The sequence below is a fragment of the Dama dama genome, chromosome 10 (genome assembly GCF_033118175.1).
Source record: "Dama dama isolate Ldn47 chromosome 10, ASM3311817v1, whole genome shotgun sequence".
NCBI classification, from domain to species: domain Eukaryota; kingdom Metazoa; phylum Chordata; class Mammalia; order Artiodactyla; family Cervidae; genus Dama; species Dama dama.
The window spans coordinates 1,775,761-1,847,849 of record NC_083690.1 but is presented as its reverse complement, the minus strand read 5'-3'; the positions used below and the strand labels follow the sequence as shown (position 1 = coordinate 1,847,849).

The following is a 72,089-nucleotide window of genomic DNA, read 5'->3' as shown; positions in this document are numbered from 1 at the left end:
GTCCAAAGAATGATTTCCCAAAGATAAAGTTTAAAAACTGATAATTCTTGGGACTACCCTGGTGGTTCAGTGGTTAACACTTCATTTTCCAGTGCAGGGGTTGAAGGTTTGATCTCTTGGTTGGGGAGCTAAGACCCCACATGACTCAGGGCCAAAAAACCAAAACATACAACAGAAGTGATATTGTAACAAATTCAGTTTAAAAATAGTCACATCATAAAATATTTTTTAAAAAACTGATAATTCTTATAGAGTCACTATCATGCGTCATTGTTGCCATCACTTATAAATTACAAAGAGCGGTTTTCATGAGAGTATGCCTTCATGGGTTGGCATCACCTGAGAACCACACATTACAAAGCCTTTAGGAAACGCAGCCAAGCATTTCCTATTTAGAGAGAAGAGTGCATTGGGAGGATTGGTGAACTCATAACCAGAGTAAGTTTTTGGATGCCAAGAGTCTAATTTGATAGAAATTTCTAGAACTCAGAATGCCAAGATTAGAGACACTGGCTGTGCGAGAGGACAAGGGGATTGAAAAACGTGGGAGTTTGCAGTAAACATGAGCACAGGATGGGTCTTGGGCCAGCGAAGGTGATTTGATTGTGGCTGCCATGTGGTCTTCTGTCAAAGAAGGACCGAGTTGTGGGCGGGGGCGGGATGGCGGGGTGCGGGCATTCAGCACGTGGGAGCTTAGGAAATGCAGAGTCATGATGGAAGTTGGGGACAGTATCTGAGTGCTCAGTGTAGGGGAACACAGAGGCCTGTGTAAAGGGGGATTCTAGCCTCTGAAGAGCTGATGTCAGTTGAAGACCAGGCACAGGGAAGCCAGCCCCAGGCGCGCTCCTAGAAACCCCTCCACCTGCCAATGGTGAGTCCAAGCCCACGCACAGCCTCCCAGTACCTTATTCAGCTTCCCAAGGACACTGGCATGGGAGAGAGGGTGACCAGCACCTGGATGTCTAGGAGAGAGGCTCCCTCTCTGCTTTACAAATTAATCAACTCCTGCTTGAGTTGGTCCACTATTCTCTCGTGTATTTAATTGCCAAGAGGCCCTTTTCTTGGGTTCAAACACCTCTCTGTTGAATTTGGTTTTGAGCTTATAAGCCAGGAATCAAAATCTGACCTGAGGCAAATTTTCCAAGCCAGCCTGCCAGCTTCAGTTTTCTTTTAGAACTCTTTCAGTTTTAGTTTCTCCTCCTCATTTTTTATTTTCTCCCATTTTCCCCTTCTTCTTCTCATTTTATCTTATTATTTTTTTTAATTAGTGTTGCTAGTATTGTATAGAGAGCACCATTGATATAGTTGGCAGAGTTGGTACGGCTAACAGTTTGCTAGCACAGATAGTACAGTTAGTCAGTGTTAGCGCTATGAGTGTCCTCGGCGTGGTTAGTGCGGTAGGCACCGTTACCGGTCTCCTGGCGCAGTCGGTGTTAGCGCTGTGAGTGTCCTCGGCGTGGTTAGTGCGGTAGGCACAGTTACCGGTCTCCTGGCGCAGTCGGTGTTAGCGCTGTGAGTGTCCTCGGCGTGGTTAGTGCGGTAGGCACAGTTACCGGTCTCCTGGCGCAGTCGGTGTTAGCGCTGTGAGTGTCCTCGGCATAGTCAGTGCGGTAGGCACAGTTACCAGTCTTCCGGCACAGTCGGTGTTAGCGCTGTGAGTGTCCTCGGCATAGTCAGTGCGGTAGGCACAGTTACCAGTCTTCCGGCACAGTCGGTGTTAGCGCTATGAGTGTCCTCGGCGTGGTTAGCGCAGTAGGCACAGTTACCGGTCTCCTGGCACAGTCGGTGTTAGGGCTGTGAGTGTCCTCGGCGTGGTTAGTGCGGTAGGCACAGTTACCGGTCTCCTGGCACAGTCGGTGTTAGGGCTGTGAGTGTCCTCGGCGTGGTTAGTGCGGTAGGCACAGTTACCGGTCTCCTGGCACAGTCGGTGTTAGGGCTGTGAGTGTCCTCGGCGTGGTTAGTGCGGTAGGCACAGTTACCATCTCCTGGCACAGGCGGTGTTAGCGCTGTTACCACAGCTGTTAGCAGGAACACTTGTATAGCACTGTTAGCATGCGCAGTATTGTTAGAACAGCTAGCGTTTTTAGTGAGGGCTTCGTGGTAGTAGAGTTAGTGGTAGAGTTAGTATAGTTACGTCATTAGTGTAGCTTAGTGGTAGTTAGTATAGTTAGGGATGCAGGACTTCGTAGCCATCTCCGCTAACAAGATGGCTCGTATCAAAAATTATGAGATCCTTCGCACAATTGGTGAAGGCCACTTCGCCAAAGTGAAGTTGGCCCGGCGTGTTCTGACCAAGGGAGTGGTAGCAGTCAAGGTCATTGGGAAGACACACCAGAGGTTCCCCAGCCTCCAGGAAGGATTTCCAGAGGCCAAGAGTACGGGAATCGTGAACCACCCGAATATCGTGAAACTCCTGGAGGTTATCGATACACCGGAGACTCTGTTTGCAGTAATGGAGTACCTCAGCGGGGGAGACTTAAGCAGCTCCTTGGAGGCCCAAGGCCGCCTGGCGGAGGGGCGGCCCGAGACGCGTCCCGCCAGCTGGTCTCGGCCCTGCGGCACTGCCCGCCGCGGGGCGTGGTGCACCGGGACGTGGAGCTGAGCAGCCTGCTCCTCGTCGCCGACAACGACATCAAGAGCTCGGACTTCGGCCTTCGCAACCCTTGGCACCCAGGAAAGAAGCTAGACGCTTTCTGCGGCAGCCCTGCGTTCACGGCCCCAGAACTCTTCCTGGGGCTGCCCTACACAGGCCCAGAGGTGGATGTGTGGAGCCTCGGCGTCGGCCTGTACACCATGCTAACTGCATCCCTCCCCTCAGGGGACGAGATTTCTGGGAGCTGCGGGAGTGCGTCCGCACAGGGTAGTGCCGTGTGCCCAAACGCCTATCAAGGAAAATAACAGGTTTAATACAGAGGATGTTAACGCTCAACCCTACCAACAGAGCGACTTTAGATGAGGTTTGGCAGCATCCATGGGTGAACATGGGCCAGGAGGAGCCACTCCCGCCAGCCTGTGGAGACCACCCTGGGGTGACACTGGGGATGATGCTGGGCTGGTGGAGGGGCCAGATCCAGGGCTGGCTTACAAGCGGTGGCAGACATCAACGAACCCAAGGTGGGGGCCCGCACCATCATTGTGAGGCCGGCCGTTTCTTCCGACCTCAGCAGCCAAGAACACATGCCTCCCGCCAGCCCTGAAGTGTCCATGCTTATTCCCGACTGGCTTTGGGAGACCATGGAGCAGGAGAACCAGGAGTCAAGGAGAAGACCAGAGAGCCTGCCACTCCCTACCCTGCCCGGAGGCGAGGACCGTCGCCCCCAGCTCAGCCCCCTCCACTCGCAACACCCGTGAGGACAGCAGCGCGCGAGCCACCGATCACGCCGGTGACCGCCACGACACGTGCGGCGCCACGGCCGCGGGGGACTACGCCGAGGCAAGCGCCGCGCTCGCGGGCAGGACCGGCCCCCCGGCCCCCAGGCCCCCCGGCCCCCCGGCCCCGCCGCCGCCTACCACAAGCAGGTGTCGCTGTCGCACGTGTAGGAGGAGGCGGCCAAGGGACCAGGAGCCGGCGGGAGTTGAGGGAGCTAGGTTGTTTTCCTTTGGTAGCTTTGCCAAGGTCACTTCCGTCTTACCTTAATGGTGCTGATGCCCCCTCCTGGGGCAACTTGGAGCGGAGGGGAAGGGGCTGCTTCCAGGGGGGCACCTGTCCCAGGACTTCTCAGGGGGGCTCAGCTGACGTCTGCTCTATCTTCCTGCCTCGTTGACGGGAACCATGTTTTTAATTTATATGTCGTTTTCTTAATTTTTAACTTTGTTGCATTTTGGCAACAAAACTTACCTTTGCTTTGGGGCGGGGGTTACAATCCTGAGGTTGGCATTATAATGAAGGTCCACTTGGTTCAGGGTTCTGTGAACTGTGTGGTCTCAATTGGGAAAATGTATTTCCTATACTTGTGTCTTTAAAAATAATGTGAACAGTGAAAGTTTAGGTTGCTGTGAGCGGGAAGTTTCCCGTGGGCTTCTCCAGCTTACTTCTCCTTCCACTGCTTAAAGTGTCCCAGATGCTTTAAGATGAGCTGCTTGGCCCTTTCCCTAACTTTGGGGACACCCTAAGTCATACTGAGGAGGGGGAGCATAATGGGTTTACGCCTCCGGAAAGTGACAAGGTTAGGAAGTGTTGAGAGTTTCTGTGTGCGTCCTAGCTTTGTTTAGCAAGCTTGAGTTTCTTTTCTGTAGTCCTTGTAATCATTCTCATTCTTAACAGTGCCAGCTTTGTTGAATGACTTAGAGGTAGCATTGTAAGTGTCCAGAATAAATGTTTGGAATAGTGCTAACCTAAGGGATGGCGATTGGTTGAACTTCAATTCCAGACTGTTAAGATGGCAGCTTTGTGCTGGAGGAGTGGGTGGTTCTTAACAGACTCTAGTGATCATACTTAAAAAAAAAAAAAACAAAAAAAACAACTTGTGTTATATTTTGGTAAAAATGAGCCCACTTCCTTCTTCTGAAAGTACTTAGTGATAGTGTTGCAGGAAGGGGGACCCCCTTCCAGGGCCCGAAACTGGGCTCTTGTCTAACACTCGGAAAAGAATTGTCCGAGGAGACACGTGCTGACAAAGCAAGAGATTTTATTGGGAAAGGGCACCCGGGTGGAGAGCAGGAGGTAAGGGAACCCAGGAGAACTGCTCTGCCGCGTGGCTCCCAGTCTTGGGTTTTATGGTGATGGGATTAGTTTCCGGGTGGTCTTTGGCCAATCATTCTAATTCAGAGTCTTTCCTGGTGGTGCACGCATCGCTCAGCCAAGATGGATGCTAGCGAGAGGGATTCTGGGAAGTGGACGGACAGGTAGTGTCTCCTCTCGATCTTTCCCGAACTCTTCCGGCTGGTGGTGGCCTATTAGTTCCGTATTCCTTATCAGGATCTCCTGCCATAAAACAACTCATGCAAATGGTTACTATGGTGCCTGGCCAGGGTGGGCGGTTTCAATCAGTGTGCTTCCCCTAACAATAGAGCTGAGGGGGTCTCCTTTTTACATTTAAGGACTAAACTGGATATACCTCCTGTAATTAAGTAAATTTCCAACACTTCTCTTATCTGCTCCTCCCCCATCCCACCTCCTTTATCATGTTAAACAGTCCCTTTGCTTTTCTTATTCCTCCTCTCCTGGAGAGCTGTGATTAGAAACCACACCCATCCTTGAATGAGGTGCTTGAAAGGGAGGCTGGCTACCTGTGAACAAACATTGGCAGCAATGAGGGAAAATGACTGTCCCTGGACATTGGACTAGATTACAGCCAGATATTTCAAAAGCAGCGAGACACTGCTCTCTGCAGCCTCTGACAACAAATGAGACCCATAACACACTTGCTTAAGCTTTTGAAACGTGAATCAGTGTAGCAAAAGGAAAGCCGTTTTCCCCACCCCACCTCAATATATTTTTCTTTTCCTCCTCTTCTGAGAAAGCCTGTATATTGGTGAGCACACCCTCACACACTTTGTAAGGCATAGTTCCGGCGAGGCAGAAAAGGAAAGACCACCTCAACAGAAGTAGGTTACCTTTATTCAGGCAAGGAGGGGCGACAGTCGGCCTAACGACCAGGCTGAGCGCCGAAAGGGATCAGGGAGGCTTCATACTTATAGGGAGGTTTGTGGAAGCGATAAGGGAAACGTCAATCAGGCGGGATATTTTGAGTATTCTTTTGTTGAGATGACACTTGTAGTTGGGCAGGGGGTGATAAGTCTTCTGGGCGGGTGTAAGGGGTGGTAGGTTTCCGGACAGGGGGTGATAAGTCCCAGATAGATGCAGCTGGCCTGGAGCATCAGGATGGAACTAAAGTTATGCTTTGTTTTCTCCGAAGTTAGATGATTCAGCAAGGGGCCTTTGAGACTGTTGTTCTCTTTTCTAGGCCCAAAAGACTCCTTCACACTTTACTGTTAGAGAATTCTGTTTGCTTTTCTAATCTGTTGAACCATTCCCTCATTCTTATATGAAAGCCTGCGTATTGTTGAATACACACGTACACACACTACACACACACACTTTACTATTAAAAATGCTGTTTGCTTTTCTAATCTGTTTAACCATTGATTCAAGAAGAGTGCGAGGCTATAGTTGGGGAAGGGAGTGACAGTGCATTTTCCGGTAAAATACTGGGGACTAGATTTAAGAAGCTAAAATGGCAAATGCAATTAAAATTTGGGAAGGCCTCTCTAGAAAAATGACAAGTATAACGATTTGCACTTCATTTATACCAAAGTTGGAAAAGTAAGATTTAAGCCCAGGTCAGCTTTTACTTTATGGATATTAAGTAAACAAGTGTGTATTTTCCACAATGGATTTAAGCACTATGCTGATGGAAAGAAGCATGATGTTAATAGTTTTCATGAACTTTCAAAGGCTGTTCATGTTTATAAAAATGCACTGCTCTTAAACACTCATCTAAATCAAAATTAAATTTCAGTATATTTGACAAAACCTGGTACACCGAGCTACAGAACTTTCTGCACATCTAATTCGTCTGCTTTTTCTGCAGCTGCTTAGAACCTTGAAATAGATCCCCTGCCTGAGGGCCAGTTCCTCTCCTGTTTTTCAAATGAGGACCTTTTCTGATCACCTTGACCTCTTCCCAGAAAGTACATAGATTATTCTGCTGCCTTCAGTCATTGTGTCTAATTTGGATTGTTCCTTTTCCTTTTTTTTTTTTGTGGAAGAGTGTAAAGATGATGCAGAATTTATCTAAAAGTTGTGAGAGGATGTGGTTGAAGTGATTTAATTCTTACTTTTAAAACAATTATTTTTTTATTTCGGCAACATACCAAACCTAAAAAGAACAACCAATTTACTTTAAAAACTATTTAAGACAGTTAAGAGAAAGGATACTAAGGCAAAGAGCAGTAATAGAGGTAATGCACTGGAGGTTTTTTAGGTTCATCCCAGTTCTTAGCGTTGCCTGTTTTCAGTCTCTCTCTCTCTCTCCCCTGCTCTCCCTTCCCTCAAAGATTAAGCCCACTGCTTCCTGAAGTCTTGCATCAACCACCCCTCCCCCTACCCAGGCAGAGAAACCCATCTATTTATGCTCACCCCCTGCTTCCATCTCATACTCAGTTCTCTCCTGATTTTTATTTTCATTAGGCAGACCATCCATACTCATGAAAGCAATTATAAAATGAAAGGTTGTGAGGTAGTTTAGCAACTTCTTTACAGCTAGCTCTGATTTTAGTGAGGATTTAAGGCCCAGTTTAGTCTCCTACACAGCTTTTGGGCTGTCCCTTTCGTGGTTCAATTTTAAGCAATGTCTCTCAGCATAGATAGGAGGGTGAAGATTTAGAAGGAACTAATATGCGACCTATCAGTGAATCAGCTGACAAGTGCCTTAGGAAGTCTTTTTACTATGTATTATTAACTTCACATTCTGAAGCTGTCTAAATTGACTGGAAGAAAGTTCTCTTGGTGCCTTATTGGTTTATCCTTGCAAACCTTTGTCATACTTTCTTGCCGTCGCTTTCAACGACGGGCCCATGTGTGTGCTGTGTGTCACTGTGCGCATGTACAGGCTTAAATAATGTGCCAGCAGCCCTGTTTCCAAGTTGGTATTCATTAGGCCCTTTCCTCCTGGGCTAGGGCTGCACTAATTCTGACACCAGCTGCCAGGAGAAAACGTCATGGATCACACCGAACCTTAGTAACAGCATCCGTGACCTGCAGTCTGAAGTACAGAATGGGAACCCCAGAGCTAGGAGACAAAGTTGTATATTTTAATGAACTGCCACCCCTGCTAAAGAGGCTTCTTTCACTTTTGTGCTCTACAGAAAGACCAAGGGGGGTAGGAGGGACAAAGCTTTGAATCACTGCTTTCTAACACCGAATGGGGCCAACAGGACAGAGAACATCACAAATCTAGGCAGGTGTGAGGTACAGTGGCTGAGAATTGCCTGCTCCCTCTGCGTGCCCTTTCTTGCCTCCAAAGTCCAATCAAGTGATCCTGGGAAAGAAATCTGCCTGGGTTGAGGAGGGTGGTTCTGAAAGAAAAAGCTACCAGGACATGAAAGCAGGGTGAAGGGTAGGCAGGATGAAAGTAACTAAGTAACCCGACTCAGAACTCCCAAAAGCTTCTAGCAGCTTGATGACCATTACAGGATTTATTTCAGCCAGGATAATGTCTGTGGTACATCATTTGAAGACAATATTACTTCATGTTGTTAAAAACTGTATGCATAGTATGTATGTGTTGTGGGTGTATATAAATAATTTATATATATGGGAGATTTAGTGACTTTTGATACGGGTTTGGTGCAGGTGAATTTATTACTGAGCCAAATGAGGCACATACCGAGTCAGTAGTTTGAGCCCAGGGCATTCACTACTCTTTCTGATTTCCACATATGTGTATTGCCTGTCCCATGAGGTATTTTCGATGTCATGTCAAATCCAGAACTCATAAAGCAATGCCAGTGGTATTTTATTTGTAGACAATCAACTCAAATCTATAAATTATTACTGGCAGATGATTACAATATTGAATCTCTTAACACTAACAAAAGGAAATCCAGAGCATCTTGATAAAGAGTTTTTTGTTTTGTTCCTGGAAGTCAGTAGAACAGCAGCTGTATGTGGTTATGTTAGTTTCAAGGTACTTAATTTGCTGACACTATTTCAGATAAAAAATCTGTATGTATTATATTTGTGGCAAGCTAAAATAATGGTTTGAGATTTTTATCAAATATGGAGAGTAGCTATTTATGAAAAACAAAGAAATGTCTGTTTTTGTTTCTTTGTTCCCAATTAACATACATAAATTTTAAAGTGCATTAAAGCAATGGTAAAGTAAGTAAAAAGATGCTACACAAGTATTTTTCTCCTCATGCTTTTACAAAGAGACACACTGCTTTCTAAGTGATTCCCTGGAGTAGGAAATGGCAAACCACTCCAGTATTCTTGCCTGAAAAATTCCAAGGACAGAGGAGCCTGGTGGGCTACAGTTCACGGCATCTCACAGAGTTGGACATGAATGAGCATGCGCTGGCTGAAGGCCCTATGTGGATTCTAACTTAATTATCAGATTTTTCAGATATGAGTGGCAACCTTTTTATTGATAATGAAATTAAGCAAACTCCAATCACAGAAGCAGAACTAATGAAAACATGTTTTACTTGAATATACTTCTTAGGTTTCTCCTGCCAATCCTGTGATTGTTTTATGATTCACTTGAAGAAGGGAAATACACAAGAACAGAGGCACTGCCTGACATTGTGTGGTTTCGTCAGCTCTGTCTAGACTGCTGAAGCAATTTGGATGGAAGCGGTGCTGTTCTGTGTGTCTGCTTGGCAGTCATGAACTCCGCAAACTTGATCATTCAATTTACAACTTGGTATGAAGGCCTCCCAGGTGGCTCAGACGGTAAATTATGTGCCTGCAATGCTGGAGACCTGGGTTCAATCCCTGGGTCTGGAAGATCCCCTGGAGAAGGAAATGGCAACCTACTCCAGTATTCTTGCCTGGAGAATTCCATGGACAGAGGAGCCTGGCAGGCATAGTCCATGGGGTCACAAAGAGTTGGACATGACTGAGCAACTAACACCTTCACTTTCATTAAGGTCTAAACACCAGTCAAGGAGCCCAGATAAGGAGATATATATTCTCCCTCTATATTTGTGGAGAACTGGTTCCAGGAACTTTCCCTCCTGCAAATACCAAAATCCACAGATGCTCAAGTCCTTTATGTAAAATGGTGCAATATTTCCATATAACCTACACACAGTCCTTCCGTCTTCCCCCTGCATCCTCCCATATACTTTAAATCATGTCTAGATTACTTCTAATGTCTAATACAAATCCTCAGTAAGGAGTTGTTTTAAGTATAATGCAAATGGTTGGTGGTATGCAGCAAATTAAAGTTTTGTTTTTCGGAACTTTCTTAAATTTTTTCCCCAAGTATTTCCAACCCATGGTGATTGAATCCACTGATCAGAACCTGTGGATACAGAGGACCTATTGTAAGTTGATTTAAAGTTGCCACTTCCCTGACAATATGGACAGATGCTTAGCAAACCTGAGAGAATGTAGTGTCAAAGTAAGATGAGCATTGTTAGACTGGTACACATTAGGGCATTTGAGAGAATAGGAAATACAGCAGTTGAGCTGGATCCTGGTACAAGAGCCACTGTGCCTTCCCCATACGGGTCTCCATAGTTGACACATCTTCCTGATGCTTTCTCATTGCTTATTCCCCCCCAGTAGAAAAGGGGCTTGTTAGACTTGGGTGGCTAGAGAAACAGGTCATACTGCATTTTTAGTGCTTAGTTGCACAGCTCTTTAACTGGTCACATCCAACAGAGGAGAGGCAGTGTAATTGTTCTATGCAGAGATTTGGGAGCTAGACTGACTAGGGACTCAAATTCCAGCTCCATCAATCATGGGCCACTTGATCCTAGACAGATTGTTTGACCTTTTAGTACTCTCATCTTAGTACTTTCTCATCTGTGAAAGGGCGATGATGATAGTATTTATATTTTAGAGTTGAGAGGATCTGAAGGATTAAACCAGGTTAAGGTAAGTATCAATAAAATGAGGAGGAAGCAGCCATTCAGGCATGGGATGGGAGAGAATTGAAAGACTAGTTTTCAAGTTTGTGTCTGTGTAAGAATCATTGGGGGTTCCTATTAGAAATGTAGATTTCCTGGCTTCGCTCCAGGAACTGAGATTCCTTTAGTCTAGGGTCCAGGAAGTGGTTCTTTTTGTTTTGTTTGTTTAAACTTTTAGAATTATTTTAGGTTTACACAGAAGTTGCAAAAATATATACATCTTGCCCTAATATTAACATATTATCATAGCACTTTTGTTAAACTGAAGTCAAGATTATCATATTACTATTAACTCCAGACTTCATTTGGATCTCACCAGATTTTCTACTAATGTTTCTTTATCTGTTCCAGGATTCCACTCATTTCTTACAGGTTTTCAGCCCATGAGAGGCAAGATGGTCTAGGGACCACATCTTGTGAAATACTGGTACACGTAAAGGACCAAGCAAGGTCAAACTGCCCTATCCTCATGTTGGGAAGATGAATGCAATTTTGAAGCAGAAGGGAATAAACTGGTGAGGCTCTGGAGGGGATGGGGGTGGATATAGCAGTTTGATTTTAAGCCTTGGGGTGGAATTGCCTCCGTTGGATGAGAGGGGTTACCTTAAGAGTGAGGCATCTGTTCCTAACGCCAGGTGAGACAAGTTGTGGAGTCTGGAACGTGGGGTTGCTGCTTAGCCTGAGGTGATACGTCTAGAATTGTGGGCAGGTCAGGGGACTGAGTGCAGCAGATGGGGAACAAGCACCTTGAGGAGGGCCCAAGTAGTTGATTAAAGGGGCTCACAGGGACCAGTTAGCCTGTGAGCCATATAAATCGTGTACTTCCTGGAACCTGCTAAGGCTTTGGAAGTGGATCACAGTAGTAACCAGCATCAAGCACTGCCACATTTGGCACCAGCAGAAAGTCAGAGGGTGAAGCTGAGATGATCCTCTTGAGAGAGGCCAGTGGGAGGTGACCAAACACTCAACCTTTGCCCTTGGAAGAGTCAGTTCCCACAGGGAGGAAATACAGGGCCACCGTCTGGGGAGCCAGAAGGAAAGGTTGGAAATGAGAATGCCAGGATGAAGGAATAGATGTTTTAAGAAAAAGTTAGGAGAACAATCTGAGTAGATATGGACACATTCTTGAGTACCTTAGGTTCTGAGGCTGTCGCTGAATTTTTCTAATATTCAAATCACTAGCTCCCTTCACATTTACCTGGGCCTTTTTTAAAGAATGTTAACCACTTTTCATTTGCCTCTGGATTCCTCTTAATTTCTATTTCACTTTCCTAGTTCTTTCTGCATCCTAGAGTTCCCTAAACCACAAACTGGTATTCTTAAAATTTGTTTCACACTAAGTAAATTGTTCTCTCATCTGCCAAACCCATTTAAAATAGACTAAATTGCCTCAGAAACCAGACTGCACCTGTGTACAAGGGACCAGACTTTGCTGAAGGGCTCCTGGATTTTATTTTTGCTGGCAGTGTCAGGCCGGCCAGGGTGGTAAGTGGCCAACAGTTGAGATCTTAGGTGATCTAATCCTTGGTAGATGCTAGGGATAATCGACAGATTCTGCACAGAAACTAGCGCTTGCCTGAGAGAGGCTCTGCCAGCCATCAGGTGCTTTACCTAGTAGCTCTGAACTCACAGACCACAGCTTCTGGGCGAGGAACAGTCCTAGTCACTCTACACGTGGTTAGAAGGCTTGTGTGATCATAGAGTTCAGGTAACCTACATGCTGTATGGAAACACTTCCCAAAACATTGCATAACCTGAAATATAGAGGGAATGATTTTCCAGTAAATACTGACTTCATCAGCACTTTTAAAAAATCAAGTAATGGTATATCTTATAAAATGGGAAAACTAACAAATGAAACATGAGTTGTTATAAAACCAGGATTTAGTAATGTTGAATTTCAGTAATGGGCATACAGGGTACTTTAGATGTGATAGAATAGGGTCATGATAGAATCTGATACAGAATGGAAAAAACTTCTCAGAAACACTGGGCCCTAAGTTGTCTTAGGGTGAACCACGTGAATTTAATGTAGAAAAATGACAATTTCATTTGGTTCAAACATAGATTTGAAACCTTTGTCTTGTCCTTATAAAGTTCAGTTCACAGTATTCCAGTTAAAATTGCACGATCAGTATATTCCAAAAACTAAAAATGAAAATAAATTTGAGTTGAGGTATTCTTTTATAGTCTTAGTACTTTAGGGAATAAACTCTTCCTAGGTACAAAATCTCAACACTACCCTATTGCCCCTACTAGGAGCTAGTTTTCATGCCCTATAGTACTTATGAGAACCTTTAAGTTTTCCATTTATCAAAATGGCTGTAATTGTCTCTAGAATTAACACTGAAAGAGCAATTTTTAGTGATTCTAACTTGTCTTCAAACTACAGTCGTGTCCAAGCAGTGTTCCTACCCCCACTTTTTTTTTAACCTTTGACCACTCGAGTTGTGACAGCATTTCTGCTTAGTAACTGGCATATTATTACATGGTACAAACTATCTTAGTGATTTGTCATAGTTTTTCTCTCCTTCTGCACTAATTCAGATTATTTCTCCTAATCAACAACTTACCAAGAACAAAGTTAGAAGATCTGACCTTAGGTAGTGAATGAAGGTGGATGAAGACACAACAGTACTATCAGGAGTGATGGAGTATTGCGTGAGTGCAGTGACCAGGGCCTTAGAGAAACCTGACGGTGACCTGGTACATCACATGGCTTGTTTAACATCACCCTCTTTATAACAACAGTTCTACTTCCTCTTATTCCATTTTCTCTCCTGTTCAGTGGCTTGAAATCCTCAAGTAACTCATGTTCTGATTCAACAGCATTTCTGGAACTCCTTTCTGTGTTTTACCTTTTATCTTCCAGTGTGCTTTTTTCCCCTGTTGGTACAATAACACACAATTCCAAAGTGCCATCTAACGCACCATGCCACTGAGCACCACAGCCAGTGATTTTAAGTGTACTAAATTATTTTCTGGTTGAAAAGAACATAAGCCGAAGAAATAAATGCCTCTTAACTAAAGGCAACGGTCAAAGAAACTTTTGAATGGGTAGTCGGAAAATGCTTTCAGGCCTGCCTGTCAGAGCGGACTGAGAACATGTGCGCTAAGCAGAGCCGTGATGTTACGGGAGCAGTGAGAAGGTGCACAACAGCCACGTGTTCTAATTAAAATAGAGTTTATTAGCTTTTCTTTTAATATAAACATGAGGAAGAAAAACCACACAAGTTGTAGCATTCTTTTCAAAATAAAACTGCAATCGATACTTGACTCTCCAAGCTCCATAAACAATATTTTTTGAGGTGGTAAGACTGTAATATTTTATATCCATTATTTATCATTTATGTCTCTGTCCTTTAAAAATGATGGAACCTGTGGCACTCAATATAATGTGAAGCCTTGCTATAAAGAGAGAAAGTATTTCTAGCCCAGAAATGCTTTGTTTACAGGCAAAATTCCTAGGATTATGTTTGAGAAGGTAGGAGAAAGATTTTACATAGTTGAGAACACTTTTTTTTTTAATGTTTCAAGTTTAGGTGACATCATTACCAATTTCCTAAAAGACTGATTACCGGACCTCCCTGTCTTTTAATGGGCTTCCTGGTGGCTAAGCGGTACCCTGTGTTTTAAAAAGCCTGAGGTAAGGGTTCCTAAGATTTATCTTTCCTCAAGTAACAACTTGAAGTGACACACCTACAGCCAGGTTAACACGCAGAACAGAATAGCTGTTTCATGTCGCTTACTTTCCTGTCACTACTACTAGGGTCCAGTTCCTTTCAGTTTATTACCGAGAACTAATGCTATTGTTCATTATTCCTTTACCAAACCTAGAAAAAAGAAACTTCCGTGTTCAAGCTGATCAACAGCCCAGCCAGGCAAAGGACTATTTTAAAAAGAGGAGGCCAGGTCTATAAAGATACAAGATATCCTCCTGAAGTCTTTGTGCAATTTGAAGCTTTGATACTTGTAGAAATATAAATGCTACAAACTTACAAAACATCACCTGAGAGTTTACTTGAATTTCTTCTAAACTCATTTAGTTTTGTAAATTTTAAACATTAAGCTCTTAATTTTAACCTTTTGTTTCAACCTATTGTTTGCCATCTTCAAGAGGGACTGAAACAAAAAATTCAAATTAAAAGCTTAACATCTAAGATTTACAAAACCAAATGAGTTTAGAAGAAATTCAAGTAAACTTTCAAGTCATATTTTGCGTCTGTAGCCTTTATACTTCTGCGGCAGTGTCCTGGAGTGTCCAAGCACACTGTATTAAAGCTTAAAATTGCACCAAGACTTTTGGGACACCTTCTATTTCACTATCTGCTTATTCCTGGACTAACAGGTTGGCTAGAATTATGAAAATATCCTTTAATACAAGTATTTAACAAAGAGGAAAATCATCAGAAAATGAGAAGCACCATTAGAGTTAACAAGAAATGCAGCTCGGACCCAATAGAAGTAGGTAACAACATACTTTCTCTGCTTATGATCCCAAACATGCTAATATGCTAATAAGTAGTGCTTGCAAAAAAACTGAATGACAAGTGTTATTCAGCAGCTTTTTGGTTTAAACTGATTGCCAAAAATGACTAGCAGCTTCAATGAAATAGGGAGGAAGAATCCTTCAAAACCTAACAGTGCTACAGCAGTCTGTTCCTAAGTGGCTTTATGAGTCGTCAGGAGTCCCGTGTTTGAACGGCAATACTGCATTGATTCTAAAGGAATATGCAGCAACGTGGGCGAGAAAAATAGGAAAAAGTAAAAGTTATACAGTTAGTGTCTTTAAAGTCTAAAAATTTAAACTATTAGAAAAACCTCACATAGTTCACAGTTATCGGCCTACACAGTAAGCAAATATCTGTGGGTGGGTTGGGAGCTTTTAGCTTTGGAGTGGTTTTTGTAACTCTGTTTACATTAAAAAGGACAGAAGAGTGTGTTGCCTTGACAAGGTCCAGTTTTTCCTATGACCATAACCTTTGCTGTCTGCAAGTCTCTTGAATTCAGTGTCTTTCTTCTAGGTGAAAATACTAACTTTGCTGGTTTCTGAGCAGGAGAGGTGGTATTTCTCCAGTCCTTGTTACCAGGGGTTCATGATGTTGCAACCCCTCACCTCTCTCTGTTCATGAGAGGATGGCATTGGAGCGCTGAATACCAATGAAATTATCAGCGCTGAAAGACCTTCTCACAGCAACTCTGCCCAAGTCTTTGTATTTGTCTTCACACAGTCTGGAGATGGCCTAAGAAAGTCAATCAGATAGAACGTAAGTATAATTGGGGGAAAAAAGTTCCAACCTCAAAGAAAGCAGCATTGATAAGCCACACCTCTGCATTCATTTAGGTTGACAGTTGCTGCTACTTTGGATAGCTCATATCTACACTGCTGATTCCCTAAGATAATATTCTTCAAGGGCTATGATGAGATTCCTGGGGCAGGGAGGAACATATTTAAAAACCGGGTTCCCAAAATAGGCCCCATCTAACAGCAATATGATGTTACCTACATACTAGATCCTTAAGCATAATGAACACACTTGAGCAAAACCAGTATTTACCCAGCTATTCAACTTCTGTTCAGTCTTCATTATTTACTACACACTAAGAACATTTTAATGAGGTAGGTGTGTGTTGAAGGCAAGAAAGGTCTAGTGATGAAGCACTACAAGGTGCTATTTCACATGCATGTAAATTATTGTAGAAAAATGTCTGATTTCTAAAGTACCAAGGTACCAGAAAAGTGTCAACTTTATATGTGTTCATTTCAGTTGTACATTCTGCTGTATACCCACCAGAAATCACAAACGACTTCAAATTACTCTTCAAACCACTACTACAAATGCCTTCATCCCGTGTCTGTTACCACTTCCATTAAAAACCCACCTACTTTCTACATCCAGTTTCTGAACCCACATTATAATTTCCAAGTATAGGTCTCACAGGTTAGCCCCTGATGCTTCTGGTCTAATAAACTCATGGGGCTGAACTGTGATACACACAAACACACACTACAAGCTCAGGCAGTTAAGAGTGGTAAGTAATTATCAATGTACATATGATTAGGGATACAATTATAAGAAATTATTCCTGTATGGTTATATGTAAGTGTGGAAGTTCAAATGGAAAACCATTAAGAACTATTAAATCTGATTTAAAATATTCTGAATTATGGTTACATAAGAGATATCTGTAATTTTTTAAAAAAAAATAATGGGATCTCTCTGTCTAACCCATGAAAGACACAGGGAATAAGATGCCAATGGGTTAATAAGCTCTTCAAACTGTTAGTCACTGCGTAGTTTAAGTCAGCCACAGATGCTGGCTTTGGTGGCTGACAGAAAACCCAGTTAGTGAATCCCCAGTCTTACCTCTAGGCTCTGTGCTCTTTCTTTGCTAAGAGGAGCAATTAGAAAACTCAGGTTGTTGTCATCTGCTAAGGAGCAAAGGTTAAAGTGGTATTTGGCATAAACACTGGCAGGAACATTAATATTAAACTGAAGGAGCTCCAGAAAGTGCCTTTCCATCTCATTCCTGGGGGAGGAGAAGACAAAACCAACATAGGACAATTTTAGTCAACTGGGCTATCTTCAGAAACCCCATTTCTGTGCCACAACAGCTCTAAATACAGTTTGGAAACAAATAATGGCTCCCCAGCTGGATTAATACACTAATGTTCAAACAAGGTACAGCTCTTTGTGGTTCTTCCTGCGTCCTGGCACTTGGAGTTTGGGACAAGGGGGGGAGGTTACGGCCCTCTTATGCACCCATGCTGCTGACTCGGGGGCTCATTCTTCAGAGTTCCATTAGTGCAGCTGTGCATTCATGCTCCACGCTCACTCACAAGGCCCCGCTATAGTCATCAGATGAAAGGAATGATGTATGCTGTTTATTAGCTCTGGAGAACTTGCAGACATTTTCACTGATAACAGGAAGGGGCTTACTGAAGTAGAGACACGCCAACAAAAGGAGTAGGCACATCACCATGGCAACAAATGGGGCCATGGAGAGCCACTGCTATTATCTCTGAGGGGAGAAGACTCTTGAGGCAACAAGGATTCATCTCAGATAAATAAATAAATAAGCTACACTCCATGCGAAAGGGAATCCCCTCCCCCCGCTCCAGTGCAGGGGACTGTGGCAAAGGGCAGAATGCAAGTTTCTGTTCCTCTTTATCCCAGTAGGACCAGAAGGTGTTCCTGGGACAGGATGGGATACACTTTTTAAGCTATGGGAGGCAGTAGGATTAAGGGGAGATGTCTTGGCTAGACTAAATGCACCTGAGCAATGACCCCGATGGAGCACTTCCCCCTGTGCTCCGTCTGCCGGCCCTGACTAGGACAGAAGGTGCATAGGCACGCAGGCGGCAAATTCAATGAAGTGGGAAAGTAGGGTCCTGGGAGCAGGTCTTTCCTGTGGGACCATACACAGTCATTAGCTTGTCTAATGTTTAAGTAAATAAAATCAGAGTAAGTCTTACCACTTTCACAGCAATCACTTGAAAGAGTTAATTATATAAAAATGATAAATACCCAGACAAATGAAAGTGACTTATTTTTCAAAATATTTGTTTCCTGGTTTTAAAGTGTTAATATTTTATCCATTGGTAAGTCATCAAATGTTTGATGTTCTCCTGCGTGGAGAGCAGAGTGTGAGCAGAAATGAGGTTTCTCATTTGCCGAACTTTAAACCTAACTGAACCTACCTCCAAAATTAATTTCCTGTTCATATGGCCATAAGTCTATAGAAATGTAAATCAGATAATGTTTTGATAATCAGCTAATCAGGACTTAATTTACTACGGGAATAAATGCACTTCACTATCCCTTTTATATTCTCTTCCACTAATACATTTTAATTGTGTGGAAATACAGTACTTCATAGGATTAACATGTTTATTAACAGAGCTTTACTAAATGACTAGATGACTGAAGAGCATGCCATTTATAGGTGCAGCAAATTTTCTGAACAGCAGCTGCTCAATATATTCCAACAAGATACATGGATGTTAGAAAACTTTTAAGGAAAAGCTGATAGATGCCAATTTTTCAATTTAGACTCAAAATGAGACCATTACAAATAGCAGCCAACAGCAGGGGGATGAGACAAATGTGACTTGAACACTTGGCTGTAATGCTTTCCAGTTTCCAAAGATCATAAACAAAAGCAACCTATTACGAACATAGCTCCTGGTGATTCTGTTGTACACAGAAAAGTGCTGTTTACAATTAGCTTCTTCCTGTAGCTAGACACTGCCATCAGTGCTATTGGGCTCACATCTATGAACATCCACACACTTCCCTGCATGTTCTCTGATGCTGTAACTGGACCCAGAGCCCCCATTAGCTTAGCTGCAGGTTCTGAGAAAATTTCAGCTGCCATCATGGCAGACCTGGTGTTTATGATTACACATTTTCCTTCCTTCAAGGAACCAGTTTAAAGATGGATGATAGTGGTGCTCAATGTCACCTTAGTTTCTACAAATTCCAAAAGTACTTCTACTTATCTCGAATTATCTGCCGTAACACTAAGGTGGCTACCAGCAATATCACCATGACACTTTTTATCATCAAAGTGGACATTTTCACCAAAAGCCACTTTGACAGCTACCAACAATCACTGGTCCCTTCTCTTAGTCACAAGCTTCTTTGCTTCAGTTGTAAATATGCACTTTGGTAAATCTGAATTAAGAGTCAGGGGCAAAGGTAACAAAAACAAACTCTTGCCACTGCCTGCCATGACCTTGATTGTCCTCTGCTGTTCACTATAATAAAGAGGTGCCCCTTTACGTTTTCCTAAATGCCACCCACAAGGACATTTTTCCTGTCAAGTGAGCACTTCTAGAGTCTGCTGCAAATACCTCTCTGGTTCCTGCTGCCTCCCACCCTCGGGGCCCTTCCCTGCAGCCAGACAGCAAGCCTGATGTTTCACGCCCATGGGAGCATGCCATCTGTGAGGAACCCCCCAAGTTAACTCGAGGCCCCACCAAGTACCACTGTGGTTGCTGAGTGCCCCGGGTGAGGCCCCACTGACACTTCCTGGGCTACCCGAGACAAAGGAGTTTCCTAACTCAGCAGACCTACTTCTAAACATGGGGAACACTGCTGACAGTGGAGAAGACAGAACACAGAGATCTGAAACCTTTCTATTTGGTCATCTGTACATCACGGTTTCCGTAACAGCAGAACCTTAGAGACAACCTCAGATTACAAAAGAAGAAAAGACCTGCAAAAACAAACATACAATGTGTGACTCAAGCTGAAGTTATAACCTCAGTAGTCTGGAGGTGCTAAGACCTCAGCAGTGACCACTTAACTTCCAAGGCCAGACATGTGTCTCTTAAAAACAGACTGGACCTGGTAGACAGCTTTAAGAAAGACGTGAAGTTATTTACTGCATCATGTTGTTCTGGTAGTGAGCTTGTAAAATGGCAAAAACCACCAGAAAAGTAATTTCAATTTATCAAGCAGAATATTACAACAGTAACACACCAAGATTTAACTAATTAATGATGGGAAATACAAATGGTTACACTACAGCTAGACAGAAAGAAGTCTAATTTTATATTTATACCTAGTTCAGCTCTCTGCGCATATATTTATACCTAGTTCAGCTCTCTGCGCAACGTAACCTTTCTTAAAATGTAACATTTCTTAGGCTGTAAACTTTATGGGAGCAAATAAGGTACTGGAAATGGTTAGACAGTTCACCGTAACCTTACAAACTCACATGTCCTCAACTGTCATGTCCTTTAGGATCTGGGAGTAGTCCACATTCCAAACAGCCTGATCGTCCCAAACCTTGGAGGCAAGAAGAATGGCTCCCAAAACAATTCTTTTCCAGTTAGTGGGGCAAATGTCGATCTCAGCATAAGTTAAAAGCCTTTCTAAGTAAACCTGCAAAAGTAGAGGACTGACCTTTGATTTTAGTTCAGTTTAAGGGCCGTGATAGAATTGTTAGGAAAGATAGGTTTCATCTGTTTTTAACATGTCTTTTATTTTTTGGTTCTACAGAGACTTTTGCTCGGCCAGCCAAGGCCAAAGGCCAGGTCACAGTTGTAAGGCAAATATTTCTCAGTCTGGTATTTCTACCCTGCCCATGTGAATTTCCAACCCAATTTTGGTCGCAGGAATGAAAGGACATCTCAGCATTCTAAAGACAGGCATTGTGTTATTACCTTCCCACTTGTAAAAGGCAGCACGTATAGCCCAGCATCGATTCAAGTGTTCAGTAAATGCTTGAGTGCCTACCGTGTGCAATGTACCTACCATACTGGTGGTGGGTACGTGGCAATTTTACATAAAGCTTGAGTATGTAAAACTCTGGTAAGACTGAGCAGTTCTTTATCTTCTCTTCAGAGGGTGAACTCGAAGATAATAACTGGTGGTCAAGAGAGCCTCCCAGGTCAAGGAGCCTCCCTGCTGTGCCACGCAGGACAGGCAGCACAAAGCAGCTGTGCTTTCCATTTAGTGCCTTTTTAGGGAAGATTCATGCACAGAAGAGCTCTTTGTTCATATCCCCGATTTTTCACATCTCCATTATTTCACAACTCATTGGTCTTACATATTCTGCAACTTAGTCAATTTGTTTGGTTCTAAGGTGGTTAAGAGTTGCCGGTGTCTGAATCCCTGGGGCTCCTCTAAATCAGCCAGGTAGTTTGTGGGATGACTTCATGGCTTCTTTTATATGTGTCAAATGGCTATTCTATAAAGAACCAGACCAAGTTAACAGCTGAGTAAAGATTAAAGACATAAGTTGTGATGGTGTTACCTCTGCAGAAGAAAATATATGCCATTGGACAGAAAGAAAAATGTCCCGTTATCAGACTGACAGCTCCGATCTGCCAAAGCTCTCCAAACTCAATTGTGTTTCAAACACGGTTACTGAGATTATATACCCTTAGTGAACTTCTGCCCCCAACTCCCCAGAGAACTCCGCATGCGCCAGTACTCTCTAAGAATGAGTCTCCCACAGGGTCCGCCCCTCTGCTGTATTATGGCACTGACAGAGGCAGTTCAACCTTAGGGGCAGTCCCTCAGCTTCCTCTCAGCTTCACTAGAGGCAAACCTGGTCTCATTTACACCACTTGCCCTCCTGTCTCAGTGGAAGTGACATCTCTTTCTTTTCCCTGAAGCTAACTCTTCTATGAATGAAGTCAGTCCCACCTCTCATTTCTGCAGAACACTGTTCCCACAATTCATCTCTTCTTGAACAACCCCCCTTCTCTGTCAGAGATTTTCTCCAATGTTCTCTTACATGTTCTCAGCCCATCCGGCACCACCCCTTAGAACACTTCCTTCAGGAAATGTTCTGACACTGGCTCCTCATGACCCATCCTCTCCTTAGCCCATTTAGTCTGCCCCTGGCCGCCACTGCCCCACTGAAACTACTGAGGCATGGTCACTGCTGCCTTCATGACAAACAGCCAGCACTCTTCATCACAGCGCCCCACTCCCTCAGAGCTGAGAGACACTGCCACACGCCTGGCTGCCGGGACCAAAGACCTCCACTTGAGTTATCTCACTACCATCTGTTGGGAATTCTTATCTCCACTTTCACTGGTCACCTGCCGGCTCTGCTCTTCTGTCCGACACTTCTGGCTTCTATCACTGCCATTGCCTCCTAACTTCTCTGCTTCCACTGACCGCCAACCACAGTCTGTTCTCCCCAGAGCAGCCAGGAGAGCCTCTCAGATTAAGTGCACTTTACGGGCCTGCCCAACATCTGCCAGGGCTCTCCCATCAAACAGGTCACTTCTGTGGCCTGCTAGCTACGAGGCCCTGTGTGAGATGCCATCGTCCTTCTGTGCCCTCATCGCCTGTGCCTTCCCTCATTCCCTACTCTGATCACAGCGGCGCCTTGCTGATCCCTCAGCACAGAACCCGCTCCTGTCTGCGCCTCGTGCTCTGCCCCCCGCCTGTGCTATCGGCCCCTCATCTTCCTCAGTCCAGCCAGGTCCTGGTTCAGATCTCACCTCTGTAAAGAGGCTCTTCTGGTCTTTCTAGCGTGCATGCCTTAAGTCGCTCAGTCGTGTCTGACTCTGTGACCCCATGGACCCGTCTGGCTCCTCTGTCCATAGGGAATGCTCCAGTCAAGAATACTGCAGTGGGTTGCCACTCCCTTCTCCAGGGGATCTTCCCAAACCAGGGATGGAACCCAGGTCTCCTGCACTGCAGGCAGACTGCTTCCTGTCTGAGCCACCAGGGAAGCCCCTCTAATCTCTCCATCCCTTTACCTTGCTTTCTCTTTCTAGCTTTCACTACTACTTCAAACAGTCATCTTTTTAAAAATACTCATTTTTAAAAGTCTTACACTCTGTGGTACACCCGATACTTACACACACTGTAAATGAACCATACTCCATAAAAACTAGAGAAACACAAAACCCTTATGTCTGCTCTACTTACCTCAGAAAGGCAAGAACTCTCCTCTATGCCCAGCACTGAGAACCGTGACACGGGCAGGCATTTGGTGCCTATTTATGCCCTAAGGAGCTCCTTGGCAGCACTCAGCACGTGCACCATGCTCTCCTTCTTCAAGCTCTCCTGGCAGCTCTTCTGATTCTCTCCTGGGTTTCCTACCACTCCGACTGGCCACTCCTCTGGGGATGTGTCCTGTAAGTGCTGACAGTCCCCACAGATCTATCTTCTCCTCAACTTTTATTTAACGTACTTTCTCTGCATTTGAACAGCTACACGTAATTCCCTGCCTCTCGCTCAGCTTCGGGCTCCAATCCCGTACAGTCAAATGACTGCTAGACACGGTCACTGTGCTGTCTCACAGGTCCATCGGGCTTCACTTGTCTACAAAGAAATGCCCCTCTTCCAACCCCCACACCCTCTCCTGCCTGCATTCCCCAGCTCGCCACGTGCCCGCGCCACTCCTGCCTCTCTCAGGCACATGCGAACTGAGCACTGTAACTGGCTCGCAGCTCCAAGAAGAGGCCTGCGTCTGACCCGGGGCCCACTGGGGGGAAGCCTCCTCTCCTACACTCTGCCTGCAGGGGCGCAGGCAGCGGTGGACGCAGGCCCTCCCTTCAGACCATGCAGCTGACTTTCCCCTATAGGTTTGCTATAGGGAGGAGTTGGGCAATCCCAACTACCTCTCAGCTGAATATGATGTATTATTCAAATGATAAAATCTTACCATAGGAATTCAGTATGGATGACAGAAAGGTCCTCACATAGCTGGAGCTCGGCAGGCTAACCTGAGTAAAGCCTTTCCAAGCACTGCTGACACCCCAGTCCTGGGTACCTTCACACGCAGGCACCAGGGGACAGTAGAGATGGTTAACACTGTCGTCCAAGGTCAGGGAGGTGAAGGCAGTCGGTCTCAATCAAGACACACATCACACTGCCTAGGCAACACAGCCTGAGACTCAGAAACACACTGAATCTACACCTGCCGTGGGCCAGGAAGTTCAGTGATCACCTCCATCCTACCACCCAGCACACTTTGCCGGTGTGTACCTGTGTGCACTGTGTGTGCATGCATCCTGAGGTGTGGAAGGAGAAACCAGAAGTCTCTCCTGCTGCCTCTAACATCAACTGTTTTGTGATGAGAAAAGCAATGGCAACATTTTAAATCATGATGATTACTAAAGCTCAAATCTGCATGTTTTAATTCTTTTTGATACATTTCTCTTTAATAAAGTTCTGATGATCATTTCAGGAACCTACTTTCATTTGAAAAACAGGCCCATACCTTCTGTATAAGAAAAAAATTTCTAGAGATGCTTCTATTAAGAGAAAAATATATTACCAAAGTCACTACTGCACATTCAGCAGTCAGCTGGGCGGCACTGAAAAGAGTATGAACAAATCTGTAAATGAATTTGTGTTCAGGATCATGCTGAAAGTACTCCTCCGGAACCCTTTCTCGCTGAAAGAAGAAAAAACACAATGTTAAGGATCCACTGAAGAAAAATACTTAAAAGTACCCTCAAGATAGCAATCTTCACACGTGGACCCACGTGCTACTTAAAATAATTTTGACTAGGTGACATATCTTGTAGTCTTTTAAATATAAACAATTGGATCCTAAAGTACCATAGTGATTCAATACTCACTACCATTCATTAAAGAAAAATGCAAGCACAACCTCAGAAAATGTATTTTCACCTTCTTCCCCAAAGAATTCTAACCAAATGCAAACTCTTTTTAGGCTCAAAGTCTTGCTGATCATTGTACGTCATCATACTTTTCTGCAGTCAACTATGAAAACACCTTTCCAGTGTCCTGTAACCAGAGGCTCTAAGAGTGTGCTCTCTTACACAGCGGTCACCAGCCGCATGTGTCTACTGAGCACCGGAAGAAGTGAGTTTTTAAACCCTGTCATTTTAATTAGTTTAAAATTTAAACAGTTTTTAAATTTTCTCCTTAGAGGTCTTACATATGTGTTAGGAAATGTTTCTATTGTGTGATGCTATGGAAAATCATCCTTTAAAAACCTACATTTTCTGTTACTTGGGTATGTTTACTTACCTGCTCATTCGTCATACAAAGCATAACTTGGTTCTTATCAGTCACATCCCTGACACAACATGCTTTTGGTAAAATTACTTGACATAATATGGGGTGGGGGAAGAAGACTTAAAGGAAGACAATCTTGGCTTTGAGCTGGAGGCAATAATTTTCTTCTAGTAATTAACTTCAAAGCAAATCAGCATGAAATAAACACAACTGTAATAAGAGAAAAATACACCTTCAATAAAAGTGACACTTACTGTGAGTGGATGTGATCTCTCATCAAAAATGTCCAAGGACCTATTGGCATCTCTATAAAATAAGAATGTGTATTTTAAAAATTAATTCAGGAGTTACTAGGTTAGTAAAATATCTGCTAAAAGTAGAGAGAGGAGTAGAGGAAGCTTAACCTTAATAAAGCAAACAGTTTTACATATTCTCCTGGATTGTGCCCTTAGAAAGGTTTTCTGACCTATTTTATACTCAGCACACCAAGTTGCATGAAATCTCTTCTACAACCAGCCAGAGCTGCCTTTACCCACACAGACCCCTTCTAACAGGCAATGTTCGTAGACCAATACATTTCCACTTCACTAACCTCACAATGGAATATACAAGAACATTTTATAAAGTGGTAGTAGTGGGCAATAAAGTCTTCTAACTTCAATGAATGTAAATATGAGATTCATGATTTTTTCTTGTCTCCACCCCCTTTTGTTCTTCATATTATATTCTTATTGTTTATTTCTTCTTGTCTCTTTTAAATAGTTTGAGTTAAAAATTTTAATTGTCTTTTAAGAGAGACCAGGCTTTTTCTTTTAAATTCCACCACACTACTACACTGTGCCCATTTAAACAGCAGTTCTGCAAATGTGGTCTATAGGCCTCTGGGAATCTCCCCTGGCCCCTCTTCAGAAATCCTGTAAGTCCAAGAGGTCAAAACTTTTTTTATAAGAATACCAAGACATCACCTGCCTCTACACTGTTTGACACTTAACTATGATTGTATAAAAGCAAGTGGGTAAAATTGCTCATTTCTGAGTGTGAATCAAGGCAGTGGTATGAAACTAAATTAGAAGTCATTCACTTATTCCTGGCCAAATGAATGTAAAAAATCTGCTTCACTTAAGAACATCCATGATGAAAGAGTAAAAATTAAGTGTTCTTAAACCTTTACTCTTCCTCATACTCTGAGTAAGCGGAAAGTATGCATTAAGCACTTGTATGTACTGAGACATGGCCGTGCTAAGGGAGAGCACTTGTAACTCACTGGGAACCAGGTCACTTTTTCCCCTAGAACATCATATTTAAACCACTTTTTTCATGAAACACCAATTGACAGTCATTTTTTGAAAAATGAACAAAGTGAGCCTGTCACTTCAAAGAAAACTCTAAACTATTTGTTGCCAATGATAAAATTCAAACCATCAAGCTAAAAACATTAGCATTTTTGGAAAATTTGTACCTTCCAGTGTGTTATTTATGGTGAGCTTGATTTATCAATACTTGAAGACTTTTCCGATAAGACTGGTAGTGATACTAACAAGAGTGAGTTTTTGACACTGTCTGAAGACAAGTGAACCAATACTTGGCAAATGACAATGTATAATTATTATAAAATCATGTACAGATAAAAAGATCCACTCAGTATGCATGACAGATCAATGGGCATTAATTTAACATAGTATCTACCTCAAGTTCACTGATAATGACTTGGAACTCCATCTTAACTAATTTAATAAACTGGCACATGTGGATTTTGGGGACAGTATCAAAGAATATGTCCAATTATCTCAAGGCTTTAAAAATTCACCTTTTCCCAACTATATGTCTGCATGTAGCTGGATCTTCATATTGCTTCTTCAAAGCAAACGACTGCAGACAATGTTGACATGAGAATCAACTGTCTCCTATTAATGAGATACTATCCTCTCCACTATTTTGTTGTGGGAAATGGTTATTTTTCATTAAAAAAATGACTTATGTTAAACACTGGGGTCCCCAGTCAGATGGTGATCTCATCCCTCAGGAGACAGTTTTCCTGTCCTAATGTGGAGAGAAGCAGAACACCTTACTTGCACCTACAGAGCAGAGGCCGGGGTGCTGCTAAATACTCTGCGACACACAGGGTGGCACCCCACACCAAAGCCTCATCCAGCTCAAAACTTCAGCAGTGCTAAGGAAAGCCTGCTTTAACATACAGTGGATTTAATTTTTTAAATTTTAAATTTCAATTTCTAATACAGTAAATATCCATATAAACCACATAAAACTTAAAGAATTAAGAGTCCCAAAATAAAAATAGATGATTCACTTCAATACTGTAATGAAAGCACTCTGACAGTAAAAGCTTACTCTAATACTGTCTATTGTTATTAACACTAAACTTGATACTGTGTAAATTAACTAGCTGGAATAACAAGACAGGTTTTAAAAGAGCTCACCTGTTCTTTATGTGGTAATATATTGCTAAGATCACACTGTGGAGGGAAAAAAAATATTGTAATAATTGGTTTTTATCACATTAGGCCTGAAGACATTTTAAAGGGTTGGCAGAGAGGTAAGACCATCCAGATGCCCGGTGGCCCCCACACACCCTAATTCAGAGCAGTACCCATAGGTGGTATCCCCCATGTTTTAGGTTCTTTGGCTTTTAGCAAAATTAGGAGACCCAAAATATAGATGTGCTCTTAGAAGACATGTTTGGGTTGATTATCATAATATATAAATTACTATATATGTCCCCGGTCATTTGTCCTTCTATGCACAGAATCTTTCATCCCATACAAGTTACATCATCTATCCACATGGTTAAATTTAAGCCATACAGATTTTGTGTGTGTGGCTTTTTGTTAGGCACTGCATTTCAGTTGATTCAGTTCGGTATTCCCCCTCACACATCTATTTTCCATTATTTCTCTAAAAGTAAGTAATACGAGTACTCCATATCAAATAAAATGGATTTAAAATCACTTTCACACATAATTGTTAGAAAATTTAATAGCAAAATTTTACAGTCACAAAATTGATGATAGGCCTAGTTATCCTGAAATAAGCACTGCTAATAAGGCAGCACAATACAGCACAGTACACTATTAATGACAGGTATTTCCACATTATTTTAAATAAAGTATTAACTAACCAACAGGTACAAGTCCTCAGATAGTTTTTACATTAATATAGCCCTAAGTTATTCACAGACGCTGTGTATTAGGCAATTAAGGGGTTCTCTGGTTAAGTTATTTGCTTCCCTTTGTTCTCAGTATCTAAAATGAAACTCAAAATTATTAATAGAGAGAAGGCAAATCTGAATTTTGTAACTCGTCTATAGAATCTTAGCATTTGCAGAAAGGCCTGTAACACTGTTAGCATCAAAGATGGATACTTCTATAGTGCTTCAAAGTTTCTTCAAATTGATTTTAAAGTCACAGAATTAAAAGTTACATGATAAAAAGGGCAACTGGACCTAATATGATACTTAACCCATTTTACAAATAAGAGAATCAAGGCTTAAAGTTGACTTACTCAAGGTCCCACCAATTATCAGAAGTAGCTCTCTTTCTCCTACCCTCAAAGCAGAGAGTGGCTCCCAAGGTCAGCTGCACACTGGATTACCCGGGACGCTTTAAACACTGCCTGGCTTCTGCTTCAAAATGTTCTGATTTAACTGCATTAGGTACGACCTGGGCAACAGGATTGTATTTAAAGCTCCCCAGGGGACTGCAACGTGCAGCCAAGTCTAGGAATGAATGAGTCAGGGTTAAGATCAGAATCTCTCAGGATGCTTTTGTCTATGAAATCATGCCTCACACATCATTCCTCAGCTTGTCCAAAGGGGTGTGTGTGTGAGAGAGAAAGACACAGGGACAGAGAGGCAGGTAGACCCACAGACTGTGTCTTGAGGGCAGGGAGGAAAGGTGGAATCCATGTATGTGTTCAGAGACATACATCTTGAAAAAGTTGCATAAGTGATTCTAATAAGGCTCACCTACCCCAAATGAAAACTAATCCCATCGTAGTTTTCAAAATCATTCCTAAAAGCCAATTTGCCCTATTAATTTTCTCAGTAAACCTTTATTTCATCAATAATGAATGTGAATGGTCATTTTTAAAACTTAATGAGAAAAAAATTTACTGTATTTCCAAACACTAAGACTAGGTTGAGAATAAAAAGCATGAAACCTACTTGTCTGAGCAAGGTTAATCTTTAAAACTACTTCTGAATTATATACTGGAACATCAGGCTCTTCTGAATTCAAAAGAAGCTGTGAGTCTAGCCACAGTGAGAGTAGTTTTTAACCCACAGATTTAGAGTCTTGGCTAAATAAAAACATTCAGTGATTATGAGAGAAGTGCCAAAACTCAGGACTTTAAAGAGCAATGAGGCTCAGTTTTTGTTGAAATACGATTTGACCGAAACTAATATTATAAGAAAGTTACATTATTATGATTGTGAACTGGTTGTTTTTAATTAAAGTTAGAAGTTACTGATCATTTAAATAGCTAAAAAATAAAAAGCCTTGCACATTAAAAATTAAATTAAATTTATAAGCTAATTATATTTTTAAGACAGAAAAGTAAAATTAATGATAAGGATACTAATATTTTCAAGTAGCATTTCCCAAACTGTTCTGGAAAGTCAACATTCATATGCTAAGAAGACATTAGCTAATGTTCCATGGACAACCCCAAGGGAGGTAGGAAGGTCTGCATCCTGTTTGGTTTTTAATTCTCTCTCTTAAATAAACTTGAACATTCCCATGATTAGGGCGTTTTGGACTGTGCATCTCCAATTGTGGACTATGAGGGGCTTCCAGAAGTTGAGGAATAGTTTTCATCATTGTAACACTGTTCGTGTCTTCTTAAGTATAAGCCTGGCCACAGCCTTCTTTCTGAAACTTCATCTCTTTTTTTGTTCTCTGCTTTGATTGATACAGTGTGTTAGAGATACCCATATATAAACAAAAATTAAAAAAAAAACAAAAACAAAAATTAAAAGTGTCTATTAAGTTAAAATCTCAGTTGAACAAATTTCATCTATGGAGAAATTAAGCTTGAGAGTATGCCCCTTAAAACAGTTTTGATATATTTTCCCCCTCTTTGGGGGAGAGGAAGGAGAAGTAAAATTTCCTACAGAAATACTACAGGAAAAAAATGCACAGTGGGATAAATCTGACCAAGTCCAGTTAAATTTAACTGCAGATTCACTTCAGTGCCAGTAGGGGACAAGCTGTTCCTTCTTCTAATGGTAGCTTCCAAACTAGTCTACATAGTTGTAGGACTCTCCCAACTCATAAAGAAATAATTTTTTTCTAGAAACATACAATAAACAGGTACCTCTGTTTCTCATTATGTTCAACATTGTCTTAACAATAGAAATGAATCAAATGAGGTTTACATTTTTCCTGGGATTTCTCACTTGCTAACTGACTTTCCCTTCTATCATGTACTCTATGATTAACATGGAAACGGAAGACTCATATTGAGAGGTCCTTGAAACCAACATAGAGTTGACACCAGTTTCTTAACCTGATCACTGAAAAGGACAAACCAAATGAATGAAATTATGTATGGCGAGGATGCTTTCAGCATGAAGGGGGTCTGCCACTCAGCCTTGGCAACCTAGCTGTACTCACCATTTTATTGTGGTTCTAAGATTAGGCTGGCTGACTGTGCTGTCATCTAGAAATACGGTTGGGCACGAGCTATACTTTTTAGTAAGCTGCCCTGAAGAAACCTGAAGGGGAAGGGAGATAGGAGAAAATGTCACAGTAAGTTAAACCTATAAAAGTGTGTTTTTTCCTTGGTTAAAATGTCAAACGATAAAGCATTAAGATTTTCCTTATACTCCATGAACTGCTGAGTGTTGCATCACGGGCAGCTCCATGGGAAACCTCTGTACTCTAACTTCCACAGGCAAGATATGAGAAATGTGGTATAAACTGCTGCTCTTAAAAACGGACCCACAAATGAACCTGGAAAGCACCTGTTACAAATTGCCTTTATAGTAATGAGAAAGCTTTTAGTAAGACTTCAGTGTTTCTTCCTTAAGCAATGAAATGCAGCGGAGATTTCTATTTCTATTCATTTACTACAATTAAATGCAATGCTTTATATAATATCGATGTGAGAGCATTTCATTGCAGTAAATGAACGCCAATCATAAATGTATTAGTTTGGGAGACAGTGTGAGGAAACAAGCGTTTTTGAATCAGAGGCTGGGCATGCCAGGGCTGCTCTATCACTAGTGACCTGAAGGCCATAGATCTCTTTGAGCCTCAGTTTCCTTATCTGGAGGATGAAAGGGTATAGCTTTAAGATTCTCTCACAGCCAAGAAACAGACAAAGCAGCTCTGAGAATTTCACGGTTAAGTAAGACTGCCACTATATTACACAAGGGAGAGCCTCAGAGAATACTTTCCACTCATCTCACAGTTTTATTCATTCTACTCTACATGTTATCTGCCACTCATCATGCCACTCTGCTGCCTTGCGCATGCTGCTCTCTGCCTGCAGTGGCTTCTTCCTCCTCCTTGTCCCAGCAAGCTTGACCCCATCGACCTCCAGCAAACCTCAGCCAGCAGCCACACCACCAAACTTCTACCTTTCTGCACACTTACACCTCTGTTTCACCACCCGTTACATGGTCTCAACTGCTTGCCTGGTATCCCCCTCCTAAGTAAGCAAGCAAGCTCCTCTAGGTGACAGATTCTTACTGCTCCTCCTCCAGCTGCTGAGAACAGAATCTGGGACAAATTAGGAATCGAGAAGCATTTGACCAATTATTTAAGATCGATTACAACTGGAAGGCAAATCATGCTAATGATACACATTCAAACTATCTGCAGTGGTGCTGGGTAGGTGACAAAGAGCTTTGTCAGACCCTCTAGAGAATAAGCTATCTTTAAAACACTTTAGAAGTATCCATTTATTTGTGAAGAGCCCAAAACACAGCCATAGTCAAATACTAAAACAGCCTGAACTATGTGAGGACAATTCTCTTCCTTTAAGTAAAGGCCAATAATCAAATCCCAGTCACTGTCAGTAGCTCTGAGTAATAGCATTCTTTAATACCACAGAACACAAACAGTTTTAACACTTGGTTTTCTTGGTTTTTGTTTACTAATTCAGATGAGCCTTCCTTCCTTCTATTAAAATAAAGTAGTTTTCACCACGCTGTCACACTCTATCCGTGTCCTCCACAAACGCATCAAAGGTGAAACAAGGAGAAAATCTAGTCAATGTTTTTTTAAAATACAGAGCATTTAAATAAACATTGCCAGTAGCCAATAATAAGAACTATCCAAATGGGTGTATAAGCCACCGTTTTGCTTGTTTCAGGTATTTTCTGGCAAGGCCACTTACTCCTTATTAACAAAAAGTTCTACACATAACATACCTGAAAAGTACCACTATTTGGAAGAATTTCTCCTTCAAGCTAGAAATGATTTCAACTGAAACTCATATATTCCTTAAGCCATCTGGTTAATGTGTAATTTTAGAATCTCAAAAGAGACACAGCATGAAAACTGTTCATTCAAATAGTTATATTCTAAATGAAGTTATCTTTTAAAAGGTCACCACTATTAAGAGTATGACACATTACACACAGTAAAAGTCAGTTCTGACTATAAAATCTATGAGGGGAATAAAAATAGTAAGAAAATGCACCAAAATATAGACTAGTTTGTAGAGCTTTGGCTTTGGGTAACATTTGTCCCGTTTTTCTCTATTAAAACTTTTTCTTTATTATGAATTATATCTGTTTCTCTTTGGAAATATTAGTGCTGAAACGTTTAAGAAGTTTCATCAGACGTAGCCCTACAGACTATGGGTGCTCATTTAGTCTATCAGTAACCTACAGACTACTGGCTAGATCCTACCAAAGAAATAGTGAACACTTCTCCAGGCCTACTCCTGAAGCGATTCAAACTTCTGGCATCTACTATTCCCTAAAGGATGGCAGAATTAAAGCCTCTGAGCAAAGCCTGGATGTATTAGCTGCCAACAGGTTACTTTCCTCTCATCTCACTTTAAAATTTAAGGTAACTGTCCTTTATGATTAAAGCCTTATCATCACTGGCTCAAAACCTCAATAAACTACACTGACAAAGATTAATGATATAAAATGCAAATGCAAAAATCAAACAGCAGAACCCACTCACTGATAGTTTAATGTTCAATGAAGAAGAGTATTTACCTTCATTCAGAGCTAAGGACAGAACAGATGGACTTCTACAATCTTTACAAGAAGGGAAAAGGCTTACTTAGTAGACTTCAGGTTTAATGGCAAAGACTAGAAAATCACCATACTGGAAGACTAATAAGTAACAATCCCCCCCAAAACTTATCATTAAAAGTCAAGCACCTTTTGAAATTCTGCCTCCACCCAAGTGAATCTTCCCATCCTGCCTACTGCCTGAGTTTAACCCATCAAAAAAATTAAGCTGAAATTCACTTTTTGCTTCCCCTTTCCACAAGCTTTAGATGTGTTTATTAATAATTATTAAGACTTTAACTTAAAATTTTGTAATATCTATGCATTAGCCTGGGGCTTCCCTGGTGGCTCAGTGGGTGAAGAATCCACCTGCCAATGCAGGAGACGCAGGTTTGGTCCCTCAATCAGGAAGATCCCCTGAAGAAGGAAATAGCAACCCACTCCAGTATTCTTGCCTGGAAAAGTCCATGAACAGGGGAGCCTGGTGGGATACAGTCCCTGGGGTTGCAGAAGAGTCATGTCTGACTTAGCAACAAAACAACAAGAAGTGCATTAGTGTAAACTACTCCATCCACATTACTGCACACTGATGGACAATGTGGCAGGATGAGTAGTTTGAACAGGATTCTTAATCAAGGCCCTAGTAGAAATGTACAGTATTTTAATTGTAGGTATAGTAGAAAGTATTGTCTGAATCACTATCATTAACTATACTGAATCAAAACTTTTAAACTCAGAATTTACATTCAAAGTATAAATCCAACTTTGAGTGGACCAACCACAAATCTACTTTTTTTCCCACCTTCTTTCAGAGATCTCATCTCATTAGAATTAAAAGTATTTTTTTAAAAAAGCTGTACCCAAGACAGGATAAACTGCAGATGATTTTTGATGTTTGAAAGATGAAAAATGAGATAAAGGAGTAGTAACTGACATGGCATAACAGAGGAAGCACAACCTTGGAACTACAGAGTGACTGGGCCAGGAACAACAAAAGCAATCTGGCTTACAGAACCCAAGGCAGGTTCAAAATTCAGAGACGTGGTCGCCAAATCCGTGCAGTGAGGTCTATCAGTTAGCAAAGTGATGCTTCCAATTAGATCTTAACAGACAGCGAGGGACCATCACATGTTTGAGGGAAACCTCCAAGAAGTCACAGATCAAAGCAGGGAGAAGGAACTGATGGGAATGATAAAAATCCAGGAGCAAATAAAAACTTTAAAAAAAATCTTCAACATCTACAGATAAGATGAGAAATTGCATCAGTGAAAAAAAGAATGAAAGGATGGAAGAGAACTCTAAAAAATAAGGTAGACAAAACAATATATTCAATAGAAGGATTAGAGCAGAGTCAAGGAAACCTCCATGAAGTAGGACAAGAAGACAAAATGGAAAACAGAAGAGGAAAAAAATCTGTGCAGAAATATTGCTCTAAAATTTTCAACATCTAACAGGAATCCAAAAGAAAAAAACAGAAAATACCAAAGCAGCACACAAAAAAATTCACTAGAAGAAAAGATGTTCTGCATGTTTAAATGCCCCAATAGCGTGACAAGGTCTATACCAAACCATGTTATGAAATTTCAAAACCCCACAAAGACAGAGGGTACTACAAGGTTCCACAGGAGGAAGGAATGGAGCAAAGACTAACTTGGTAATATACAATGTATCAAATTCAATAGATTTTAGAGCAACACTGTAAATGAGAAGACAAGAGGGAAATGTCTCTAAAACTGCAAAAATTAGTTTCGACCTAGAATTCTACACTTTATCAAACAGAAGGAGTTTCACAGAGGCTAGGTCTTTATAAAATTTTTGCTCATGTGCCTTTTTCCAGGATAATGTGCTCCAGTAAAACAAGACAGAGGGAAACAGAATCTAGGACATAGGGGATCCAACACGAGAGAGCAGTGATGTGAGATCCCAGGTGACTTCACACAGATATCCCAGGAAAACAGGCACAGCGCCAGTCCAGGAATCATTAGTATGTAGCGGGTAGGAAGACAAAAGGTTGGCGAAGAGTGTCTCCAAGAAGAAATGGAACAGATGTGGTTTTGTGGATGGTAAATATTTTTGATAGGCATGTGACAAATGTTACAACATTTGGGGGAAAAAATAGCTGTTAGAAAACAGGCAAGTGAATATAGTCAGGAAATTAATTCCACAGAAAAAAAATGAAGAATGTGAAAACAGGGAGACTGGCCAGGGAGCTACTCAACTATGTTGGGCTGTGTGAGATCATGTTTGCTAGAAAAAGCAGAACTGGATTACCCTGAGAAGTGTGGAAGTGCTCAGATTTCATTAATATTGAAGAAAAAGAATGAAAGGTGCGTAAGGAGGTGGCACAGAGAACTATATGGCTCAGCAATGAACAACACTTGCTTAGTCATCATAATGTAAACAGGGATTCCGGTTTAATAAAAACTGATGCATGTAAAGGGAACAGAAGGAGGGAAATAAAATCACGGTGGACGAGGAAGTTACGCGTTCACCTGTTGTGCCAAGAAGTCAATGGACGGCGCTAAAAATTAAATTACCTATTACACTTTTATTACTTTGGTTAAAAACTAAGATAAAAAATTTAAGGCAAAAGAATTTAAGGTAGATCTTCATGTTATAACCATATTATTGAAATTTAACTTAAATGTCAGGACCCTTAAAAAAAAAAGGGTACTACTAAGTCGAAAACCTTTCTGAATATACTTGATAATTAGGAACTAGAGATTCAGAAATTTTATAAATAAGAGGTTAATGCTAATAGTATTGGATCCATCATACTTTTTAGGAATCATGGCAGACATGCTTTTAATTAATCAAACTATTGATTTCTTAACTTTTCAACTATTTACTTACATGGTTTAAATGGTTGCTCTTCCTCTTTTCTCGCACTAAGAATAAAAAAAAAAATTAACTGATGAATTCTGATAAAACTACCATAGAAAAATAAGTCACTAATTATCTGATGGATTACCAATATACACAATGAGTTAAAATTTCATTCTGTTTTTTAAAATAATTTCCAACAAAATATATAATTTAAACCACCCAGCAAAATGAATCCTATAAATAATATCTAAAAACTTAGTTTTACTATTTGACTAATACTAACAGATACTCTGTATTAGGTACAAATCAAAGACTCTCCACTTACAAAAGAAAAGGACAAAGCAAATTAGGCCAGGTGAGATATTTAGCTAATAAAAAAATTTACCAGCTGCACAGTATGTAGTATTTTCTAGTTCTACATGTACTTTAGTCACCAGGATTAACAGATGACAACTCCAAGTTCCAGTTTCTGGTCAAGCACCCGTGTCTCTGGAAGCATCCTGAACCACTTATTGGTCACCTACTCAAACACCCAACTTAAAAAATACAGGTTCTTTACACACTGGAAAGTAATCTATGAATTTTAACATACGTGCTGACCTCACTGAACATACATCGACAGCACATAGAACTGTTTTGCTCCAACAAAGGCCAGAAGAATATAAGCTCAAAGAGGGTCTTAGGCCACACACTTTCCCATGGCATCACAAGCACGAATTCCTTTAGACTGAGGAGAGACAGGGGCATGGGAGAGTGTTTCTTTTACTCTCTCCACCACCTCTCTACAGTGTGAGCAGCTCATGAGTCTGGAAAAGACTGAGAAATACAGTAATCCTAACTAAAAATAATTGCCTCAAGGCAAAGTACACACACTTTAAGAACATGCAAACTAGAAACCCCAGGAGCTCCCAGGTTGGAGAACATGTGGTACACTCTGGGCCCTGCCCCCATGCCTGGCCCTCTTCCGTCTGGCTGTTCCTGAGACAGACCCTTTGATAAAAACCAGTAATCTAATGAAAATAAAAGAGGAAAAGAACCCTCTATTTTTTACTGTGCTGCATTACTTCAAATATTATAGAACATTCACTTCTGGTATTCCTGCTCTCATAAACAACCGAAAAACCTGATCATATATGGCTTTTTAGCAAATAAACTAGGATTTAACATATATTAAGGAAGACAAGCAGGCAAGACAAGCAGGAGTGCAAAAACTTCTGATTCTCATCTTAAAACAAGCAGGACACTAGAAATTTACACAAGGTTTCCCATACTGAGGATAACCTTCTGGGAAATCCCATATGGCAGGCACATTGGTCTGATTACCCTGACCCAGCACTACATCAGGATGAAAGAACTTTTAAAAGAACTTAAAAATTCACATGAATCTGGATGTGAGAGAGGTTCACCCGGTTGAGCACTGTGCAAAATGGTGCCGAAATCCCAAGCCTCGACTCCCATACATAAGAACTGATTATGCAAACCTAACTGTGACCTAAACCGTATCATTCATCTTTAACTCATGCGCTCTTGGAGCGAAAGGAAAAGGACAAAGTAGCATGGAAAAACAGACCACAACTAAATCATGTGGCAAGCTGACTGTGGATAAAGAAATAGCAGTGTATAAACAGATGGTCTAAGTGTTTCTCCTCATTAAAACAGTGACACCTAAATGAAAAATGTATCATCACACATTAAAATAAAACATCACATATTAAAGTATTATCACATATGAAAAAAAAAAATTTCAACCATCCTAAGTGCTTTTCCGTATCTTCCTGTAATACACAAAACAAAAACAGTTTTCAATCTTTTTCTCAGGGGGGGAAAACACTGTCTTACCGTCCGTTTGAGATTTGCTCAGGAAAATTGTGCTTGCCCTTGGGTGGTCAGAAGGGTTTGATTCCAAAGCTAAGTCTGCACAGGAAAAAGAGAAAAAGGTGTGACAATTTAGTTGAGTAGAAAAAGACATGACTTTTAAAACAGCTACACGCTGATTTTAATCAAGTTTAATAGTCTTAAGAAGAGCGTTTAGCAATGACAAGAAGGAAACTGTAGTAAAGGCAACAAGACAAAAATTCTATTGGGAAACAGAAAAATTGTAGAAATTCTCCATATATGTGGAATAAAACCAGGGCTATGTCTTAGGCTTTTTTTTTTTTAACTTGCACCTAATCTATGCCACTTTTAGGCGAATCATGTATGTGATTCCCCTCCTACGTACTGATTAAAAATTCAGTCACCTCTCTTTAAGCTGATATTACTAGCACATTTCAGGAAGTCTCAAGAAGCAAGTTATGCTGTAGTCAATTACTATCAGATACCAGCTCAATCAATCAAATACGCTATAACCAAATGAGCTGCTTTTGGCAAACGTTCTTCAGACAATCTAATGGCTAATTCCAACTACACTCAACAAACGAACTCATTTAGTTGGCTGCCGTTCATCTAGGGGCTATTCATCATGGCAGATTTAAGAGGATTACATAAGAGTTCAATGTTCTCATCCACAGGAACACTTCCAGGATAGTGAGTTTTAACTTTGCCCTCTAGTTCCAAAGCTAAACTCTCACTTCTTCCTTTCATGCTGCATGATTAATAGAGGGCTTCAGTAAGAGTACTTCCTGGAGCACATCAAAGGGCTGCTTGAAAAAAATTTTGCCCATACCTACATAAAAACGGTGGGTCTGCTGGCAGTTCACCTTGCACCAAGGTGGGACAGTCTTCTATTTAGGCAGAAATATCAAGCAAGCACAAGCTGCCATGCTGGACAGTAAGGTTGTTGTTTAAAACAAACCTAAAAGCCCTATGGGCAGTTACTTAGTGAAGTCCACCTCAAACCAATTAAACAATCTTTTAAGAAACTGGACCAAGAGTTGTAAAGAGCAACAGTTAAGGCAGCATTTCCCAAACCACATAATAATTGGCCTATTTTTAAAGGGGACTTTGGTGGTCAACGTGACTTACACATTATCGCTGAGAATCAAAAGAATATATACATTGATACATTAAAAACTAACCAGGTGTTCCCCATCCCGTATGGCAAAAACTACTACAATATTGTAAAGTAATTAGCCTCCAACTAATAAAAATAAATGAAAAAATAAATAAATAAAAACTAACCAGTCCCACAGTGAATTCTGTCTGACCCAGCATTTCACAAATGTTATCTACCTAGAATCCTTTTCTTCCCCAAAGAAAGAATTTTGCATGAACAGTAATTTGGGACTTCCTGGTTTAATGGGAATTTAATTGTTACTGCCAGCACTAGAAATTTACATAGCTAAACCGACTGCTTTGTTCTTTGTGAAAATTCCTTCACTGCATTTGGAGTTTATTAAGCTGTTTTTGGAGAAAATATTCTACTCAACAGTTTTATGTAAAAGACCCATAAAATTATTTTAAAGCTTTTTCCCCCCTACAGATTTGAAAAGTGGGACACTGGGAAAATAAATTATTTCAGTTATACATAAAGTTGACAGGCACAGACTTTCGACCTAAGGCTTCTGAAAGGATTCATGACTACTTACCTGTACCAGAAAGTAAACAGACTACACTGGAATCTAAAAAATAAGCAGAAATGCTTGCAAAGTAGCCATATTTTTCATCAGGGTTTATGGAATGGTAAAATTTAACAAGAGTCAATGGAAGTCCAGGAAAAATAAGTGTCAGGATCAAAGAGAAGCAAGCTTTAACACACACACACACACACACACACACACACACACACACACACCCAGGGTGTGTTCCAGGTATGCTATGATGTGCTACTACGGATCTATATACAGAAAGCAAGAAGGCTGGGATAAAAGAAATGACAACATGCAGGAAAAAAGTAAACTTGCCCAAGTGATCAGAAAAGAGCTGGCACTCCCCCTACCCTACCCTAGAGGTTTCAAGGGTGGGCACATGACCCAGAACTGACTGATAGATCACAGCTTTCCTGGAACTTCCCAAGAAGCAGAAGAAGGCAGAGCGGTGCCCTAGGACCCTTAGCTAGTCTGGGGCTGCTGGACACTCCTCTTGCCATCATGAGGGGAAAGGCTTTTCAGGAGAGATCAACAGAGGACAGCAGAACTGAGACAGGCTGCGAGGTCATTGAACTCCTGGGTCAAGTACTGCTTAATTTACTCATTCAACTCCAGTTATATAAAAGTCAATATATATACTTTTTAATTTAAGCTATTCTGAGACATTTTCTCAAACTTGCAACTGAAAGAGACCTGGATAACCAGCAGTACTGATGATCACAATGAAGGTGGGGAAAGGTAAAAGTCACTTGCTCATTCCTTTAACAAATGTCATGAACAAAAATTTGCATGAGCCAAAATGACCCTATTTAAAAATTAACCCACAGACTTACAACCCAAGCTCTAATTAGTGTATAATTTATGTCTTCTTGTTACTAACAACCCTTCTACATCTGACTGTTGCATATTTACTGTTTAATGAATACACAACAGCCCATCAAGCGTTATTCCTGTGCTGGACTTAGCCAATCCCCTATTGCTGGGGTTTAGGTACTTACAACATTCTATTCTTTGATGAGGAAACTTTTCATCTATTGTTATACAGCTTTTTAAATAAATAATGGTTTTTTTCTCCTTAGCAAAGATCTTCAAAAGTGGGATGTCTAAGCCAAAAGGTGAGATCATTTTCATGGCTCAAGGTACAGTGCTAAACTGCTTCCTAAAGAAGGTGGGGCCACATTAATGTATAATACTACCAATCATGACAGTTTTAGTTCCGACCCCTGCTCTGTACAGTTGGGGGGGGGGGTCTTACTAATATAAATAAGGAACAGCACTGTAGATCTAATCTGTATTTCTTTCGATTACACAGTTTTTACTACTTTCCCATAATTATCAGCATCATTTCCACTTTGGTGAGCTGCCTATCATTCATACATACTAAACATACCAGGGCCTTACTGCTGTCAATTTGCATGAGGTTTTCAGAAAATATTAATCTTCTGTTTACAGCCTATATAACAATTTTCTATACAACTTGCACTTTTTGCCAGTGAAAACTACATCACTATTTTATAATAGACTTGACAGGTAAGCCATTAGACAGTAAACTCACACATACACACAATATTTCTGCACACTCCATTAACTGTTTTGCCAAGAGTCTAAGGAGACGATGAAAAAAATCTACCGTACTCTTCACTGTCAGAAAGGTAAGATTGTCAACTCTGAAGCAAAGCATTACCACCCACACTTCCCCTCATCCCCTCTCCCACAAGCACACACAGTAATGTTAGAGGTATTTTGAGAAATTACTGTGCATTTTATATGTGAATTCTTCCTAAAATTACTTCTCTAGCAATCTTTAAGAATGTTTTAACCCAGGAGAAATATTCTTGAGCTTATGATTAGGGGTTATCATTAAAGTTATATTTTAAGACCCATCACTTTTATATTACCAATTTAAATTGCAACTTATTTGACAGCATGATAGACTTATGTGGAAAAAGGATGACTAAAAAAATTTAAGTTCGGGTCTTAATATAAACACTCCCAGGAGGAAACCTGTAAAATACCAGGTCACTGAACATTACTTTTCCTCCAACCTAACATTCTATCAATCGTGAGATCCATCTCAATTGCAGATGTTAAAAATATGAAAATAAAGGCAACTTAGGACAAACAAGATGTATTACTGAAGCCTAAAAGTGTTAAAATTATGCTGTCAAACTGTCAATAAATGATTTTTCCCTGTCAAAATATCAGAGAGAGGGTAGTGACCAAGAAATCATCTGACAGGAGGAGACTAATGCCAACATACTGACTTCAGTTCAGTTCAGTTCAGTCGAGTCCGACTCTTTGCGACCCCATGAATCACAGCATGCCAGGCCTCCCTGTCCGTCACCAACTCCCGGAGTCCACCCAAACCCATGTCCATTGTGCTGGTGATTCCATCCAACCATCTCATTCTCTGTCGTCCCCTTCTCTGCCTGCCCTCAATCTTTCCCAGCATCAGGGTCTTTTCAAATGAGTCAGCTCTCTGCATCAGGTGGCCAGAGTAGTGGAGTTTCACCTTCAACATCAGTCCTTCCAATGAACATCCAGGACTCATCTCCTTTAGGATGGACTGGTTGGGTCTCCTTGCAGTTCAAGGGACTCTCAGGAGTCTTCTCCAACACCACAGTTCAAAAGCATCAATTCTTTGGCACTCAGCTTTCTGTATAGTCCAACTCTCACATCCATACATGACCACTGAAAAACCATGGCCTTGACTAGATGGACCTTTGTTGGCAAAGTAATGTCTCTGCTTTTTAGTATGCTGTCTAGGTTGGTCATAACTTTTCTTCTAAGGAGCAAGCGTCTTTTAATTTCATGGCTGCAATCACCATCCGCAGTGATTTTGGAGCCCAGAAAAATAAAGTCAGCCACTGTTTCCACATCTTTTTGCCATGAAGTGATGGGACTGTATGCAATGATCTTAGTTTTCTGAATGTTGAGCTTTAAGCCAACTTTTTCACTCTCCTCTTTCACTTTCACCTTCATCAAGAGGCTCTTTAGTTCTTCTTCACTTCATATATTGCAACTAAAGAGGACTGTCAGCATTTTCTGGGCCAACTTCTGGGCTCCAGTTTACTTAAAGGTTTACTCCATTTACTGAACTGCCCTATCACCCCTAGTACTACAGTATATTAGTTTTATGGCTAATAATACATTTCATGTCTTACAGTCAGCCGGTGATTTCATCTGGGTCCACACTTTACACCCTAGCCAAGCGGTTCCTGCCAGCAGATGCTGACCTGGGCTGTCTCACCGGAGGGCACACAGCATGCTCCTGCAACCCCCGCAACTGACCTGCTTCCCCAGTTTCTGACCAACCTGGCTTCCAAACTGCTTCTCAGCTTGCCTCTAACTTGGTTCTCAGTCCTGCCTTACCTTAATCCTCAATCAAATGCTGTAATGATGATGACCAAGAGATGATATCCAGGTAAGTATACCTGGCTTTATGTATTTCTAAAGAGTACTTAGCTCGGGCTTCTTGGACTTTTAAGAACCTTTCTGGGTTGCAAGCTACGGTGATTTCATTTCACATCATACAATGTTACTGTTTTAACTCTTCAAGTTTTATTACTTTAATACCCTAAAAATAAACAATTTTTCTAAAAGGGGCGAGAAAAAAGGTAGTATTTCAAAGCAGAGCACAAAATGACATCAATACATTTTATCCCTATATGTCATGTACATGGAATTTACAGTCCTGATCTATCAAGGTTTTAAAAATGAGTAAAACCTTGGACAATTCTATACCTCAGAGAAGAATCCCTACACTGCCTAACTCAGAACATGATAAGAATCAAATGAAATTCAAGAGCAATCCATACACTATAGCTTCACTGAGTTACACAAGCCCCTTCACCATGACAAGGCTGCAATCCATGAGGGGATATACTATATAAAGCATAATAAATGACACATCACAGCTTTCACAAATTAACTCAAAAGCCAAAAGTGAACATTTAGCATTTCATAGGAAAACTGATGTCCACTTATCACCCTCAGCCAAATAACATCTTAAATAGATAGTGCTTTGTTGTTGTTCAGTCACTAAGTTGTGTCTGACTTTGCAACTCCATGGACTGCAGCACGCCAGGCTTCCCAGTCCTACACGATTCTGTTTGTGCAAACTCATGTCATTGAGTCAGGCCACCCACTAAAGGAAAGAGGATAAGAGTACCCAAGGGCAAGCATTTCTCCTAGTGTTCTTCCTTTTTCTTCTTTAATAAGCAAATACATATCATTTCTCCTGCTTCTGTCATGGAGATTAGTGTATATTTTCTCCCCATTTTTTTTCAGGTTAACATCCCCTGCAGTGGAGAGAGCTCCTTCACAGCTCCCTAATTCTTCAGTGTCTGGATGTGCTAGTTTACCAGTCCCTTACTGGACATCTGAATTATTTCCAGTATTTTGCTACTGAAGATAATGCAACATATGCAGCCTATACCTTCAGAATAAATTCCTTTAGTAGGATCTCTGGATTAAGTGAGACTGTGCAAACTTCCCCTTCAAGGGTTGACCAATTTCCCATTTTTACCAGCAATATATGAATGGAACTTTCTTCAGTATCACCAAAGAATGCAGTGCCAAGTTTCTGAATTTTCTCCCAACACAAGCTACAGTAGTTGTATTTTCCTTTCTCTTATGTGTGAGGATATGCTTAAAAGCCATCTGCATTTCTTTTTCTGTGACTTATCCCATTCATATTGTTGTTAGCCTACTTTTAGATTCACTCAGTTTCTTCAAGTCAGCCTGTTTTAGGCCCTTATTAATGTTGCTTTTTTGTTCAAACCACTGTTGGCTCTCAGCTGAGTGACTACACCAGCCTCCTAGCTTGTCTCCCTGCTTCATTCTACCCCTGCCCACGTTAGAGTAGCTCGTCTGATCTCCCTCCCCTCTCCCCACGTCTCCTTCCCCTTCTTTAAGAGTTATCACCATTCCCTTGCATATAACCTTTTAATGGTTTCCCATTACAATTAGACTAAAATCCGTATTTTTTCTTGTCAAGGTCTACTAGACACAAGGCCTTAACCCGCTGATATTCCTCCTGGCATTCTTTCACTCAGCTGCAGCCACCCTCCTTCTGTCCTCTGCCTACACCGAGCATATTTCCTTCTGAGGACCTCACACGGCTCCCCCTCACTCCTAGGATGCTCACTGTCACTTAAGGAGACCACCCCCAGTAACACTGCCCCCTCCCCAGTCCGTGACCATCATTTTCTTTCTTCTCAGTGTCTCACTACTTGACATTATTCCTGTGTCAACAGGCCCCAGGTACCTCAAGGAAGTAAAGACCAGAGTTAGGGTTTGGGTTTTGTCAGTATAACCTCTGTTTGTCCTGCCCCTAAATCGTGCCCAATAGTCATCCATTTCAGGGTACCCCAAATCATTTATGCTTCTCCCAATTTTCCTTCATCATCTAAGATTTCTTCTAATGTTGTCCTTTGATGTGTCTGTCACCCAAGACCAGCATTAATTTCAGATCTCTTCGAGCGGTAGTTTAGTTACTCAGACTCAAAGACACCGACAGGTTACCAAGACCCACAAAAACCTAAGAGAGGAAATCTACTGTTCAGTGAAAAATCAATGGTAACTTCAATTTGGGGAAAGAACATTTAATGTTAAAATACCTTAACTACAAAATGACTCACCCTATGAATTTAATTAAGTCGTAAGACAAAGCCACAAGACCAGAATTCTACAGGGAAGTACGATACATCACTTTTTATGTCTGTGCCCAGATTAAAGCAATATGATGAGATTATAAAAGACAACCATAAAGGGTGGGTAAATGAATGATGCTCCAACCATTAAACAGCTGGTAAAAAGCAGACTGCACAGCTACATGCACCTGCGTGGAAATACATCCTGGAGCACGCTTCAGGTGTCAGCGCGGTTCCAGGAGCTTCCCGTCTTCACTTTACAAGAGAAAGTTACAACGTGGCACACAAAGAACAATCTCATACAATAAACACAACATTCTGTTTATTCGTATACAAAAGGTTCAGGAAGAACCAACACCAAAATATTAATGAAAATTCTGGATATTCTGAGTATGAGTGAATGACTTTTTAGTATTTTGCAAATCTTTTACCTCAAATGTTTACTGTTACCAAAAAAGTAAAAAAAAAAAAAGTGTTTATAATAGCTACTGAGAGGAGGAAAAACCTGTTGCTCAGAGGTTTTCCCCCATTACGTTGTCAATTCCTTCCCTACCCACTCCTTGGAGGATGGAAGGAAGGAATCACCTGAGAGAGCAGCTTGCACCAGAGAATGAGCAAAGGTCCTGAGAGGAGAATATGAAGGCTGTTTGAAAAGCTGATGCATTAGAGTAAAATCAGGTAACAGGACCTCAGCACCTTATTTTCTATTATTGACACGAACATCAGCTACATTGGATACACTGTGAAAGGCAAGATAGCGACAAAATCCTTTTGAGTCTATCTGATATTTATACTAGGTTCTTAGGAGTTAACTGAAACAGCTTGAAGAAATCATGTTCTTCTCAAAGGTTTCCGAAGAAAAACACACAGCATCATTTATGTTTGGTTTTGAAAAGCCAAAATGTTTTATATCAATGCAGGTATTTCTCAGTTTCCAGGGAAACTGATATAAAATTGTCTGAAATAAAAACATTAAGAGCAAACTTCCAATGTGCTTGCACTTTACATTCGTGTTCTGACCTCCTATCTATGGAAACTTAATAATAGGCAAATGCTGAAATTGAGGTTTCTCTCATCACTTTATTGAATGCCAAAAGAGAGAGACAAATTTAAGTAAAATTTTAACAATCATGTCAAACATAAAAAGGTAAATTCTGTGCTCATGAACTCTCTTTTTCTAGTTCCCGACTCAGCACTCCCCCTCACTAAATGCTTCGTACCTTACCTGCCCGCTTACCGGTTTCTCCTAATGTCCCTCTGTCCAGGGCATTCTCGGCTTCAATTCGAGTCAGCAGAACAAACGCTTTAAAATATACCAACATGTTTACCTGACTGGTAAATTGAGGCTATTTCACGACTTCTTTTATTCCTATCCATTGTAATAAATGTACAGACACAGAATGGAGAGGTATGTGTTGCTTCTGAGTTGTGAACAATAAACTCAAATGGAAATAACCAAACTGAAGTTGAGTTAGGCCTATCTTATGCATAAATTATAAAATAAAAAGTGCATTCCAAACTTTTTTTTAAGCACCCAACAACTGAATTTGGTGTATCTACCACTCTCAAGTCTGTCTCTTCTGTTCAGTAGCTATGTTACACAGTTATTTCAGAGCTCTAAGTCTTGGCTTCTTCATTGGCATCACAGGGAGAATATTCACAGGCCTTATTTATAGATGGAAGGGTCAGCTGAAATACACCCGAAAATACGTTGTAAATCGTAAAAGAATCATACAGAAGTCCAACTTTGGTCTCCCTACACTAGCCTACTACTGTTTTTTAAAATCACTTAGAGGCTTACCTTATAGCAACAAGCTGAGCAGTTTTCACAGGTATGCACAAGCTTTGTTTTTAAAGCTACAATTAATTTACATAATTTGTTCTTTCACAGTATCTGACTATTCTGAAAAGGGAGTACTTTCCACTTACAAAGCCATGTCCATCATATGGGTGAGTTCACAGGCTTACCTATCCTAACTTTGAAAGAAATTAAGTAAACCCAAATGAAATTTAAATAGAAGAGCTATAAGACATATCCTCTATGAAATAAAGACATACTCTCTGGCATTTAAATGAAACAAGTGGGCCAGTGGGGCTTTAACATCTTCACGGCACAATGTTTTCTACTTTAAAGAACACAGTCTTTATTAATGAGCCACAGTGTTATCCAGAATCTTTGTTTTTAAAAACCTAGAGCCGTCCAGTTTCAAAATTCTAGAGGAAAAAAAAAAATCAAACATTTCCTCTCCTCTCTCTCCTCTTCTCCATGACAACCCACCCCCACCCCCAGCCACTTCGTCTTCAGAATTTTCCCTGAACACTATAAAAGTTGAATAGGATTCCACCGGCAGGAGGGGGTTGGAAGGAGAGGTAGCCATGGAGACAACTTTCCTGCAGGATCTGCCATCTTAACTGCCAAATCTTTGTATTACAAATTAAAGTCTGAATTTCTTTTTTCTCCTTTGAAACTTTTGACCAACAGTCTCAGGAACCACCCCCAATCCTCCCTTAGAAGAGGCAACATGCAAGTGAAGTTGGTTAAAGCTGGGGAGCTGAAGACATTTTTGTGTCAAAGTGGGAATCTTAATCAGAGCTCCGTGGGATCGTCTTTGGGTAAAAACAACAACAAAACTATTCCCTGCAGCCGTTGCAGTAACGTTTCACACCGTTCAGTTATTTTAAGACCCCCTCTAACCTTTTTCTTTCTTATCGTTTTCAGATTATAGTTAGAATAAGGTCGCTTCAATCAGGACAACTCTAGACACAATATTACTTAACGCCACACTAACTCTGTCGATATCAGTTTTGATTTTAAATAACAAACCCTAAAATCTGTCTTAATTGTCCCGAGTATCAACTATCCTAACGAGTGGAAGTGTATCTAGATCCTTACCTCGTTCCTTCTCTTAGGTACCATCTGAAGAGGTAAGGATAGGAAGATGGGATGGATATCGCCGAAGTTGGGAGTATTTAAGTTTTCATTGAGAAACGAGAGAATACATCAGAAAGTCTTTACAAAGTCCCACGAGATGTTAAATAGAATCACGAACAGGAGCCACAGACTTGAGGGTCTTGGGTCGGGTTGCGAAAAGGGAATGGGGAAGAATTGGGCGTTCGGGTAGAGAAGAGGGAGAAAGACTGGCCGGACGCGACGGATAAAGAATAAGGGGTGGGGACGCCAGGCAGGGCCAGCCTCCGTCCTTGGTGCCCAGCCCCGAGAGAGCCAACTCCAGGCAGGGAGGAGCCCTAGGCGGCGGCTTCCTCTCGGGGGACCTGGGGGTCGGCGGAGGCCAGAGGTAAGCCCGAGAGCAGACGGCGCCGGCCCCGCGAGGGGCGAGGCGCGCCGGCCGCTTCCTTACCTTCGGGCATCTCCCGGTCGCTGATGTGCTGCAGGTGGCGGCCTTCACCCGCTCGGAAATCCACCTCGGTGGGTTCCACGGCAGCCGGCGCCGGTGCTACGGCCACCGCGTCTCCGGCCGCCGCCTCGTAGACCTCAGACTCGTAGTCTGGCTCCGCCGGCCCCGCGCGCCGGCCCAGCTTGGGGCTGGCACTGGGGCACACGCAACAGGTCAGCGTGTTCCCCATGGGGCGCCTCCGCTCGGCCCCGGACTCCGCCAAGCTCAGAGACCGCCCCCTCCCCCAACAATGGTGCGGCGGGCACCGGCCGACCCGGGCTATGCCGGGGCTGCGCCGCGCATGTAGACGCGGCCTCGCCTGCCTCCCTCCTGTCCGCCCCGCCGCCGGGCCCGGGGCAGGGCTCCGGGCCCGGCCGCACCCGCGCTGTCTCGCCGCCGCCGCCTCCCCGGAGTCAACCAGTCTGTGAAGGCGGCGACCAGCGCGGCTTATTTAAAAGGGGTGGGGACCCAAGGTGCGCTGAGACGCGCAGCCACTGCCGGGAGAGAGCGCGGCCGGAGCTCCTCCTCCTTCCGCCGCCGCCTCCCGACTGAAGGCCGCTCGCCTGGCTGGCCCTTGCCAACCGGAACGCGTCCTTCGGGCACCTGGTTACCGCGGACCAATCACACACAGAGTTTCCTCCCAGCGCCCGCCTCAGAGAGCAGGCACGTGACTCACGATGCCCCGCCCCCGCCCCGCGACTGCTCCGCCCCTCGAGTGGCGCGCCCCGGACTCCTGTTTCCATTCCTCGTGCGGCGCTCGGAGCTTTCCGGTCCTTCGGGAAGCATTGCGGGAGTTTGTGAATCGAAGCTAGAGAGCCAGTGGACTCTGTAGAAGGCTTGTTAGTAAAGAGTCAGTTCCGTTAAGCAACTCGTTTTCACCGGGTCTGACAGCTGACTCATTTGCTGCGTTCCTCAACGAACTTGGTTACACCCGAATTGTTGACAGTTTTTTGTAACTAAATGCTCCTCTCAAATTGACTTCGAAAGAGTGTTAGTTTCCGCCTTCAGTTTAACCATAGCAACCCCCCGGGTCCTCAATAAAGAGCTGTGTCCGTGTCTTGAATGAGACTCGAGGACGCGTCACCCCCCGCTTCCTCATCGGTAAATTAGGGACCGAACGCCTCCCTCCCAACTCTGAAACGCTGGGATTCAGCAACTCGATTTTCTCGCTGTTTCTTCCACGGCACGAGTCTCCAGGTTTCCCTACTTTCACCGGTCACATAAAGCATAAAGCACGATTTTCTCATACAAAACTGAAGAGTCGCAAAGCGAAGTACCACGGTTTTGATTTAATGAAGGTGATGGTAAAGAGATGTTCCCAAGGTCACATGATTGCTCAGGGGTATGGCCAGGATTTGGTCTCCGATTGTTTGGATCCGCAAAGGCACCTTATTGTGATTATAAGAAAATAGAGGTAGAAGTCAAGTTTGATTGGAAGTGGCATAGGATTTTCTCTAAGGAAAAACAACTTTTTGAAGTGGATTTTAAAATTCTTTCCCTTCGATCAACATTGGTTAGTCCCTCCCACTTTCTAGGCACTGTGTTCCTGCAGTAGCCCTGCCCTCGATGAGCTCCGTCAGGCACATGAGAAAACAAAGGCTTAGAAAGTCCACTTGTCTGAGGTCAGTCACACTGCCGCCAAGGACTTGAACCTGAAATTCAAACCTAGATCTGTCTAACCCCAAAGTAGGTTCTGGGGTAAAGAGCTTGATTTTTTTCCCCCCAGAAACATGAAAGCCTTTGAATGTTGTGACGTTAAGGAGGCACAATCAGGTGGTTTCTAGTGAGGTCACTCTGGACAATAAGGAGGATTGATGGAAGAAACAAGAGCAATGAAGAGACTTTATATTCATCTAAGAGCGGAGTGAGAGTTTAAACTGAAGGCAAGTGGCAGAGACTGGTGCGGTGGGAAGGGATTTGAGGTCATTTGGTGACTAGATACGGAGCAAGAGGGGGAAAAGAGAGGCAAAAATGGCTGCTAGGGTTCTGACTTAGGGAACTGGGGAGAGCACAGTGACTTTTTCCTAGATAGTGCAGAAAGACGAAGAGGTTTGAGGAGGAAGATCATTTGGGGCTCTGTTAATGACAGCATGGAATTAGAGCTCTCTAAAGTTGAAAGTTAGATGTAAACTTCTGTAGGCCAAGTCCATTTTGTGATATCCCATCTTATGTTTTTGAAAATAACACATACTAAATCAATTTTAAAATGCAGTTGGGGAAATCCCCTGATGCTGTGCTGACAGTTAAGACTATAATATTTTTCATGGAGCAAATTGGAATCTATGGTTTTAGTAAATGACATGTCCTATGTAAACTAAAACTGTTAAATGAGAACAATATTAAAATTGTCACTGGAGTACATACAAAGTAGTTGAAGCCATGGGTGTAGAAGTAATTGCCTCGAGAAGACATGTATGATAAGGAAAGGAATGGAGGGAGAGAGGGAACTTCAAAAATAGGGACATTTAAATGGCATGTAAGTAAACCTGCCAAAGGAAGAAGTGGAAATCAAGGGACCTGTGTATTAATCAGAAATGGCTGATCAGCTGAGTTCCATGAGGGTAGAAATCACATCTGCTCTTTTCTGGAACAGAGCACCTAGTACAGTACCTGGCCAGTAGAAGCTCTAATTTGTAATTCCCTAAACAGAGTCCAGTGTTGTCCAGAGGGCAGGAAAGTTACAAATACCACTGACCGTGGTACATGGGTAACTGAGGCTGGGTGCAAACTGGAAGGCAAGCAGTGAGTAAAAGAAATAAATAGGAGGTGATAAAGTGGAGACAAGGATTTTCTTCCCAAACATTTGACTGAGAAGAGAGATGTGCCAGTCATTAGAAGGAAATGTGCAGTTAATAATTTTTTAAGATGGAAAAAAAAAATGTGAGTATATTTATATGTTAAACGGTATGAGCCGATGGAGAAAAAAGGAGTTTGAGGTTAGAGGAGATGGGAAAATTGACAGAGCAAGGTCCTCAAGAAGGCAGAAGTGGATGTCCTCCAGGGCAGACATAGATTAGCTTTGGATTGAGAGAAAAGCAAGGAAGGAAACAGGACCTGGGTGACAGATGCCTGTTCTGGGTCTGTCAGAATAGAGACATTTCTGATAGAGAAGATGTTTAAGAAGAGCTCATCTGATGACCTCTATTTTTCTCTGTTATAATAGGCTTCTGTTTGGAAAGCTACTCCAGGAAAGTGAGGATAATGTGTAAAGAAGTTTAAACATTAGAAAAGCTTGATATACCTAATAAAAAGAAAATGATAGCTTCCCTCAAAATCAGAAAAGTTGAAAATAACTTTGAGGAAAAAACCAAGGAGCTAGGGTATAAAACAGGTATGTCACAAAAGTGAGTGATGGGAACATTTGTTCCTCCAAATAGTAAAAAGAAATAGCAACAACTTTCAAGGGGGAAGAGTTTTTAAAAAATTAAGGAATTACATGCAGTTGCCAAAAATGTGAACTTTTACAAACCCTTTCATCACACATAAGACCAAAAGGAAAGGAAAAAAACCCAGAGGGAGTATTCTCCTTTGTTAAAAGGATACCAGGATGGAAAGGTCACCTCAAAAATCAAGGAAGCAAAGATGATTAATATTTAATTGTTTAAAAGATATAAGTGAGGTTTGGATACAAAAACAGACAATATATTGAAATGTGGGAAACCATGGTAGAATGGGAAAGGATTCAAGGAAGTTCAGTTTCAGTGAACAACTTCTCGTTAAATCCTTCGGACCTAGTGACTTCATTCCATGACAATAGTAATATTGTCTGAAGTCCTAGGAATGTCATTAGCTACCATTTTGGATGATTCTTATAGACTTGGGACAATGCCTAAGATTAAGTTTCAAAACACTGCCTGCATTTAACATCAGGCACATACAAAAATAGATAGGCATGACCTTGAAAATTAAAGAATTTTAAACTTGCTAAGCAGAAAAAATATTCAGAAGCACCATTATGAAAGTATTAATAGATTTGAAAATATTTTGTTTTAGAAGAACATTGGAGGGCAGTGAGAAAAAACCTGATCCTGTTATGACTGTGGCAAATCTGGGAGAGAAAAGGGAAGCAGAGCAGTAATGACGTTTGAATTAAGCTAGAGTCTGATTCTGTGATAGAACCTGATATTTGCATATGCCAACTGATGTATGAACATTCCCTGTTTTACATGGATCTGGAGTAAACGCATTCATTAATTCAACTTATTCATTTAATGGCTGTTCAATACCCTGATGACTCGGAAGGTAAAGAATCTGCCTGCAATGTGGGAGACCTAGGCTTGATCCCTGGGGTGGGGCAAAGAACCCGTTCCAGTATTCTTGCCTGGAGAATCCTCAAGGACAGAAGAGCCTGGCAAGCTATAGTCCATGGAGTGGCAGAGTCAGGCATGACTGAGCAATTAAGCACAGCATCTGAACTCTTGGGCTTCCCAGGTGGCGCTAGAGGTGAAAACCTGCCTGCCAATGCAGGAGATGCAGGTTCAATCCCTGGGTCAGGAAGATCCCCTGGAGGAGGGCATGACAACCCGCTCCAGTATTCTTGCCTGGAGAATCCCATGGACAGAGGAGCCTGGCAGGCTACAGTCCATATGGTCCCACAGAGTGGGATACAACTGAAGAGATAGCATGCACGCTCCCGAGCTCTTACTATAAGCCACACTTTTTAGGTTCAGGTTTAGGTTGCTTTGACCAAGAAAAACAAGGTCCCTGTTCTCATGAAATTTATCTTCTGATAAGGGAGTCCACAAACCAGTCTTATCCATCACCCCTCAAGCTCATGGCCCAGGACGTCTATTTATCTCCAGCTATTGTGTCTTCATTCTAGACGGTAGGGTGGAGAAGTAGAAGGGAGATGTCTTCAGAAATCCACATAGCACAGTGCTTACATATCATTGGCTTAAAGCTTAGTCCCATGGGCATACATAGCTGCAAGGGAGGCTCAGAAAATGTAATTATATAGCTGAGTAACTAATGCAGAAGGGAGAACTAGACAGTGAAACTAGATATTGAGAGCATGCTTTGTAAGGAACAATCTGTAAGGAAAGATTAGAGAAATCTCAACTTAAAGCAAGAAAGATCATGATAAAATTTCATAGCCTTTTGCAAGCATATTTGAAAAAGTTATACAAGGAGTTCTATAATGATCTTTTCTTAAGTTGAAAGGACAAAAAATGGAGAAAGACAAACTGTAGAATGAAACTAGGTCAGATGCAAGAACGAGTCCACAATGGTCAAGTAAACAGGATTCTATATTATATGTGTGTGTTGTGAGTAATTGGATTCTATCCTGAGTATTACAACTTGTTGGTCTTATAAAAGAGGATTTTGTGTGTAATAGGTACACTTTTTTTCTGGATGTAGAGTCTACCCTTATCATCATATTCTCAGTGGCATGTGTGAACAAAAAAGTTGAGAATTACTATTATACCTGATTTCATGTGGAACAACTTGACTTCTCTCATTCCCGACTTCAGAACATTATAATCCAGATTTTGGAGTAAGTGCGGGCATTAGACAATACTGGGAGTCATATTGTAATAAACTACCCCATGTCTGTTCCAGCTTTCTTCCTTCCCTACTCCTTCTGAACCGTTCTCCCACCTTCTTTCTCTTCTCACACCATCTAGGTTTCCTTCTGCCAAGTGAGTCTGTTGAGATGAGAATGCAAATTGAGCTGAAATGATGCTCTGAAAAAATGAAAAAGTCGTTAGTTTACCATACCATCAGGGCAATGAATGCTCACTGGACAAGTCACTCTCCCAAATGTTGAAGCATTTTCTCAGACAAGTTCTAGGAAAAGTCTGCACTTCTAGAAGAGTCAAGGGGTTTCCTTTTGCCTTCTTGGGGCCATTACTTTCCTCTGCCATTTAATGGTTTATTTACTTCTAGTTCCATTTGTCTTAAGTATGATAGGAAATCTCAAATCTTTCTCAGCCCACCAGTGCTTCCTCTGATCACCTCCAAGCGAAGGTAGAGGAGCCGTTCTCTTCTGGAAGTGCCTTGTTCAGGCTGCTGGTTTCCTAAAGCAGATGCCAGCTGCTCCTAGCTCCAAAGACTGTAACAGTATGTGGTCTGTACTTAACTGGTCTCATAAGAGAGCTCCTCCCCTCTATACTTACCCAGGAAATAATTCACTGCCAAATCCACTTAGAACAAGGCAGAGTGATTTTTAAAAACACTCACAGTAGATGCTTTCAGTTGTTTGTTCTGAATCATGCCAACGCTCTTTCCCCCCAGCATTTCCAAATTTCACTATTTCCACTTGTTTCCCTTGTGTGTTATCTTGGGATGTTTAAGACGTTTATTCTCTGCACTTCCATTTAATTTTATACACTTAAAACGGAATCCTTGGCCAAGTTGCCTTATTGAAGTTAGAACCATTTTCTCGCAGTGGTTCACCATGTTCCCCTCAGTTTCTCCTAGCCTTTTTGACAACGGCCTCCTGAAACAAAGTTGATGTTAGAAACACTGCAGAAAAAGGAGTTTCATTAAACTTGGCAGTAGGGAAAAGTCTGAAGATGTCTTTTTCACCAAGTTTGTCTCCTAGAAACAAAGCTCATGGATTTTTAGGACATGAAATGTTTCTCATATGAATCTATTGCCCTTTTCTGGAGACAAATCAATTTTTATCCTCATAGCATGGCATTCACCCTGAAATACTTCTAGAACTTTTCTATCAAAAGGGATTAAGACAGCAAACTGGAAGGAGGTAGGGGCCAGGGAACTTGTCTGAAGAGTCAGATTTGAATAGACAGCACACTTGGAAGAAAAACAAACAAACCAATAACACAGGTTACCTTGGGGGTGGGGGTGTAGGGGGTGGGGAGGGCTAAGGCCTTGTCCCCTGTGTTGAGTAAGTTTAGCTTATGTAGGGCACTTGTTTGACAAGCCTAGGTTGAGTAAGGCCATACACCCCATGACCTGTGTTTTTCCAGTCATACTTATCATGCAGATAAAACCAAATACTCATCTGAAAGTAATACTCTGGTTATGCAATCAATGCTTTGCCCAGGAGACACAAGGAAAAATCGAGACCACAGGAGCAGCTGAAGCTACTGTCCCAAAAATGAATTGACTGTTCTTTGTAGTCATAGAATTTGCCCTGTCCCACCTTGGCCATCTGGTAAACCTCTACTCATTCTTTTGAGGCTTATCTCAAGCAGAACCTTCTCTGCAGTGCTCTCTGACTATTAAAGCTAGGAAACCTCTGCATCTTCAGGGCAATCAGTTCCTTCTCTAAAGCAGCCTTGTATCCCATTGTATGGTAATAGCTTGACATCCACCGAGGACATTCCCCAGAGGACAGAGCTATTTTATTCAGCTTTTTGGTATCCCCAGCACAAAGTATAATGCCTGGCTTGCAGCAGGCTCAATATGTTTTTTCTTGAATGACTAAATGAATGATAAAAGTTGGAAAAATGAAAAAGTTGGACTAAGTGTACCAGCAATCACAGTTTGAGAACTGATACAATTATTCTTTACTTTTCAGCCTTCTCTATTTTGTGTGTGTGTGTGTGTGTGTGTGCCTCTCCTTCTAGTTTCTGTTCCTCTAGAGCATTTTAAAAAAACAATCGTCATTTTCTAATGGTATAGATGACTATATTTACAAGGCAAAAATAGAGACACAGACATAGAGAACAGATATGGGACGCCAAGGGGGAAGGGGAGGTGGTGGGATGGGTTGGGAGACTGGGGCTGATATACACACACTACTGTGTATAAAATGGATAACTAATGAGAACCGACTTTGTAGCACAGGGAAACCTACTCAGTGCTCTGTGGAGACCTAAATGGGGCAGCAGTCCAAAGGTGAGGGGACATATGTATGCATATAACTGATTCACTTTGCTGTACAATAGAAACTAACATGGCTTTGAAAGCAGCTGTACACCAATGAAAATCTATGTAAACAACAGTCGTTTTCTAATGCTCACAATTTTGTGGGTCGTCACGGGCAGGGCACGGTGGGGACCACCCCTCTCTGACCCAGAAGAGTTCGGGCCTCATTTGGAATGGATCCAGCTGCTGGACACGGTTCATGCAGGGCCACACAGCTGGAGGGTCTGCTCTGGCTGTCAGCTGAGTTCCTCACTCTCCCGTCAGATGCCTCGTCTCTGAAGGCTGGGACATCTGGGACTAGCCAGACAGCCATCAGCGCGTGGTGGTCTCAGGAGAGTCAGACTCCTTACTGGATGCAGGTATGTAATCCCGCTGTATTTTGCTTCCCTAGTAAGTGTATCAATCTAAAAATACAGAGGAGGAAGGGAGAGGTATGGTGAGCAACATTCCTTAAATCAGAAAAAAAACAAAAACCTCAAAGTTGACTTATTCACCGAAGTTCATCAACCTCTGAAGATCATCCAGGCCATCACCTTATAATGTATTATGCTAAACTTATACTGTAACCAAATCCAAGTCTTATGCACTATCTGCCATTCAAACAATTCCTTTCCCCGCTTGGTCTCTGAGTTTTTTGGTAGCTAGAAAAAACACAGATTTGTGCAGAAACAAATTTGCCATAGGTTATGTTCATTTTGTGATGTCTCCACTTATGTGTTTGAAAACAACATGATGATAGTTGTTAGTTGCTCGGTCGTGTCCAACTCTTGCAACCCCCATGGACTGTAGCCCGCCAGGCTCCTCTGTCCATGGGATTCTTCAGGCAAGAATGCTGGAGTGGGTGCCCATTTCCTTCTCCAGGGGATCTTTCCCTCCCAGGAATCGAATCTGGATCTCCTGCACTGCAGGCAGACTGTTTCTTGAAAACAACATATAATACATTAAATGGAGAAGAGAAGTAGGAGAAATTTCCTAAAGTTTATATGCTAAGAATAGCTTATTTTTCTAGTGATTACCTTGACAGAGCAACTTAGAATCTATGGTTTCAGCACAAAAAAAAAAGTGTCCTGTAAAACGAAACCACTGATGAAAACAGAACTCCAAACATTATTATTGCTGCTACTTTTTTCCCCTTTATTTACTTCTGACTGTGCTGGATCTTTATTGCTGCACAGGCTATTCTATAATTGTGGCTAAGAGGGCTACTCTTCATTGTGGTGCATGGGCTTCTCCTTGTGGCGGCTTCTCTTGTCATGGAGCACAGCCTCCAGGCACACGGGCTTCAGTAGTTGCGGCTCCCGTGCTGTAGGGTACAGGCTCAATAGCTGGGGCACGCCGGCCTAGTTGCCCCATGGCATGTGATATCCTCTGGGGCCAGGGATCAAACTCCTGCCTCTTGCTTTGGCAGGTGGATTCTTTATCACTGAGCCACCAGGGAAGCTCTACAGCTGCTACATTTAGCTAGCGATTTCCATGTGAATGTATACTGTGAAGTGTTTGATGTGCAGAAGAAATATCCACAAACCACCCCCATAATACAGTAATATGAAAGCCCTTCAGGGAAACTCTCCACTTGGGACCAATGGCCCATCTGATCCCATCTCACGAGGATCTTCCCTTCTCCAGGGAAGTGGGTGGAGTGAACACGCTGTTTGCTATTGCCTGTTTCTGAAACAAGGTATATGCCAAGGTCTGTGTGCCCTTCCCCAGAAGCATCAGGGGAGGAGTTTGCAACATCTGCAAGTTCTGTTTAGCCCTCTTTTAGGTAGAAATACTGCTTTGCTGGCATTTTATGTTTCTATAAAAGAATAGGAAGAAACTTGCCCCTCAGGGTCTTCAACAAGATAAGGTTGTGTCTAGGTAGCAACTGTGATGAGGTATCTACTGAGGAGAAAGAAATAAATAGGATCAGAAAAATACACATTCTCTACTGTAGAGTCACAAAGAGTCAGACAAAAGTGAGTCAGTGAAACACACACACACACACACACACACACACACACACACACAGAGGTATCCTTACAGGGCCTTGACTTACGGCCAAACAATCACAAAAAGATCAATGCTCGTTCTGAGACTCAGGACAATTTAGATAATTAATTATAATTAAGTAGCAATTAATAATGATTTGAATAATTGAAGCTTCCCCACCCTCAGTCTGTGGGCTGGGAGCAGTGCCATGCTGAGCCATAATGGAGCCTGAAACAAAGGAGGAATTAGCAATGCTTATCTGTCTCTGTTGAAGTTGTTAACATATTGTTCATTATAGATTTTTGAACATATATTTATTAAAAATATTCCATCCAAATATTATTTCTCTTGATCAGTGAGTGTTTTGAGGTCCTCTTAAAACTTCAGCACTTGCAGGAAGTGCCTCATTATTTCCGGCTGCCTGTCCTTGCCCAGGCCGAGAAGCAATGCATGGGGTACTCTGGATGTTGCCTGGCCTGTTCTTAACCAGAGACTAAAGAAGAGTCAGATCCTTGGATTGGTCCTTGACCTTTGGTGTCTAATCATTGAGCTCAAAAGAACCAAATTCCAGCCTGGGCCAGCGATGGAAGGCAGCCCCAAGCCCTGTGTGTACCGTTGGCCCATTGTACAGACAAGAAGCTGAGACTCAGTACAATTGGCAAGTACGCCTGAGATGACAAATCTAGAAAGTGACACATGAGGGCTTGAATCCAGGCTGGGCGGATTCCATGGGCTGTGCTCTCAGTCACTGGGCTCCAAGAGACTGCCCATTCACTGTATTTCCTACCATTCCCCAGTGAAAAGGACAAATAATGTGTTTTTTTCTCTCTTAACATAACAGTCAGTTATAAGTTACAGGAAAATATGTTCTATTAACTTTTGATAAATGTATTGTCTTTTTTCTCTTACAGAGGTAATACATATTCACTAAAGAGAAATTAGAAAATACACATATATGAGAAATCAAAATCTCACCTCCACAGCCACCCACTATTAGTATTTTGTTGCATATCTTTCCAAGATTTATTTATTTTTGTTCTCTAAGCTTTCTTTTAATAAAGATAAATTACATGTGTATGATTTTAAAATGAAACCATGCTAAGCAGGCAGCTTTCTAAAGTGTGCTTTCTTCATTTAACAACATACCTTGAACATCATTCTCTGTCATTGTTTTTGGGAGAGTAATTTGTAATGTCTTCATAATATACATTCATCCTTTCATGAATATTTATTGGGGGCCTGCTACTTTCCAACTAGGCACTAGAGATACATCGATTAACAAAACAAAGAATTTGGCCCTCTAGGGGTGACACTGAGGTAGAAGATGACCTTTAAAAAAAAAAGGACAATAAATGTATGCCACTTAATAAGGACACTACTTTGGATGTATCAGGGAGACTTCCATGATAAAAGGCTTGTGTGGATGCATACTAAGTCACTTCAGTCCTGTCCGACTGTGTGTGATCCCATGGACTGTAGTCCCCCTGGCTCTTCTGGCCCTGGGATTCTCCAGGCAAGAATACTGGAGTGGGTTGCCATTCCCTCCTCCAGCGGATCTTCTTGACCTAGTGATCAAACTTACACGTCTCTGATATCTCCTGCATTGGCAGACGGGTCCTTCACCACTAGCTCTATCTAGGAAGTCCACGTATGTGCTTATTAAAGAACAACAACAACAACAGCAAAAAAAAAAAAAACACTGGGAGAAATGCTTCTGGTTGTATATTCTTATCCTACATCGCAGGCAAATTCTTTAACGCTGAACCACCACGGAAGCCCATTATGGGCTTAACAGTTCCATAAAACTGTCCCCCCACTGCACCTGGGCCCGCAGGCCCCGTGCTCCCCCGCCTGCTCCTGCACGAACCACCCCCTCCCAGCCTTGCCTGCCCACGGCCGTCACTGCAGCACCTCTCCACCCTCCTCTCCCGCATTCTGACATTTTCTCTTTACGAGATCTTTCTCATCGACATAAAAGCATGCAGCTACACATCCTGTCTCCTGACCCCACTTCCCTTGTAGCTACTGCCCTATTTCTCTGCTCCCCATTTTTAGCAAAACTCCTGGAAAAGGTTATTTATACGTACGTGCTGCCTCCCAGTCTTTCCCTCCCATTTGCTCTGGAATGCAGTGGACCCAGCCCTTCATTCCTGGACTTGGCCACAGCAGCTCTGGTCAGGGTCAGGGGTGACCTCCACGCTGCTGAACCTGAGGTCAGTTCTCAGGTGCCCTTTGACATGACCCATCAGCAGCTCAGGGGCTTCCCAGGTGGTGCTAGTGGTAAAGAACCCGCCTGCCAATGCAGGAGACATAGGAGACGCGGGTTTGATCGCTGGATTGTGAAGATCCCCTGGAGGAGGGCATGGCAACCCACTCCAGTATTCTTGCCTGAAGAATCCCATGGAGGGAGGAACCTGGCGGGCTAGGGTCCATGGGGTGGCACAGAGCCGGACACGACTGAGAGACACACGCAGTGTATTTGAAGGGGCAGCTCAGGGCCCAGGGCCCCCTCCCCGCTGACTCCCAGAGCCCCAGCCTGCCCTTCTCCTCTCCCATCACTGCTGCTCCACCTTCTCTCCCTGACCTGGGGAAGCTGGGGGCCCAGGCCGGCTGCTCAGGCTTCTTCCCTCTCTGTCTCACGATCACGTCCAGTTCTGAGGCAGTGAGAGCATGGGTCCTAACTACTGGACCACCGGGGGATCCCCTGTGGCTTTAAATGCCACCATCTCCCAGGAGTCTGTCTGTCTTCAGCCTGGAGCCCCCCACCTCAAGCCAAGACTCTAGCTAACTCTCCTCTGCACCTCTTCCCCGGCCTATCTGAAGGCATCACCGGTCCAGAATTAGACTCTTGAGCCCCTAGCCCCAAGTTGCTCCTCTCAGTATATGGGGCTTCCTTTCCTCCAGTGGCTCAGACCAGAAACTGCGAGTCTTCCCTTTGCTCCCCTCCCTTTCCTCCACCAGCCCCTCCATCGGCAGAGCCTGTGGGCTCCATCTTCAAGACACATGTAGAAGCAGCACTTCTCTCTGCTGAGCCCCCAGCCCCTCTGCCCTGGATTGCTGCCCTGGCCGCCTTGTGGTCTGAGTGGCGGCCCCTAGCCCTCACCTGTCTGCTCTGCAACCACCAGACCCACCTGGCTAACTGCCAGTCAGGGGTGGTCAGTCCTTTCCTGCCCCCCGGGGGCCCTCCCCTCTTCTCCACAACTTTCACCCCTGGCCCACAGCAACACCCCAAAGCGCCTCTGCACAGCCCACTGCCTGCTGGTACTAAGTGTGAGGCCGGGCCAGTGCTGTGGACACCAGTGCAGTGCTGTGCCTCCGGCCACTCACCCTGGAGGCCTTCAGGGAGGAGGTGTCCCGGTGGATAGGACAGGCTGCCCGGGGTGGGGGCACAGCCATTCTGCCATCCAAATCTGAGGCTCCTGCAAGGCTGCCTCGGACCTGTCCAAGGTGCTGAGTGCAGTGGCCCCCGAGCCAGCCCCTCTGGCCTCACACCCTGCTCAGAGCCAGTCCACCTGGGTCTGTGATTCTGGAAGCAACCGCTTTGGTGCTGAGCTAGGAAGGCACTTCCCACTGACAAAGCGGTTCACAAAGGTTCATGACCTCCTTATCCACAAGGATGGCAGAACAGGCTCAACTGTTTCCATTTTTCAGATGGGGAAACTGAGGCTCAGGGAATCCAGAACCCAGACCACGCTCTCCCAGGTGAAGGAAGCACCTCTGACCCAGGTCTGCTGGCTCCTGTCCCTGGCCTGGGAGAAGCCGAGTGTGTGCGGTACACAGCTGTGGCAGAGCCTGGCGCACAGCAGATGCCCGAGGGTACTTATCAGGGGAGGAGAGTCATCGTCCAGGGGCCCCTAGCAGGAGGGTGGGCACGGGGGCGCGCCTGCGGCCATCAGTTCAGGGCGGGCCTCTCTGGGTCTGCATTCTCACCAGGAAAACAGACTGAGTGGTGTTGCCCCTCACAGGGGTGTGGGGGGAGGACCTAAGAACTCACACTCAGAGCCTTGTATGGGTTCATCCATCCCCTCCTCCCAGTCCCTCCCCCTGAGTCCTGCCTTGTCTCCAAGGAGCTGCCCAGGTGGTCCTGTGTCCCCAGAGGCTTATCTATACCCAGGGAGGGCCCATGGTTGCATCGTTGAGTTCAGTATCCCCAGAGCTAAGCACTTTGCTGAAGGAAGGAAGGGGGCAAGGGGGAAGGGTCTCTCCTAGCAGCTCATAGAAGGTGTGGGCTTGGAGTGGCGGCTTGGGCTGCTGCCTGGGACCATGGATGGATGGGCCTCACGGGTGCAGAGGCCCCCACCCAGGGGCACAGTGCTGCGTCCATACACACGTGATATCTGAGAGTGGACCCCTGGATTTCACCAGACCCCCCACCTCCTGGGAATCCATGTGTGAGTCAGCGATCAGCCATGTCCCCATTTCTCCTGGAATGTGCTCCTGGGGTGAGGGGGAAGGGGGTGTCCCACGGACACAGCACCAGCCCAGCTTCCAACCGGATCCTTCTCCCTGGTGAAGCTGGTCAAGCTGGTCAGACCCCTGGGTCCCAGATCCCCGTGCCCAGGCAGGGCTCCCCCCTCCCCCCATCTGTTGACACAAGGCCGGCTCTGGCCCCTCCATGCTGGCCCTGCTGAGTCCTCCTTCGAATTCACCCTCACCTGGCTCTGTCCCCCTCCCCCGCAGTCCATCCTCTGCCCAGGCCCAGGATCGACTTTCCACTGAGAGTCATCAGGTCACCCCTGCTCTCTGGGGATGACCCCAGGTCCACAGCAGGCTCTGCGAGCTCCCCGCAAAGCTATCCAGACTCCTCCCCTTCTGAAACTTTCCGCCCAAATAGTATGTAGTGGCTATATTCTAACACACCCCTCCGCGCTCACAGCTCCTTAGCGCTGTCCCTGGAAATTAGTCTCCCTCTCCGGTACCCCTCCCCTCTCTGTCTCCACGTCGCCCCCCTTGGCCCCTCTGGCTCAGCGCGGGTGGCTGCGGGAGTCGCTTATCTCTGGCCGCTCCAATCCCTGCCCGCAGGCCCCGCCGCGCCCCAGGAGCCCCGGTTCCCGGACATCTACGGCGGGGACGCGCAGCTGTGGGAGGCGCACTTCCGCGGCATCGGGCGCGCCTACCGCGCGCTGGACAAGGAGAACGACTTCGCCATCCGCGTGCTCACGGAGGACTTCACGCTGCCCTTCCCGTTCGCCTGGCCGCCGGGGCCGACCCGGCTCGCGGGCCGCTCTTCTACGACCCGCACGACCGCACGGGCTTCGACTTCCTGCTGCGGGGCCCGGGCGCGCCGCCCCCCGCGCTGCTGCGGCCCCTGCACAGCGCGGCGCAGGCGGCGCTGCGCAAGCGGCGCCTGGAGCAGCTGGCGCTGAGCTACGCGCACGCGGGCGCCGGCCCCCGGCCCGGCCTGGTGCTGCTGGCGCCCGCGCCCGCCGCAGCGGGCAGCGCCTTCCCTGGGCCCGAGGCCGCTTCCCCCAGCGGGGGCGCCCCCTGGCTGGGCTAGCGCAGTCCCGAGATTGTCAATAAAGCGTGCAGTGCCTCTGCTTCTCCCGCCCCGAGGCTCTTTGCCAGACACACCTGGGCGGGCGTCTGGTGGCAGCAGAGCCCCGGGGGCCGGGTCCGCGGTGTTGTGGGATGTCCACTTTGTCCCAAGTGGCTAATAAATCAAGGCGGGAAGTCTAGAGTGGCAGCCTTGATGGGCTGGCTAGGCCGGGAGCAGCTGTGAGGGGGAGAGGACCTGGGATAGTGGGGAGGTGGGTGGCCCTCGTGGCGGGGAGAGGACCTAGGATAGTGGGGGGTGTGGTGGGTGGCCCTCGCGGCGGGGAGAGGACCTGGGATAGTGGGGCGGGGGGTGGCCCTCTGGGACCCTGGTCACAGCCTCTTGGTGGGCATTAGCGCCCCCATGCTGCAGGTGAGGACCCTGGGTCCCAGCGCTCCCGGGAGCACCTGCGATTTGGTTCCCTTGTGACTGCAAGTTCAGCAGGGGTCCTGTCTTCCAGGACAGAGGGGCATCAGGGTCGGGTGAGGGGCGCGGATGGAGAGATGGGAGGGAAGGAGCACAGGGCAGGAGGGGGCGGGGAGGATGTGATGGGGAAACAGGAGCCAGGACACAAGCATCACACGGGGAGCCCAGTCCCCAGGCCGCTGCTTTCCTGCCAGCCCTCTGTGCTGGCTCTGCAGAGAAGAGGGTCCTCCTGCTCCCCACTCCGACCCCCACCCCTCTTATGGGGCTGAGAGATCGGCTGAGGCCGTTGGTGACCTGGCCTCCATCCTGGGTGTCTCCCTCTGTAGGTGAGAAGCCCTGGCAGAGGCCAGTCTATCGTGGACTCCTGGTGCCGGCAGAGCTGCTGGACGCAGGGCCCGGGTGACCTTCTTCTCCCACCTGCCGGCCAAGGCTCAGATTTCCTCTTGTTGGGGGCTTGGATCCGAGGCGTGCAGGAGGCAGGGGGCTGGAGGGCGCATTCTTACTCAAGTACAGATGGAATCGGAGCTTTTTTTTTTATCCCTTTCTTCTAATCCGGGAGTTATTTATAGCTTCCTGGTGGTGGGCAGAGATGGTTTTTCCAAAGTCTTGCTTGGTGTGCAGGAGAACCAGTGACAAGAAATGCTCAGCTCTGGAGGACAGGGGCTCAGCCTCTGCAAGAGGGGTCCTTAGCTTCCCCCTTCTCTGGTGGGGACCCCACAAGACCCCTGACCCTGCTCCAGATTCCTTTCCACTTGTGGTCCCATCTCTCCAATTTTATAGACATGTGTGGTGGTTACACCGCAATCCTCATGCGTGTGAATCCTGACAGGGTAACAGAAATGATTCTGTTAAAGGAGTCTATCAATATCCCTGTGTTGAATACTAATTGTTCGGGTTTCCCCAGAGGCAGGCCCTAAACGTGGATTTGAGTGCAGGTGACTGATGCGGGAGGTGACCTTTGGAAACATAGGTAGGGGAGTGAGGAGGTGAGAGAGAGAAGGGAAGGAAGCCAGTGGGGGGCGGCTGTGCAGCTAGGTAGGCCTGCAGGTGTATGGAAGCCCCTCTGGGAACCCCGGGAGACCGCATGGGGACTGCCGCACCGCCAGCCCGCCTCCAGGACGGGGAAGCCAGTGTTTAAACTCTGCCTCCCTTGTGCTGTGGGGACTGAGCCTGCAATTCACCCAAAAACAGCATACATGGGGAGGAACTGTTTAGAAACTTTTATAAGGTGCCAGAGTAGTTTTATAACTGTAAAGTGTGATAAGAATTTGGAGTTTATATTTAGTATATTCCTTAAATAGAAATTTTTCTAGAAATGTATTTTTAATGTAGTTTATGGCAATGGCAACCCACTCCAGTACTGTTGCCTGGAAGATCCCATGGACGGAGGAGCCTGGTGGGCTGCAGTTCATGGGGTCACAAAGAGTTGGACATGACTGAGCAACTTCCCTTTCACTTTTCACTTTCATGCATTGGGGAAGGAAATGGCAACCCACTCCAGTGTTCTTGCCTGGAGAATTCCAGGGACGGAGGAGCCTGGTAGGCTGCCATCTATGGGGTCGCACAGGGTCGGACATGACTGAAGTGACTTAGCAGCAGCAGCATGGAGGTATTGGGGCTTCCCAGGTGGCGCTAGTGGTAAAGAACCTGCCTGCCAATGCAGGAGACATAAGAGATGCGGGTTTGATTCCTGGGTCCAGAAGATCCCCTGGAGGAGAACATGGCAACCCACCCTAGTATTCTTGCCTGGAGAATCCCATCGACAGAAGAGCATGGTGGGCTACAGTCCATGGGGTCGCAAAGAGTCGGACACCACTGAGCGACTTAGCATGCACACATGGAAGTATCTGTCTATGACATGTTGGAAATAAAAACGTGGCCCTCTACCACCTCTAGTCTGAGAAGTACTGACCAAGGGGAGAAAGATAAGTACCCAAATAAGTAACCTACTAAAGAAACAAACATGACTAAAAAAATAAAAACAGCAGTAAGTACTATGAAGAAAATGAGTAAGGACAGGTCCTATTTCAAACAAAGTGGTCATGAGGGCCTCTTGGAGGAGGTGACATCTGAGGTTGGAAGAGTGAAGAGGACCCGTCACTTGAACTTTTGGGGAGGGGGCTCCAGGCAGAGGGGACAGACTGTGCAAAGGCTGAGCAATTAAAAATAAAGTTTCAAAGGTCACAGGACTGGAAGCAGTGGGTGCAAGGCCAGAGCACAATGAGCAAGAAGAGACTCTCATTGTCTGATAAATAGCCTTCCATTTATGGGGAAGACTCTTTCCCCACAAGACTCTAGGATCCCAAAGCCCTTTCATGCTTACTGCATCTTTTCATCCGCCCTGTAGTTCCATGAGGTCAGTGGGTGGAAGAGGGCCCTGGGGCCTAGAGAGGGGAAGGGACGTGCCCAAGAGCATAAGCCAGCATGTTATTAGAACTCCACATTATAGCCACGGAAGGCCTGGCTACAACAGGCTTAAATGGGAGAAAGTTAAAAAGAATGGTTCATGTAACTGGAAGATCCAGAAATAAGCTGAGTTTCAGGTAAGGTTTGATCCAGGAGCTCAAGATTGGGTCTATCCCTCCGACTAGCTTCCTTAATGATGACAGCATGCCTGATGCGCCTCCTGACTTTTCATTCTCCCTGGCCACTGACTTCCCAGAGCTCTCATGGAAGAATGGATCCATCTCAAGCCCCAAGAAGCCTCCCTGAATGGCCCATTGGTCCAGTAGGGTCATGTGTCTAGTCCTAAATCAGACAGTATCCTGTACTCACTGACCTAGGCATGTATTTCCTGAACCAATCCCTATGACCAGTGGGTGGGGTTACCCTGACTGGATTCTAAGAATAAGGCCAGGAACAGTATCCTGGATCAGCTTGAGGGGACTGGAAGGGATGTTGGGGAGGTGACTCCCATGTCCATCACAGCCAGGAGGTGTGAGCCCTGGGGTGTGGCCCCTGGGTTGACTTTTTTTTGCTAAATCATGCATTTTCTCTTCCAATTAAGTACGCTGTTCCTGGAGAGAAGCTTGGGTCAGAAATGGCCACAGCAGGACCTCTACTCTTTGATGTGAAGCAAGGTTGATCATCTAAGTCGTCTCCTGACCACCCACTCAGTGCGGGGGCGGGGCATTCAGGAAGACTTCCTGCATCAAGAAACCTGTGGGGGCGGGGAGTGTTGGGAGACCTCAGGACCTCTGCTCATTGCCCCTTGGATGAGTGTCTGGGCAGCCCCTCCTGGGATGCAGGATCTCCTGCTGCCCTCCTCACAGACAGAGCCATGAAGCCCTGGCCTGGCCATTTTGCTCTGGCTGCTAGGGAGCTCAAAGCCCACCTGTGCCTCTCTGCCCTAGCTTTCCTCTGGCGTGATCTCCCAGGTAGGGCGCCTCTAACTTCTGGCCTTGCTGTTTTATCCTGGACTGGCTTTCGAGTCTTAAGCTAAGGGGATAAAATCTTAAAAATGATGCTTCCAATTATTTTTGGAAATTGGAGAGAAACACCTTTTTTTGAATGCTGCAGACCATTTCACCCCCTCTGACTTGTCAGAAGATTCCACTGTATTCTCAGAGGCAAGCCTGGTGGTCTGAACTGAATATTGTGGGTGTTGTGTCGGGGCTGACTGCTGTGACATTGGGCCCTGGTACTCGCTGGGGTGGGCAGTGGCTGCCTCCCAGGCTCCGGGAGACAACATACCTCTGCCAGAAAGCTGGGTCCTCTGTGCACCGGCCCTGTAGCCCTCGGTCAGCACGTATCTAGGGCCTCAGGTCCTCAGTGGTAGGTGGGAGCACGTCACGGTGCCTCTGGGTGGGACACTGGGGGGGTGGGTGGGAGAGCTCATTGTTCAGGCCCCTGGGTCGGCCTGGCATGCAGTGAGAGCCTGCAGAGGGCCAGCTGTTCCCGCTGGGACTGTCCACTCTCTGGCAGCTAGCCTTCTCCCATTGTCTTAACCCAGGGGGGATCTCCTCCTCTGTCCTTCTCTACCCTGGAGCCCAGCACATGCCTCCTCTCCACATCCCTCACTTGGGGCACCAGCAGCCTCGCCAGGTCACTCACACCCACACCACCGCTGGTACAGCAGCATGTGGGGCAGGGTGTGACCCGTCAGTGGTCACGCGGGACCTCTGCCCCTAGAACCTGCTTGTGGGGGCTGCTCTCAATGTTATGAATGTGACCGGGGGCTGTCAGCTTGCTGAGCAGGGAAGCTGGGCATCCTGGGGGTCCCCGGGGGAGGACAGGAGTCGGGGTGTCAGCTCGGAACCCGAGGCAGGTTCCCTCTGCCTTCCAGCCAGCACAGCATTCCCAGGGAGACTGGAGACTCCATGTCCTTCCATATTCCAAGGAGACGGCTCCCATTTGATCCCTGCACTGCTAGGAACAGGGGTCAGGGCCCCTCCACCCCCTGCCTCTGCTCCAGTTTCCTCGGGAACAGACTCTGAGGAAGAGTGAGATTGTTTAATTAATTGCAATTACAATCTTCAAAGGAAGCCGGGAGTTGAAACTTGTTCCTAATTACTGTGTTGCGATGTCGGCCGGCTCCCCAAATTGATCATGTTAGCATTTCCGATGGAGGATTAATTGAGTTGCTGCGAGGACCACTTTGCGTCCCTCCCCCTTAGATGCGGCCTGTGCGCAGCCTGGAATGACGATGAGGGGGCCGGCGGAGGCTGGCGGGAGCCAGCCTGATGAAGAGCTCCCAGCCCAGGTCAGGGCCGCAGCCTCGGCCTGTGGGCTGGCCGAGCGGCTCTCTGCAGTCCCTGGTGCGTGCACTTCACCCAGTGTCTCCTGCTCCTGCTTCTGGAATTTCCCTGCGTGGGGCCTGCTCTCTAGGCCCCCTGTGTTTAGGTGGGGCCTGCGACTAGTGCTGGCCAGCAAGTCCTGGTCACCGTGACATGCGTCTCTTCTGGGCCAGAGGCCTTCCTGCTGGGACAAGACCCTCAGGAGTCTTTCCTTCCTCTGCCCCGTGACCCGTGGCCCCGGAGACAGTGCCTCCTCCACTGTCCTGCACCCTGGAGGCACCTGCAGCGAGAGTGAGAATCGCCCATCGTTGCCCCAGCTCCTAAGATTCAGAGGCTGTTTCCTCCCGTGGCTCGGTCTAGAGCCTCCCGGTTGATACAGCCTCTGCAGGCGAGACTGTGCAGGCCCAGAGCCAGATGAGACCAGGGGCCCTTGTTCAAAATCAGGAAAATAGCAGGATGACAACAGCAGAGCATTAAACCGGCCCTGGAGTGTGACTGCCCAGGTCCCCGGCCCCAGACCCTGTAGAACGAGAGGAGGGAGCTGTGAGCAGGCCTCGTGGAGGCAGGTTCTGTGGGACCCGTGGCAGGAGAAGGGTGTGGGCCGCCCTCCCCGTCCTCTGTCCTGCAAGGCCCGCCGCCCTCCCATCCCAGCCCCAGGCACCTTCTGCTGCTTTCCGTGGAGTCACTGAGCTGTTGTTGCTCCTTTTCAGACGGGCTCTTTGCTCTGCGATGTGCCCTGGGTGTGGGGGTCACAGGCCCCCGGGAGTGCTCCCATCCAGGGCTGCAGAGAGGCTCGAGGGGTGTCAGGCAGGTAGGGGAGGGAAGCCACCAGAGAGGGGTTTAAACAGAGCCCCCAGGGAAGGGGTGAGGGGCAGACTCTGAAGAGGGGAGCCCAGGAGGTGAAGGACACCCGTTTCTTGTGTAGGACCGAACTAACAGAACTTTGGCTTGTTCCTTGGTGGGCTTGGAGCAGAGCAATGGCAGCGTCTCATAATTCTTTAAAGCCTGCATTCATAGGGGTGGTGCTGATTTCACCCCCAAGGGGAAAATCTGGTTCTTGGGGGGTTCTTAAGTCTGGTTCTTAAGATTTCAGTGAAGAAATCTTACTTGTTATGTTTGAAGCACAGCTACACATAAAGTACACACACAGAGATGCACAGTTCATCTGTGGTCTTAAAATTTCGAGGGGGGCAAACTAGGAAGACATGTCTAAAAAGACTCCTTAGGTGCTGAGGGGCAGAAAATGAAAGAAAGGTTGAGAAGCACTGGTCTAGAAGGATCAGTTTGCTGTTATGGGTTGAAAATAGATTTGGGCGCGGGTTCCGCAGAGGCACTAAAAATTGCAAGTGTCAGTTGCCCAGTCGTGTCTGACTCTTTGCAATCCCATGGATTGGAGCCCGCCAGGCTCCTCTGTCCATGGGATTCTCCAGACAAGAATACTGGAGTGGGTTGCCATGCCCTCCTCCAGGGGATCTTCCTGACTCAGGGACTGAACCCAGGTCTCCAACAGGTGGAGATTGCAAGTGGATTCTTTATCATCTGAGGCACCAGGGAAGCCCAGGAGAGCTAGAGGCAATTGCAATAATCCAGATGAGCCGTGCTGGAAATGCAAGAGGAACCTGGGAGGGGGTGCGGCTCCAGTGCAACTTCCTGGTTAGAGAAGGAGGGATGTCAGGGAGGCCCGAGGTTTGGGCAGGGGCAGCGGGAAAGCTGGACTTCTATCCCCTGGGATGGGGAGGCTGGAGAGGAGGCCACCTGAGGAGCCTGGCAGACCCCAGTGGCGGCGGCAGGCTCAGCTCAGTGGAGGCCTTGGACAGATGGGTGTGCTGGGGACCCAGGCTCAGTGCTGAAGGAGGACCTGCCTGGTGCTGGCTGAGATGTTTGAATGGCCGAGGAAGGGTGCACTTGGAGTCCCTTGGCTTGGTAGGCCCTCAGGCTTCTCATCTGTGAAATTGGCACTCTGTCACTTGGCCTGAGCCTGGTTTTTCTCCGTGGGGCAGGGACTGTCTCCAGCAGGAGCTGCTGAGGGCCGTTTGAGGTCCCAGTGCTGGGCTGTTGCTGGGGTGTTTAGTGTTCTCATGGCCTTTAATTACTGAATGCTAACGAGCCCTGAAATTAAATTAAGAAGAGGAGCTGACCACCAGCGTCCCTTCTCCCCCGCCGTGACAGAGTTAATGGGGATCCTGGGGACAGGCTGGGGCGGGGGGGGGGGGTGGTGTTAATGAGGGCAGGGGGGCTGGAAGTTTGCAGGGTGTTCTGACGTTCAGGCTCATGTCATTCTGCTGGCTCCTGTGGCCCAAGGAGAGAGGGCAGGGCCCGCCCCAGAGCATCCCAGCCCCAGACCAGGCAGTCTCATCGTCCCCCACTCTCCCAGCTGGAGAGACTCAGATCTGCCACCATGGCGGGCAGAGCGACCAGCAGGTTCCTGGTTCAGTGTCTGTGCTTCCGCTGATGGCCCTGAGCCGAGGCCAAGCTCGCTGGCCTCTCTGGTCCCTGGTCTCCTCTTCTGTGGGACAGAGGGACGGGTGCACCTTGTGGGGTCAGCTTGTAACTGTAGGAAAGGGTGGACGTGCATCCGAGCTTACCCAGGCTCCGGCCGCAGGACGGCTGGTCTCCCCTGGCCATTGAGGCCTCCCGCCTGGAGCCCGAGGCACCTGGGTCTGTGATGGGCCAGCTTCCCTGGAAGGGGCCTGTGTCCTCTGACCCCAGCCCGGTCATCAGTCCCTGGCCACACTGGCCTCCTCTGGTTCCCAGGCCCGAGAGCGCTGGAGAAAGCCCCCAGGAACACCCTCCTTCCATTCCACACGCGTTTGTCACAAATCCATGAATATGCCATCTTTGCCCACCCCCTCCAGTGAACTTCCTCCACTTCTGTAGCGAGTTCTACATTAATCATCGCTAATTGCTAGCGGGAGTCGTTTATG

At 44.6% G+C, this 72,089-nt stretch overlaps 1 protein-coding gene across 1 annotated transcript; it reads right to left on the bottom strand.

Annotated features, from left to right (window-relative positions):
* Positions 1-13,748: 13,748 nt before the first annotated feature.
* LOC133063264 (cyclin-Y-like protein 1) lies at positions 13,749-49,008 on the bottom strand. The gene is made up of 10 exons (XM_061152379.1): positions 48,628-49,008; positions 37,927-38,001; positions 36,115-36,149; positions 30,680-30,780; positions 27,488-27,523; positions 25,304-25,355; positions 24,340-24,459; positions 20,308-20,474; positions 16,950-17,112; positions 13,749-15,824 (listed from the first exon to the last, which is right to left on the bottom strand). The coding sequence occupies exons 1-10, from the start codon at positions 48,851-48,853 to the stop codon at positions 15,708-15,710; spliced, it is 1,092 nt and encodes a 363-aa protein (XP_061008362.1). The 5' UTR covers positions 48,854-49,008; the 3' UTR covers positions 13,749-15,707.
* Positions 49,009-72,089: the final 23,081 nt, after the last annotated feature.

Bases quoted from the DNA above. Each gene is read 5' to 3' on its own strand.
- LOC133063264 (XM_061152379.1), bottom strand. From the start codon at position 48,853: ATGGGGAACACGCTGACCTGTTGCGTGTGCCCCAGTGCCAGCCCCAAG. The intron at 38,002-48,627 runs GTAAGGAAGCGG...TTTCCTGTGCAG, and splicing joins CGACCGGGAGATGCCCGAAG to ACTTAGCTTTGGAATCAAAC. The intron at 36,150-37,926 runs GTAAGACAGTGT...TTTTATTCTTAG, and splicing joins GAGCAAATCTCAAACGGACG to TGCGAGAAAAGAGGAAGAGC.